Consider the following 72,089-nt stretch of genomic DNA (forward strand, 5'->3'; position numbering starts at 1 on the left):
ATTTAATTCTCCCATCATGCTCATTTCAAACTCACCCTGCATAATCTTAGAAAATTCCTTACAAAGAAGGTCATTAGTAGAACCAAAGATTATGTCATGAACATAGATTTGCACAACTAGAATATCATGTGCTTTAATTTTAATAAATAGTATCAACCTTTCCTCTAGAAAAACTATTTTCTAATAAAAACTTACTTAATCTTTCATACCAAGCTCTAGGAGTTTGTTTCAAACCATAAAGAGATTTAGTAAGTTTGTAAATATGATTTGGTTTATCATAGACTTCAAAACCGGGTAGTTGTTTTACATACACTTCTTCATTTAGAAAACTATTTAGAAAAGCACTTTTCACATCCATTTGATGCAACATGAAATTTTTAAAGCATGCAAATGCATAAAGCATTCTAATGGCCTCAAGTCTAGCAACCGGAGCAAAGGTCTCACCAAAATTGATATCTTCCTCTTGGTTGTACCTTGAGCCACTAACCTTGCTTTGTTTCTCACAACATTACCTTGTTCATCAAGCTTATTTCTAAACACCCATTTTGTTCCAATAACAGAATGGTTTTTAGGTCTAGAAACAAGTTTCCAATCTTGGTTTATCTCAAATTGATTTAGTTCTTCTTGCATAGTAAGAATCCAACTTTCATCATTTTGAGCATCTTCTAAGCTTTTAGGTTCTAATAGAGAAATGAAAGTAATATTACCAAAATATCTCTTAAATTGAGCTTTAGTCATCATACTTTTTGAAAGATTATCCATGATGTCCTCTTGAGGATGATACCTGTGGAATCGACAATCCTTTGGTAATTAAGAATTTTCATTTTCTGTTTCTAGCATTTGACTTTCAGTTGCGTTTTGATCTTCATGTTCATCTTCTGGTTCAGCATGATTATCAACATTTTGCTCATTTTTTAGCTGTTCTAGTTGTTCTGATTGTTCATTCTACTTTTCTTGATTAAAATCTACAACATCATCATTTTCTAAAATTTTAGAAATAGAGTCAGATTCATCAAACACAACATGAACAGATTCTTCTACAACTAGAGTTTTCGTATTAAACACCCTATATGCTTTACTATTACTAGAATATCCTAGAAAAATTCCTGCACAAGATTTAGCATTAAATTTAGCAAGGTGATTTTTCTTGTTGTCTAGAATAAAACATTTACACCCAAAAATGTGAAAGTAACCAATATTTGGCTTTCTACCTTTGTATAGCTCATATGGAATCTTTTTAAGTTTAGATCTTATCAAAGCTCAGTTGGCTCAAGGGTCAAATATTAATCTCGAGATTTTGATGATTAAAACAAAACAAATAAATTTAAATTATATTATTTGTGCTAATAATATTTTATGCAGATTATATATGGAAATTAATAAATAAACAAGATAAGTCCTACAAATTCAAGGATTGTGAAGACATTTGAAGACCCTAGTGGTTAGATTTTTAGGATTCTTTGTAGGATAGAGAGAACATCGAATTACAAGCACAAAAATCAATTTACTCTCACTTTATCAAAAAGGTTTTTCGAAACTATCTCTTTAAAAAAATCAAAAAAATTTTTTCTTTCATTTCTTGTTTCATAAAAATTGTTTTTGGGAAAAGTTTACTTTAATTTTTCGAACTTTCTTAAAGTTCGATTTATCCAAATTACCTAAATTAAAGAGAATGTGTCTCTAGCAATTTTGTAATAAGAATAAATCGAATAAAGATCTTATACACTTCATTTTTGGAAATAAAACTTTTTGAAGATCCAAAACCCTTGATTTTATTTTCTTACCTAAATGAAGGAAGATTGTATTTTAATTCGTTTTTGGTAAATAAATCTTTCGAAAAAGATTTCTCAAATATTTACTTTTGAAAATCTTTGTTTTTAAAGGAAAGATAGATTGTCTCTCATTTGCTTACCAAAAAGATAGAATGTTGACTCAAAAGTTTTGGTAACAAAGATCTCCATATCTTCTAAATAAGGAAAGTCAATATTCTAATTTGAAAAAGAGATATTCATTTTCTAAAAACGAGAGTCACGGCCCTCTCTATAAAAAGGCTTTTCATTTTTGAAAGATGTGGAGAAAAGAATTTTCATTTTAAGAGTATTCGCCCATTGATCATATCTTTTATCTCTCAAAACTTACTCTCTACCCCTTTATTTCTTTTCGTCTAAATACTTTACGTTTTATCTTCAAAAGAGAAAAGAAATTTTATAACAACTTCTTTTGAAAAATAGTTATGATTTCTGAAATGATTTTCTAATCTTAAAAACTATTTTTCCTGTGCTTATGTTTGTATTTCTATCTGTCTATTTAGATTCTATAATCTTTAGTAGACTGGTTTTCTTTTGATAAACTTTTGTGAAATAGCTTAGGTGAGAAGCTATTGTGAAATAGGTTATCAAGCGACATTCTCCATGAGAGAGATTCTAATGTCTTGAACTAAGTTTCTGTACTCTGCCAAAAACAGAAAGGCTTGAGGTTAACTAGAACCTTTGGAAAATCTAGTGGGACAAAGGGTAGATCTAGGAGTCGATCTATTGCCTTGTACTGTTGGTTTGTCTCTTACCCTTGAAAAGAGATAACATAGTTGAGGATCTCAAAATGAGTCTTGGGGAGTGGATGTAGGCGAGTTAGTGCCGAATCACTATAAATCACTGTGTTGATCTTTTTATTTTCTGAAGTTCTGTTCGATACTATTTTACTCTCACTGCTATTTATATTTTAGAAATGCTAAAGTTGTTAAGGGTTTTGATGTTCTAAACTAGAATAGGCTTTATCTTTTCTAAACATTAGAACTCTGGACTTCTGCTCAGTAAATATACCAAGTTCTAAATTGTTCTTCTATTTTCAGTATATTTCACTATTTGGGTTTCTAATCAATTTCTAACTTGATTAAAGCTTTGTGAAGTAGTTTAGATTTTGATAACTGTCTCTCACACAGTCTCTTATGATTTTCTAAACTTTATGAGGAAGTTCTAATCACAATAGCTTTCCATCATAAATCAGTTTTGATATTAAGTAAGACATTGTGAAGCAGTTCTAATTGATAGCTGCACTTTGCAAAGTCTTTCTATTTTCTCTGAATAGAACATTATGAGGTAGTTCCAATCAATAACTTATTTTCACAAGTTCATTACTTTTCTATTGCAAATAGAATTCTGAATTTTATTTTAAAAGTCAAATTTTTAGAAAACCCAATTCACCCCCCCTCTTGGGTTGTGCCATAAATATACGGGACCCACAAGCTCTATGTAGAATATAACAGGTAGTGTTAACGGCTTCTGCCCAGAAATACTTTGGTAATTTAGAATCACTCAGCATGGTTCTGGCCATTTCTTGAAGTGTTCTATTATTGTGTTCCACTACTCCATTTTGTTGGGGTGTTCTAGGTGCTGAGAAGTTATGGAAGATTCCTAATTCTTTGCAAAAAGCATCAAATTTCTGATTTTTAAATTCTCCTCCATGATCACTTCTAATCGTAGAGATTTTGTATCCTTTCTCATTTTTTATTATCTCGCAAAGATGAACAAACATGTCATATGACTCATCCTTATTTCTAAGGAAGAGTGTCCAGGTGAATCTAGAGTAATCATCTACAATAACAAATGCATAGAACTTGCCTCCAAGACTAGAAGGAGTAACAGGTCCAAGTAAATCAAGGTGTAGTAATTCTAAAGGTCTAGAAGTAGAAACCATGCCCTTAGATTGGAAAGATGTTCTGGTTTGTTCGCCCAATTGACAAGCATCACAAATGTGATCTTTTTCAAAATTAAGCTTTGGCAAACCACGAACCAAATCTTTCTTAGACAGTTTAGAAATAAGGTGCATGTTTGCATGTCCAAGTCTTCGATACTATAACCAACTAGAATTGTCAACAGAAACTAAGCATATATCTAAGTTATGCATATCAAAAAGGTCTACTAGGTATATGTTCCCAAACCTTTTTCCAACAAATAAAGTTTTGTTATCATACATGTTCTAAACTTCACAATAAGAGAGTTCAAAGATCACTCTTCTATTTTTATCACAAATCTGACTCACACTTAACAAGTTATAATGTAATCCTTCTACTAAGCATACACCTTCTATGAAAGGATTACAACCTACCACACCAATACCAATAATTTTTGCCTTTTGCTTTGTCTCCAAAGCTCACTGTACCTCCCTTTTTCTTTTCTAATCTGGTGAATTTCTTTTTATCACCGGTCATATGCCTAGAGCAAGCACTATCCATGTACCGCATTTCTGTTTTCAGCACACTCCTTAGGCACACTTGAAAAGATCACGTAGATTTAGTACCCAACTCCTATTGGGTCCTAGATGGTTAGTGATAATTGGTGTATTCATCTTACTATGATTTTTCTTTCTGTTGAGACTCTCAGATTTCTAATGTTCTAAAAGTCACAACATTAGAAACAACATTTTTCTTATTAGAAACATGATTCTGTTTTGAAATGCTATCATAGCTAAAACTTGTCTTTTCTTTAGAAAACAACTATGAAATTGACTTTAGAATTCTAATCTCAGTTTTCAAAGATTCATTTTCACAATTCAGATTCTTACATTTTTCTTCAAAGTATTTCAGATTTTCAGAAAATTTATCATTACAATCTTTAAAATCTTTGATCTCTATGATAAGATCTTTGCATGTAACTTCTTAATAAAAAGCATCTTTTAAATGATTACATTCAGTTTTTAATTTTCCAAAATCCTTCTTTAGAACTTTATGCTTTTTAACAAGCTTTTCAAATTCATTGCAAAGGTTATTATAAGTATCTAAAAGATCATTTTCAGATTCAGGTTCAGAAATACTTACATTGCTTTCTTCACGCTTTTGGCACGTTGCATCTGTTTCATTACTTTCAGCTTTCTGTGTTGAAGTCAGAGTATTGATTTCCTTGGAGTCAGAATTGATAGTGGCCATTAGACAGATATTTGCAATTTCTTCTTGGTCACTTTAACTTTCAGAATTAGAAATATCTGAATCACTCCAAGTAGCTAAGAATGCCTGCTTCAGCTTTTCTTTCTTTGACTTCTTTTTCAGCTTAGGACAGTTAGGCTTGATATGGCTGGGCTTGTTGCACTCATAACAAACCACTTCAGAAGGTGCTTTCTTTGGTAAGTTGCAATTTTTAGGTAAAAAGTTCTTTTTAATAAATTTTTTTTGTGGCCTACCACTCTTTTTATAGAACTTTTTCAATCTTTTAGAAATAAGTGCTAAATCATCACTATCAAGATCAGAAGAACTTTCATCACTAGAAACTACTTTCAAAGCCAGTCCTTTCTTTTTTTTATCTTCTACAGTCAAAGATGATTTCATCTCTTCTGAAACAAGAGCTCCTATCAGATAATCACAAGTTACGGGAGTCTCTTTGTAATTTATAACAGTTCTTATAAAATCCCATTTTTTAGGTAGAATTCTAAGGATTTTCTTAACAAGCTCATCTTCTGAAATTTCCTTTCTAAGAGTTTTCAAAGAATTAACTATATTAGTAAATCTAGAATTTAATTCAGTAATAGTCTCTCCTTCTTTCATACTAAACATTTCATATTCTCTCCAAAGGATATTAATTCTAAATTTCTTCACTCGATTAGTACCCTCATAGGTAACTCAAAGGAGGTCTAGAAACAAATTGACCTTTTAAAGATATAAGAGGAAGTGGGGCTGCCATGAGATTTTTCTCTCAACCTGTTAAGCTTCAGTAAGTCAAGAGCCAATGCTCTGATATCAGATTATGGATCCCATATACGTATGGCACAACCCAAGAGGGGGGTGAATTAGATTTTCTAGAAGTAAAAATATAACTCTCAAAAACAAAATCAGAATTATGTTGCAGCGGAAATAGAATGCATTTGTGAGAGTAAGTTATTAAGATTAGAACTTCCTCACAAAGCTCAATGCAGAAAATAGAAAGACTTTGTAAAGAGTAGCTATTGATTAGAACTGCTTCACAATATCTTAATCAATTTCAAAACTACTTTATGAAGGAAAGTTATTACGTTTTGGAACTACCTTATAAAGTTTAGACAAATATTAAAGAGTATGTGAGAGACAGTTATTGAATTTCTAAAATGCTTCACAAAACTTTAAGTAAACTTAGAAAACTGATTAAAACCCAAATTGTGAAATATACTGAATATAGAAGAACATATTAGAACTTGGTATATTCATAATGCAGAAGTCCAGAGTTCTAATGTTCAATAAAGATAAAGCTTATTCGAGTTTAGAACAATAAAACATTAACAACTTAGCATTTCTAAAAGATTAACAAAAGTGTAAGTAAAATGGTATCAAACAGAACTTCAGAAAATAAAAAGATTAACACAGCGATTTATAGTGGTTCGATACTAACTCCCCTACGTCCACTCTCCAATACTCATCTTGAGATCCTTCACTATGTTTTCTCTTTTCAAAAGTAAGAGACAAACCAACAGTACAAGGCAATAGATCAACACCTAGATCTACCCTTTGTCCCACTAGATTTTCTAAAGGTTCTAGTCAACCTCAACCCTTTCAGTTTTTACAGAGAACAGAAACTCAAATCAAGACATTAGAATCCCACACAAGGAGAAGGTCGCTTGATAACCAATTTCACAATAGCTTTTCACCTAAGCTATTACGCAAAAGTTTTTCAAATAAAAATCTTTCTACAACAGATTACAGAATCTATATAGACAGAGAGAAATGCAGATATAAGCACAGGAAAAACAGAAATCAAGATTAGAAAATTGTTTTAAAGAACATAAATGTTTTTCAAAATAAGTTGTTATAAAATTTTCTTTTCTCTTAAAAAAAAATAATACATGAAGTAATAAGATGAAAAGAAATAAGGGGGTTGAGAGTAAGTTTTGAGAGATTAAAGATTTGATCAATGGACTTTCATTCTTAAAACAAAAACCCACGTCTTTATAAAGGAAGATGCCTTTTATAGAGAGGGATGACAATCCCGTTTTAGAAAGTAAAATCTTTAGCTTTTAAATAAGAATTTTGACTTCCCAAAACTAGAAGATACAAAGATCTTATTGCCAAAAAATGTTTTGAGTCAAAATTTTTTCTTTTAAGGTAAGCGAATAAAAGCAAGATTTTGGACTTTTCTTAAAAATAGTTTCCAACTATAAAAATCTTTTTCAAAATATTTGTTATCAAAAATGATTGAGACAAAATCTCTTTTATTTAAGTAAGCGAATAAAAGCAAGATTTTTATAGAGATAGTTTTCGAAAATGAGAAAATCGTTTTCAAAAATTTGTTACCAGAATGATTGAGACAAAATCTCTTTCATTTAGGTAAGTGAATTTAAGAACGAGATTTTTGACTTTTCAAGGAAACTTTTTCGAAAATTATTTTGGAGAAAGAGAGAAGAAATGTTTTTGTGCTTATAAATGAATATTCCCTCTATCCTACAATAAATCCTAAAATGCTAACTACTAAAATCTTCAATGGTCTTCATGATCTTCCATTAATCTTGGATTTGTAGGAATTTGCCTTGTTTATTATTTTCCATATTAAACATAAATAAACCTGCATAAAATAATATTAGCACAAATAATTAATTTTATTTGTTTTGCTTAATCATCAAAATCTCAAGATGAAATTGACCCTTGAGCCAACAGGATCCACCATCGGACCACTTGATGTTTGATTATAGACCATGAGTCTATGTCCGACGCCACCATCATCTAACCGGTGACATTATTGAAGACTAGACTGCAATCTCAAAGATCTCACCTTAGAGGGTGTCAGATGGACTTGCCCTTGGTGGTATATAGAGCGAGTCACAGTTTCTTCTTATATGTTCTGCGTTGCCTTTAAATGGATTGACTATTGCTATGGCATATTATCCCCATGTAGCTAGGCAGTATGATCGACATCAAGCTGTCCCCGATTACACTCAATTTGAGGTTGGACTAATTACCCAGCAATTTCTGTCTCACTTTATTTCCACTGGGAGTAGTCACATGATTTATACCCATTTCTGATATGGCTGATACCTCTTCTTTAGACTTGTACCATTTATGGCTGCAAGCTTATCTTGAAGTCGGTGCTAATTCTGAGTCGACTGATCTATTGACTGCTAAATTTCTATTAGGACCTATGAGACCCTTTCCGAGTGCCATGGGAAAGATCCAAAGGATGAAGTCAATTTAGACGAGCGAATTAGGCGGTTCATCACAGAAACTGGAAGGCACTCCTGACGATTCCTTTTTTGTTTGATTAGATTAATTGTGGCTCGGTTTAGTGCTTAAATGTGTCTCTTCGGTATTAGGACGGTTTCTCATTTATGTGACCTTGGCCCTCCATCTAGCCATACAATCAGCAAATGTCTCGTCATTTTTCTGGACAGTAGCTTCCAAATCCCTCAAGTTGACACTCATCTGAAGGTTGTAAGCATATTTTTTAAGAAAACCATGGTGAGCTCATTCTAATCCCTTCTCACCTTCTTTTCTAAATTATAATACTAAGTCTGAGTAGACCCGGTCAAGGACATGGAGAACATCTTTAAATTTTCCTTTTATGGCAGACTCGCTAACTCCATCACAGTATTATACTACATGACATGCACCGTAGGATCACCTATGCCATCATATTTTGCCACCTTAGGCATCTTGTAGGTCAGAGGAACGGTGTTCTTCAACTCAAGCTCTTCATCATCATCATCGTCGATGTCTACGTATTGATCCGTCCCTTTCGATTTCATGGAGAAATGGAGCTTCTTCACCTCTTATTCTCACTAGCATACTATCTAAAGACCATACATAAAAATCAAAAGTTATGCTTTAAGTTTCAATAAATAAACTCACATAACCTAATCACATAGAGCATGCATTCACCAAGAACACTTTTATACATACATACACTCACATTTGGAAGCATTCTTTAGAAAGGGAGTTGTAATAAATAATAAGTCCAAATCTTATTACATACAAGATGAATACACATAATAACAAGGTCACGCAAATTCATGCAAATGCTACATATGTACATTATACCCACTTACTCATTTATTCAAGAAGATTTGATAAATAATACCAAATAAAATTCATCAAGTCATATCATACTCCCGAAATCATAATAATTTCATACAACTCTATCAATATTTCATGTCTTGTAAACAACTCTTGTAAAGATTACTTCAAATCCCTTCATTTTATCATGATTACTTATATAACTTTGATCTTTTCACATAGAAATCATTTCCATACAAGTAAAATAAGATCACCTCAAATCATTTTTCTAACCAATCTACACTTAATTTATATAGTCCGAAATATATAAGTCTGTAGCTTGATATTCATTATCTCCATTTCCATTTATTCTTAGAAATCATATTCTTCTATTAATAAAAAAGACCACCAAATTTATGATAATCATAATCTTAAATCTCATCTAGATCATGTCAAGTCTTATTTTATTCAACTTCCACAGGTCATTCCATTCTCAATATTAACATCCTAACACGATCATGTTCATTCTTACTTATCTAATTCATATACATAACGCATAAAAATAACTCCAATAATTAAGCAAATTATCTCTATATTTTCTTTGTCATTCATCAATTCATTTAACAATCGTCACACCATATTTATATAGCATAATTCTTTTAATTCATTTAGAAGAGTCACTCACTTTCTTTAGAATCTTAGAACCTTACAAATAAAAAATAATCCTTGCATTTATCTTACACAGTTCTAAGGATTCAATAGGTACCTTAAATACCAAAAGGCATAACTTCATGGAAATCAATTTTCTTACTTATACCCTAATCAACCATAAGGTACCATAATTATACAAGCTTCAGTACTTGGCATGTAAGGGTCAAAACATTTTAATTTTCACCAAGATATACAATTTACTTTTCTTAAGATCATAAAAATTCATATTATCCATAATATTCTTATACCTTGTAAATGACTTACGAAAAATCATAATATACTTTACTCTACCAATTATTATTACTTCTCATAATTAGTTATCATTTCTCCTATTCAGAGTTAGTGATATCAAAATATATATTATTTAAGTCTCATAAATCACACTTGTGTAAATATACTACATAACCTTTTTTAATTCACTGAAAGAAATATTTATCCTTAAAATCATAACAATCCTATAATCCAAAATTCATGCAGATCTCACCAATATTCATATACTAGAATCGTCCTACAAGTCATGTAAAGTCCAAACATCCTCAAGTCGAGATCATATAGTCATTCACTTAAAAATTCTAGCAACTCATTCCCAACGTATCTTTTATTGGGTATATATGTACACATATTCATGTTTCATGCATACACATCATAAACGTCCATACATCATTTTGCATGCTTAGATTTCAACAAATGCCATCTTTATATATAATAATTTCATAACTCAACATACCTTTGTAGTCACATGAATCTACACATTTAAGTCCATTTTCAATTATAAAGTAATCTTTTCATCTTTCAAAATCTTTGTAAAGTCACACTTGCAAATCAAAATTTTCTTACATCCAAGCAACTAGGAAGAGAAAACTCCATAACTAAAATCAAATCATTCACTGGCAAAGTAAAAATATATACTCCCTCCGTTCCAAAAAGATAGTCCACTTTCTATTTTCACATAGATTAAGAAATATGATTAAAAGACAATTTTATTCATATAACTTTTCTATTATATTCATCTTAAATAATACATGAGTAATTGTTATATTCGAATAATAACTAAGAATTAATGAAGTTTATTGAAAATAAGAAAAAATTTAATAAGGGCATAGTAGACAATTTAAAGATTAATTATAATGCAGAAAAGGAAAGTAGACTATATTTTGGAAAAAATAAAAAAGGAAAGATGAATTATCTTTTTCGGACGGAGAGAGTACTTCTTAAAAATTCAAGCTAAATAAACTTTTCTTTAGCATAGTACTATCAATATCATAGGTGCAAAACAATTTCAAAGTCCAAATTCATAATTTCTAATCAAATCTCAAAGTGCATGGAAATAATGTCAATTCAAAAGAGAAATGAATAAGAATATATTAATACCTTAAAGATGTCATCACACCATCAAGGTTCTATATATCCTAAACTCCCTCAAAGGGATTTCTCCAAAGAATAAGTCTTTCAACTATCCAGAAGGATATATCCATAAACCATTAATAACAACCTTTATATATACTATCTACTATGACATTGTCCTCCAATAGTAAGTCATATCAATATCATAATTCAAAAAACTTATCCACATTTTATCTCCAATAAAAATTCATAAAAGATCCACTTCAAAGTCATATTACTTATCAAACTTATATGGCATTTAAACTTCACTTAGTCACATATATTCCTTCAATCAGACATAAACCTAAGACCACCTAAACCAAACTCTTATACCACTAAATGTAACACCCGCCGCCCAATCCCAAAGGATTTAGACAAAGGACGCTACATTAGGTGCCAGAGGCACCACTCTAGCGAACAGATCAAACCTAAAACTAATATATGAATTAAGAGTGATTACATATTCACAAGTCTAGTATGTCCTAAATTTTAACTTAGAAAATTATTTTGGGAAAATCCTACAAAAAGACTATAAGAGTTTCCCCTAAAAACTAAACTTAACTAAAACCTGTGAATACAAAACACTTTCGATTTGAAACCTTAATCATCCAACAAACTCCAATAATCAATTCAACATCAAAGCGACTTTCACACATACATAATCATTTTATTTTCTCATTATCACTATAATAAACATCAAACTTGGAACATTCATATAAAATAAGTCTCATAAATCCAAAGCATGCATAATTAACTTAGAAGAAATTTCTAGATCCAGATATTACATAAATCTATATTTAACTTCTTATACACATGCCAAATGAGTCGAACTCTAATAATATTTAAGTTTACATATACCCAATATAAAATATTCTCCAATAATACTTAATTATGCATGTCATAAATCTTAAATACTTACTATTGAACCAATAACTACCAAAAAAAAACTATTCTGCTCTGATAATACTCCTCAGGTCTTCAAGTTGAAACTATGGTATACAATATGCGCGTGATAGAAATCGACACGCCGAGTATAAAACTCAGTGGTGCTCATAAATCACATACATTCCAAAAGTTGCGATTGCAACACATTCAAATACATAATTTCATATCTAAGCTCATAATTACAAATTTATAGAGTAGCAAGTATTCATAGGTATTCATGGCATAAGTCATCATATAAATTCTTAAATCAATAGCATTCTTAGCACCTCCATTATCATGTCATACTATCAATTTATTATGCATTTATGCTATATATAGGCATGCTAAACATTTAGGTTTGGATTTCACATAAACCTATTACACAGCTCCATTTATTAGTATAAGCACCTATGTATAGCTACCACCATATCATTTAGTCTCATTAAACACAAGGCGCATAAACTATAAATTTCAAGCATGTAAATCACACAGATGAGTTATAATACACAAGCACCTATATTATTAGATATTATGTTGTTAGATTAGATTCTTTTAAATATTTTACTTTTGGGGATCACATACACTTAGGAGAAAATGAAATAGATAAGATTTTAGAATCAGAATCAGAATGGCTATACAGCTAACAGAATCAGAGGGGCTTTAAAAGCCTAACAGAAATAGATTAAGCGTGTATGCTCATACATAAGGCACCCATGTGTCTAGCATATTATCATAGCTAATATCAGAATGGCAACACGTGTCGAGGATTCTCATATAACAGAATAAATTAAATCACACCTGAAATTCACACTAACTATATTAGCGCCCAAAACTTATCTTTCTTTCTTTAAGTTCCAGTTTTTTCATGGAACTTATTATTCATTTAATATTCTTCAAAACCACCAAAGGTGCTTAGTTTAGAATTTAAATAAACCATGAAATCCATACTTTTTAGCATAGTAAACTTAATATTGGAAATTCTTGTCATAAAAGTCATTTTTTTAATCAAGCCTATAATCACCAACTAATTCAATTTAAGCAATTTTTAAGAATATATAAGCACACTTATGTGTCAAAACATGCAATACTCATGGTATTGATCCAAGTCTTCTCTCATTTCAAATCATAGGCGCATTCAAGTCATAGAAACCATTCTTAGGATCATACATTTTCTTTAATTTCATAAATTCTTTCGAAACACATAATTTATCCCAATAAACTTAAACACACTCAAATCATGCATTTACTTAGCTTTTTCCCAAATTACCTATGACTTAAGTCATAGGGGTTTTATAAGTTCTCATGACAAAATCAGGATATTCATACCACATTCATACTACATATTGAACATCACAAAAAAAAAGTTGAGATTTCTTATTCATTAATAGCATAAAGACACTTAGGATACATAACATTCCTTCACATAGTCATACATAGGAAAATTTCTCATAAGAGGTTCCCGTCATCCAATTTAAACTCAATTAATCTTAGCATTATACTGTAAGTCCCAATATCACTTATATATGCTCAAAATTATCATAAATTCTTAATTTAGAATTCACATAAATCATGAAACTCATGCTTTTTGCATAATGACTTAACGAAGAAAATTCTTATCATAAAAGTAATTTTTCATATTTAAAAGTGGCGCACCTAAGCCCTTCAAAAAAGGCACTCGTCTAAAGGACAACCTCTCAAGATGGAGCATTTCAGACTCAGTCATTCTAGGTGGCGCACTTAAGCCATTCAAAGAAGGCACTCATTCAAAGGACAACCTTTCAAAGTGGAGCATTTCAGATCAAGTCGTCCCAAGTGGCGCACCTAAAGCCCTTCAAAGAAGATACTCATCCAAAGGACAACCTCCTAAGGTAGAGCATTTCAGATTCAAGTCATCCCAGGTGGCGCACTTAAGCCCTTCAAAGAAGGCACACACCCATTGAAGCCGCCAACAACCACCATGGCATAGCTCATCCGCATTTCACATCCTCAGTGACAACCTCCCATAGTGGAGCATGTCAGAACCAAGTCGTCCTAGGTGGCACACCTAAGCCCTTCAAAGAAGGCACATACCCATCGAAGCCGCCAACAACCACATAGCGTAACTCATCTGCATTTCATGTCCTCAGTGACAACCTCCCACAATGGAGCATTTTAGAACCAAGTCGTCCTAGGTAGTGCACCTAGGCACTTCAAAGAAGGCACACACCCATTGGAGCCACCAACAATCACTGTAGCGCAGTTCATCTGCATTCCATGTCCTCAGCGACAAACCTCCCAAGGCGGAGCATTTCAGTTAAAACTGCCAAAATGGCACCTCACATCAGCAAAGCCGCCAAAATGGTGCACTTCATCTGTCTAAGTCGTTCATAGAACACAAATCCCATCCAAAGGACATCCACCCTGTCTCAACCAAACATGCCAGCTTAGCAACTATCAAGTATTTCTTACTTACACGTCTACTTTACACTTTGGTGACATTTTGCTCAAAAAGCATATATCATTAAAGTGGGGGCAAACTGTAGATGCTCAAATTTTGCCCATAATGGCTCAGTGATGATAAACCGTTTTTAACATTCCCGATCATTCCAATTTTCGAACCAATGGTCCGTGGCTAAGATAATACATGTGTTTGACCATTTTTACTTTTTCGGATCACCAGGCATTTCGCAACGAAACGGGCCAAAGAAGCGCTTATGGCCCGCCTGGCACACTTTTCGATGCACGGCCTCATTTTGGTGCCACCCGGTCCATTTTTTATAAAAATAGGCCCGACCTAATTTTGGGGCCCAACATTGGCATTTTGCCACATAAACCCTAAAATAGGGCAACACATTCTCATTTGCCTATAAATAGGGTATTAGGAATTGTGTAAAAGGGGACTTTTGGGGAAACTCTACCATTTTCAAAACTCAACCAAGAATTAAAGAAAAACTTGTGTTTTCTCTTTGATCTAAATTGTCATCATCCATCTTTTGATTATAGAATCCCTATGTATTTATTGAAAAGTCCATAAAAACGTTCATTTAATCTCAAACTCGGATTTTGGATCAAAAACTCAACTTTTGGGTTTCTTTTATCCATTCTCACATAAAATCTTTGGAAATCTTCAAAAAGGTAGTTTCTGAGAGCCATTAATCACTTTCTCCTTTTTTTTCTCTTTATTTTGGAGATAAATCACTAATCTTAAACCTGGTTGTAAGGGAAACCCGGGATCAACTAAAAAGAGGAAGTCTATGCTAAAGTGGCATGTTGAGAACCACAGTGGGCAAGCCACTATGTGTGGCGTGCACCACAAGCAAGTGGCTCATGCCACTTCCCCACAGGCGTGCCCCTTTAAGCTCTATTTCAACCTATGACTTTCCTAATCAGAAAAAGTGCCTAGCGCCACTGCATGTGGCACATGCCACTTCTCTTGTGGTGCCAGGCACTTCATTTCAAAAATCTAGATTGATAAATAACATTAAAATGGACCCGATTCAGAGATCCAGTGGCAAAGCGTCAGACTTTATTGATCTGGAATGCATTTTTGTCTATAAATGGATTGAATAAATATCAATAAACAAGATTTAGAGTAGTGATGGATGTATTTGTTCATCATCCATGATGAACATCAAGATCTTGAACTCTAATCTTATCTTAATGTTTAATCTATTGCTTTTAATTTAACATCATTTACTTTTAAGCACTTTTAATATCTTGTCCAATAAATTTATGCCCTTTTATTCATTATGTCATGATTATTGTTGCATCAACCCATTATACATTAACCTTTAACATAAACATGCATCATTTTAATCAAGAGTTGAACGAATGAATGTTTTATGATTCTATGAATTCCATATATGTTGTGTTTATGTTCTATGACTATGAGTGTCTTTTTTATCACTTTAGTTTTGTTTTATATTGGCCAAATATAAAGGGTCCTAAATGCATTCCTAATAATTGCTTGCTTGTAATTATTGGTTAGAAAATTTTAATGGAGTGTGGGTAGAATGTATTTTAGGAGACCAGTTGTAAGCTTTTCTCCTTCCCTTTCCCCCCCCCCCTTCCCATTTCTTGTAGATAATTTAATTTTATGTATAATGTATGATATGGTTTGCATGTTTGTTTGACAATTTTTTGAAAAATTAAATAAAAATCATTTTACATCTCAATTTCAGTTAATCTTGTTATTAAATCATTATGAATTATTGCATAACAAGGAGGCTGGTTCAACCGGATGATATGGGTGCCTAACACCTTCCCAGTATCGTACCTAACTCCCGAACCCTATTTCTGGTTTAAAATCAATTTAGTCTATTCTTTGGAATCAACTGATTCGAGAATTTTCTCTAAAAAGGGTGGCCGACTCCTAAAATTAAAACTCTTACCAATGTAAGAGATTTTTTTACAATCCATTTTTCAAAAGGATCACCATTTTTGAGGATTAATAAACGGGTTTAATAAAAGAAAACCGCTTTATTGAATAAATTAACCAAGCCCATTTTTATTTTCCTTTTATGGAAAGATCGAAAATAATCGCATCCTCAATATGAATTTATTATTTTTATTATATTAATATTATAAATTTAATCACATTCTAATTAGGAATTTGTTGTATTATATATATATATATATAGTTTTAATTGCATTTGGCTATCAAGAATTTATTGCTTTTTACTATCAAGAATTATTATATCAAGCTTTTGCTAATTTGAAATTACTGAATTTACAATCATATTTTTTTCTTACAATAAGTACCTCTGAGATTTTGAATTTTAATGAGTGATTAAAAATATTATTAAGGATAATTTAGTCTTATTCTAATTAGAAAAATTTTTAATTTTATTGATTGATTAAAATTATATAATAATTTTTAATTATATTAGTTTCCTTAATTAGATCATTTTAATTAATTAACAAATCTTGTTTCATTTTTTTTTTACAAACAGGTTAGCAACGGAATATTTTCCTGTTTCTAAAGTTATAACCTAAATTGCTTTTTATTAACTAACAAATTATGTTTCATTCTTCTTCCTTTGCTGAGGGTTGATAAAGGGTTCTACAAATGGTTTAGCAATGAAATTTTTATCCGTTGCTAAGGTTATAACCAAAATCCATAACTTCTTTTGCATCATTTTCTCTTTTCTTGTTCCTTTTATTTTATATTTTATTAATAAAAGTTCAAATTTTATTTGAATTGTAAGATTAATATTTGTCAAGATAATATCTTTTATTTTTTATTTTTTTAGTTCAAGTATTCGAGGGTAGCAAGGTTGCCATTAGAATTCTAATATTCAAATTGTAATATAATAATAAATCATAATTTTTTTTGCATGTATTTAAATTTCAAATTTTATTTATTAATTGATTAAAGTCATATAATAATTTTTAATTAGATTGGTTAACACTATTCAATTAAACATATTAAACTAGAAAATATAAAAATTGAAAATTGAAAATTTTTTTTATACTGACCCCAAAATAAAAACCAATTATCAAATAAAGTTAAACATGCAATTAAGAAATATGAAGTATATGTCAAATATTTTAACTCAATTGACAAAGAATTATATAAACTTATTTTATATTAATTTAAATTACTAAAAAAATTAAAAATAGTTGAAATAAAACTATTAACATAATAATGAAATGATTTAATAATAAATGGTAAATTGTTATCTATGATTAACTTAGCTATGTTAACTCACTCTTATAATGTACAATTCTAAAAAAATAAAAAAATAATTCAATTAACATAATTAAAAAATTGATACTTATTATTTAAATTTATTATTGTACTTTCAATAGTTGAATATAAGACGAAGGAGTAATAATTTAATTGTGAATAATTTATGAATTATAATATAACTTAATTAGGAATCTTATTAAAATATACTTATAGAAAAACTCAGCATAAAAATTTTATTTTTCTTTAGCTATAGGGTTTGTTGTTAGTTTATGTCAAAGAATTTTCTTTTTATCATTTTATTTCTTAATTTTAAAGATATTATTTTGCTTGAGTTATAATTATTTTTACTTTCCATATCGTTTCAATCATAAAACTTTATTTTTTCATTCCATTTTTTCTTACTATTCATTTATTTTTTCTACATACATATTATAATATCTACAATAAAACAAAAAAACACCTAATTAATATATTCTTTTTTATTTAATAATTTATTATCATTTTTATTATATTATAAAAATAATAAACTATATTTCAAAAAAAAAATAAATAAATAAGTATAACGAGTTTTAATTTGCAAAGCATGTTCTTAGTACTAGTATAACATAAACAAAGAAGAATAAAAAAAAAAAAAAAAAAACAAAGACAACAATCATGAATTTAAAAACTCAAATCAAGTATTATACTTACCGCAAAAATAGAGAATTTTTTTTACTAAAATACCATATTCTCCTTCCTCTCTTCAAACTGCAAATCGTTTGAAAAAAATAAAGTTTCTACGATGAACACATCAAAAAGCCACTCAGCTCCTCTCATCTCGTAATATCTAGGCTATTTGATGGCATTTCTCAAATACTTGAACTGCTTCACTCATAGTTTTTTATTTCTCTCTATGAAAAACTGGCTTTCATGACCAATAATTCTATGAGATCAAGAAGGCAATACACTAAAGCGTCTGAAAAATGCAATCAAAAAGCCAATTTATTTGATTAATTCTTTGAGTTCTTATTGAATGTTTTTGGAAGTTTGCTCTTGTTAAAATGTTGTTTAATGATATAGTGTTTTTGGAAGGTTGCCCTTGGTTAGTTTAAACTAGAAGTATGGATAGTTAATGTCTTTTGCAGACAAATGCTTATTTCATGGAGAATGGAAACTGCAGCGAGTTGATGATTCTTGTCAACAATCAATATTGTCTAATATTTTTGTTTAATGCCAATTAAAATTTAGGGTTTTGAAGAAGTTTTGGAGGAGAGGATTAGATCTTGAAGAAGGTGTAATCAGGGCAATTGTGTCATTTTACACATATTTGACTGTAAATATGGACGGAAGGTAATGCAATATAACGGATGGAAGGTAATGCAGTATAAGGAACTTAAAATTAGTCTATTTTTTAAAAAATAAGGGCAAAATATATATATTTTTTTAACAAAGTTGTAAGATTCTGTACTGTCATCTGCTCTACAATAACATAGTTGATCAATGGATGACAGGCTTCAGAGGATGAGCTCTTACATTTGACAAGTCAAGATGTGAATCAAGCTCCTCATCTAGTTCTCCTACAATACTTCTGTAAGAATCAATCAGAAAATATGAGAAGTCCCATTTTAGGACACATCAAGATTATGAAACACAAACAACAATGAGAAGAGAAATTACATGTTGTCACCCCTTATTATGTACAAACCCAGAACAAGTTGTTGAACACCTTCCTGCAAATCAATGAACCGTCATTCTAATGGTGCAAGTATGTTTTATTTTATATCACCTTCAACTGTTCAAGCTATAGACTTATACTGTAGACTCATAGTAGCTAGAATTATGCCATTCAAAATAGAGAAATTCTACTTGTACAGAACTAGTTAAAATATCTCTACATAATTTAAAGTATGAGTCTATATTGAATTTCATAAGGCAATACCAACAACAATTCACTGCAACAAACACCTAATTTAATCAACCAGATATGTTTTTATGGTAAATGAATCAAAGGATCACCTTAGTGGAGTAAACACGTTCATGAGATTCATCGAGGATGATATTTGTGGCCTGATCAAAGCCTTTCAGGATTCCCTGAATTAGAAACCCCCTTAACAATTAAGATGATACTACAAAAAAATCAAATGGAAATACTTAAGAGATACAAGTCATGCAAATATATAGGGCCAAAAATTTATAACGCACCACTATATTGCGGCCATCATTGGTGATAACTGAAATTGTTTCTGTACAAAAAGGAAAAGGTTACAGGATAACTATGCCAAACAAAAGGAATAGAGCCCCAAAACTAAATAAATCAATGCCATTTAGGGAGGGTGAAGTATAGTCTGAGCTACTTCCTCAGCAAAATTAATGTGAACCATCGAATACATATATATATAAAAGCTTTGATTATTAAACTCCCTCTTTTATTAATATTTTACTATTCTCAAATACAATAGTAAAAAAGCAAAATAGCAAGTTTAGCAAACGAAGCCGAAAAACACCTCAAAAAGTACACTTCCATAACCATAAAAAACTCTGTTCATGAGTGCCTGGGCATCCTTCTATGTTGCCAAACTTGCAATCTGTTTTATCAACTCATTGAGGCCATGCTTACGAGAAAACAACACTATATATATATATATATATATATACTTCTTGTCAAGTAGTAGTAAAAACAATGTCAATCAGAGTTATGCTTTCAATCTGAATTAATCATGCCAGTATTTTTCCATCATATTTTTATTTCATATATTGCTGGTTTACGAATTTATTCTATCATCTTATGAAATTTCAAACTAATTTCTTAATGTTCAACATGCTTTCCAAATAACACAATATTTTACCACACGGCTTTCGAATTGCTTCATGCATCAAAGTTTGAATTTTAGGGATGCTTAAACCTCTATACCTAAATCAGCAAGCAAGGGCTAGTTGAATACAAAGAAAAGGGCATTGTATTTCATTTTGCATTCAGAAACTGGAAAATATAAAAAGCAATAAAAAAAGTTGTTAAAGAATTCACATACGATCTACGAGAGACTCAAGTCCAGGGCCTGTAGATGACATTTTGCAAGCTCTGAATCAGCTGGAGGAGAAGCTCCTGTGTGAGATTGGTTCAACGCAATCAATTTCTCTGGCCAAAAAGAAAAAATGCCATGAGTTCCCAGACGAATCAAGATGGAATATGTAACAATGGCATAGAAATGAACCCCAACAGACCTAAACAACATTCTGGAAGTCATCATCTTCAATTGCTAGCCAAAATCGGTTAAAATGGCAGCTAATGAAAACAATACCCTTGATCTCAATTTACCGAATATGCTTCTTTTTTTTTTTTTTTTTTTTTTTTTTTTTTTTTTTTTTGTAACACCAACGCTATAGTAAACCTCCGGCAACAAAAGTACAGAAAGAAAAGAAAGCAGGGAATTATACGAGTAGAAAGAACCTGTTAGGAAGCGAGAAGGCGAAGGAAGTGCACGGGATGTTTGCAGGAGATAATTAGGTTGACATCAGGCGGCAGCGATTTGAGCTACTGGGGGGTTTATATGCTATTGGATATATTTGTAATTCGGAAGAAAAGCGAGGTTATCTTGGTAAATAAAAATGAGTTTAATATCCTCGAACTTTGCACGCTCAACCTCGCTTCATCTCTGCTGTGCATTCTGCTCCATTCGTCAATAAGGTACGTTTATAGAATTCTGGATTGTGTTTCTTATTTGCGATTTCTGTTATTTAAATTGAGCTTAGCCATTACCCATTACCATTTAGCTATGTTTCCGATTTTCAGTTTGGTTCGGGTTCTTTAGCCTCATTAAACAAATTGAATTTCTGAACTTTTGTTATCATAGTTTGATTCTTTTATTTGGTAGTTTTTAGACTGATTTTTCCTTTCTACGTTAAACTTAATTCTGATCGTGTTTGCTAGATTTGGTTTCTCTGGCTGTCTTTATTCCTTTTTGGCTGCTATTTTGATTCTGGAGTAGTGTAACGCCAGAAATCTTGTTTTGCTGCTGCTGCCAATCTGGGTTCTCAATCTATGGAGTGTGTCTATCATCCCTTTTTCTGTTTGGGGCTTCGCAAATTGTCTTATACAATTATTTGCAAAGGCAAATATTTTTGCAATTTGGTCCTTTTGAATATACAATGGATATATACCTAGCTGCCAACCCTAATGTTGTTAGGGATGGTGAATTAATTTTTTTGCTTTGTATGAATCATATTGTTTTGCTATTCTTTGTTGCTGCAAATCTAATCAAAGGTGATGATATTTTTATCACTAGAGGGCTGTTATGTCTTTGGCTTTGTTTTTTTTTTTTTTTTTCATCATCTGTCTAGCAGATGGCTGCTATCCTGCCTATTGTTTGTGGTAAGAGGTATTTCATAACTTTGCTATATTGTTTTGCTGATTCTATTAGTAATACCTTTCCATGCTTTCAAGAAAATAAAAGCATCGGTGTGACTCCTCTTTCTTTGAGAATAATAACATGTAAGCTTGTCATTTGTTTTTCATTTGAATGGCCTATAGATAATCTCCACATTTCTCTAAGCTTCTTTGTCTATCCATCACATTTTTCATTGTAATTTGTTGCTCTCACTTCTTAGTATCTTCCTTCAGTCTATTTGTTGATTCTATTTGAATGGCCTATAGATAATCTCCCTTGTTTCTTTTTTCTTGTGAGCCCTGTGAAGTGTGAGTTTTATTATGTATATTTCAAGTATCATTGTGTTTCGGTACAATGCATGGAAAAAAAAAAGTTCTCATGATTTTGTGGATCCTCCCTGTCACCAAGATGTTATAGCTGTATTTGAACTTGTAACATTCAACTGGTGCTGATTTTTAATGTTACTACTACCAAATTTTAGCTTTAATATGATTCTGAATATGTTGAATTCTACCATACGCACAAGAGGAACAGTTTCCCAATTGTACATTGAAGATGTGATTCGAGAAATAATGTTAAGATATTGTCAAGGAAATAAGGACCCATGACTATATTTTCTTCGTCTTTGTTTACGCATTCCTTATCATTTACAGCTGTTGCTTTCTTTGTCAATCTCAATTTCTTAAGCAGATTAAGTTCACTTAAACATGGGAAACAAGCCTGTGACTGTAAAGCAAGAAAGAGAGGAGATACTCTTGAAAATTGTGCCTCCAGTGGACCAGGCTTACATTCGTTGGCTTGCCCGAGATCTGGAGATGATTCATGGCTTTATTCCCAGAAATTGTCGTGCAATAAAACCACCGGATCATTATATCGAATACATGCGGTTAAATGGATGGTTAGATGTGGACTTGGATGATCCTGATCTAGCCCATATGTTTCAACGTAAATAATATTTTTCAAGGGAGAAGTTATTGCATAGGAACTTATTTTGATGTCCGAATGAAAGTAATCAAAACTTATTCTTGAACTTCTAATGCATTGCTTGAAATGATTGAATCAGAGCCTATTTGCTTTATGTCTCAATCGAGAGGTATGTGTGCGCTTGGAAGTTACTTATATTTTGGAAAAAAATGTTAACTTTAGTCTCATCATTCATTGGCATGATCCTTACGCATTTGTAACAGATTCTTTCTCTTGATGATAAGCCTTGAATAAGTCAAAATCTAGCAAGAAGAAGCTTCATCACTTCAATCTAACTCATACGCAAGGTGCCTGTCAAATTAGTTTGGATCCAACCTGGCTTTTTTCACCTAAGTGATCACCTTTTCAATCTTCAATGTTGAATAATAAGACTCGACAGGGTGGCTAAGCTGTGACTAGCCCAAACCGGTTGGAAAACCAGGTTCCGGTTAAAAAAATTTAAAAAAAAAAAAAGAAAAAAAGAAAAAGAAAAAGCCGTAAAACAAGGAATTGCAGAGAAACTAATCGGACCGGAAATTGCGCTTGGAATGGAAACCGGCCGCCAAGTCTAAACTGATCGCGATAACCAGAATCGTGTCCGAACAGATCCCAATCTCAATTACCTGTGTTAACGAATTGAAAGTGAATGTAATTCCGTTAAATGTGACAAGTCACAGCAAGCTTTACATGTGCCCAAAGGACAACACAAGCAAAGTGGAAAATTTTGTGTTGGATGCTGTCAAACCCAAAGCCAAATACAAACTTGAAACGGTTGCACTTCAATTTTAATGTTAGGCCTAATTTAGATTGAAAAGGCCCAGCCCACACAAATCAAAAGAGCCGTAGTTTGGTATAAAACAATCAGGAAATGCGCGCCAAACAATCGTCACTCACTTTGTTTATTTATTGATTTAATTTATTTATTTTTATCTTATATGCACTAGTGTACACCCTGGTCCCCATTATGTATTCCATGATCTCTCAACCTCATCACGCCACGTCAGTAAGTCCAAAAAACATAATCACCCTCAAAATATACAAGATTGCAATAATGACAACTTCATTTGATTAAGATAATTATCATACTTTTAACCAATGACTTAAATAACAAATCACATGGCCATATATGTAGGAGTTTTCTTATCATGTGATCATAATAGTGATTAAACCTGATGCCCTTGAATCTACAGGAACAAAGAAAAAAAGTCAATGCCCTTAGATTTAAAATATTTTAAGTTGGCATTCTATATTTTTAAGTCTTTACAATAAAATTTAAGGAAAAAAAAATTACTTGTAGTGTAACTTATATTGTTATTTCCCATAAAATTTTATGTGAATTTTTAAAAATTTCTATATCTATAAAGAAAATGTAAATGCGTATGCAACTCGAACTTCTCTTTCAATATTTAAAAAAAATTTTGAAAAGTTAATAATAATTTATGTGCATATTAAGTCAAATACATATTAGTATATAAGTTATTATATTTTTCATATTTTAGTATCTCCGTTTCAAAATTATAGTCTCGCTTTTTCTTCTAGGTGTCTTAAAATAATGGTCTCATTTATATTTTTTAAATGTTTTTCTTTTCACTTCCCTACAATACTCTTGTATAATAATTTTTGTAAATAATTGATATTAATTGAATTTACGAAATAGTAAAGAAAAAAAATATTAAGATAATTAATTTTGAATTCTTGTATTAATTAAACATTTTATTACGAATTTTTCAAGGTATTATCAATATAAATTTTTAAATGTTTAAAAATATATAGAAAAATAAAAAAAATATAGTTAAACAAATTTAATTAGCTATCTTTAAACTGCGCGAAAAACATTTACGACGGAGACGTATTAATTATGTATCATTTACGACTTAAGGAGGAAATCATTTTTAAATTTTTTAGAGTTCAAAGAGCCAAAACTGTATACAGTTTTAACCTTACACAGGTGGTTAATTTTTTAGTAATTATTTATTTTTCTGATTTTTTTTTTATATTATGATTTATTCTATAAGCGCTTCCCTCCACATCTTATATCCGAACCAAATTCCCTCCTTCCTTCGTCTCTTCCCTCGTTTTCTGCTCACTTCTCTCTCCCGCTTTTTTATTTTTTTGTTATTTATTTTTTCCCTCTCCTCCCAAACCAAACACACGCACAGATCTCTTCCGATTCTCACCCAATTCCACGAATCATTCTCTCGCGATTTCTCACGTCTACTCACTCTGTAGATCCTCTCTATCTTTCTAGCTGAAGCAGCCAAAAACCCTTGAAAGAATTTTCGATTTTTCTACTCTTACAGTTCTTTTTTGTGTGTTCGTTTACCTCTGATGTCAAATTCGCAACCGCCAAATCCATCCACCAGGCAGGCGCAGCAGAGCTCCATGCAAAATACCTTGAAACGGCAGCTCCCTTTTTCTTCTATGAAGCCGCCGTTTTTTCCTCCCGGTGACTATCACCGCTTTGGAAATGAGCCCCGCCGAGTTCCAGATCATGAAGTTGAGGCCATCGTTGTTAAACCTCCCGTAAGTATTTCATTTTAGTATTGCTTGTTTTTTTCTAATGTTTTATTTTTCCATGTGTTTGGGTTTTTCAATTTTGCTTTTTGTATCTTGGAGATCTAGTTGGTTTATGATTTTTATCACTTCCTGGCAGTTTATCCCTCGATATTAACGATTTGATTTGGTTACTGTCAAATAATTGTGGAAATTTAGTTTTTGTTTTTATTTTTTAAGGGGTTTTGATGTGGGTTTCATGAATTAATTTGAACTCTATGCTGTTCAGGCCGTTTCTTGCTGAATTGATATATTTACCTCACTTTCAAGAATTCGGCCTATAAACCTTTTGCTTAAGCGTATGAGAAAGCTTTTCTTTTCTTCCCATTCCTTCTGTTTTTGCTTTGGTTCAGGGGTAAACCAGCTGGTGCTAAGTGTATTAGATGACCCAGGTTCCATTTTGATTATTTATACATTGAAGGGTTAAAGAGACAAAAACATTTTTTTATTTTTTTTTTGTAACACTAGGTTAAATTGTTCAGAATTTGACGAAAGATTGTGCTTTTGTTCCTCTTATTGAATTGTGACCCCTCAATTCTGTTAACTTTTAACTATATCTAAACTTAAAACTACTGCTTTACTATCTTGATTATGTAAGAGAGCTCGGTATCCTGTATGAATGCCAATGACAATGCTGTGTGCGGAGTTTTTCTGATTGAAACTGAAACATCCTAGATAATTGGAGGGAAGCACTGAAGTTGTTACTGGAGTTGAAAAAATGGCAAGTGTTTGATTCTCAACAGTAATCCATCAGTTCCGTTAAATTTGTTGGTTTTGACTTTTTTTTATTTAGATGACACTTTTAGAAAATTATTTTACTCTGACTTTACCCTTGTCTAGATGTCTAGATTAAACTTTGTCTTAATTAAATGAATATTAATTAAATGGGTAAATTAGTCAATTATCCCTATTTTTTCTAAAACTAAGATGATTCAATCATTTTCTTATTTCCTGTGAAAAATCAAAAACCTACAAATTTAACGGAATGTTGGAAGTATTTATTTCTTTGAGACGTGCTTGATCTTTCAGCTATAAGCCTCAGTGGTGCAAAAAAAAAAAAAAAAAAAATTCTAACATCACTTTGAAGACATGTATGTGGTTATGATGCATAAGCTTATGGATTTGAATTGCATATGCTAGTATGATCTTTGGTGGGGCCTGAAATCCAAATTCTAAGCTTGTTTTCCTTTGTACTGGAGATCATAAAAGTTTTCTTTAAATATATAGTTGAAAAACTATATATCATGATAAGGTCATAACAGATGCCTAGGGAGTTGGGACATTTACTGTTGTTAAAGACGGTTATCTCTGCTGTCTTGCCTTAATTGTGAAACTCATTTACCTCCAATCAGGGGTTCGGTGTATACCAAGTCCTCATAATTTTCATGTTTATTTGATGATGCTATCCAGGTTGTCCTTGCCAATCTTTATCGATCCTTTTGGTTTTTCCTTTTTTTCCTTATACTGTTAGCCGAAGTTCTATCCTTGTCCCACTCGACTTTTATCATTAAATGTTCAAGTTCCCTCATGTCCACAGCTCTGTTATTTCTTGGAAATCAGTTAATACTCATGCATTTCTTGGTCTGGTATTAATAACAGAAGGAAAGTGATGTTTTCGTGGAAATGGGGAGTAATACCTAAATTCTCGTTAGCTTGTTTAATGTGTTAGTGATTTAAGTTTTTTTTCTTTCTCAAAGGAGAATGTCATTTTTCTTGTGAGAGATGGATATGGAGGGCGGGAGAGAGTGAGACAAATTTTATATTTGGTTTGCTGCTTAGACCATGAAGAGGAAGTGAAATTACCTGTTTGTGATATCTCTTTTGTATTTTACTTTTCTATTATTTCTATATAAATCTTTCTGCAGGCTGATTTTTAGTTGCTGGCTATCTCAAAGGGGCCTTCCCATTTCTATTAGGGGCGTTCATCTCTTGAAGTTCATAATGTAGCAAATTTTTGAATTTGCAAGTTAGGAAGAAAAAAATGTATTTTGGTTCATGACTTGAAATCATAAATATGTGACAGGAGAATACACATGATTCTCATATGTTACCTGTCAATTCTTGTACTGTATAGCTATGAAGATTCATCTGCAATTTTTATTGGACGATGATATTTTACATTAGAGATAACGCCTTACGGTAATTTTTAGGAAGAAATCCTATTGTATCAACTCAAGCTAACTTGATTGTATAATTTTGGACATCACTGTCTGACCTGGAACTGATATTTATCAAGACACACAACATACTGTATCAAGAATATCATTCTATGTATACGTGATAGAACGGTTATGCATTCAGAGAAATAGTTTTTATCTAGGAATGCAACCATCCATAAACAGTATAGTTGTTGAACCTGGCATTTTCAGCCATAGTATGTGGTAGAGTGCTCCTATTAAGTTCGTGGCATGTTCATAACTGATAGACATATTGCAGAAACTTTGAACCTTGGATGATGACTGTTCAAGAATCAAAACAACTAGAATTGAATTGCTATTTCAGAACTGTGGAAGTAGCATGGGATATGGAATTACACGTCACAAAATGATACATATTAATCAAGTTTATGTTGCATCATGAGGCCACCTGAAGTTGATATATATCGTTGACTTGTGTGGAATATCACTGTAAAGCCTATTTAGGAGAGAATATTGCTTCTTCCTTATTTGTATTTTTCCTATTTAGAGTTAAGATGTTTGTGTATAAATAGGATGTATATAATCTCATTATTCAATATACAGAGATATAAAAGAAAATCCTTTCTCCCATATTCTCTAAAAAATCAACATATATAGTATACTTTCTTCAATTGGCAATTTCTTTTCCACTTTTTGGAAAACTAATTTGCTTTTTGTCATAGTAGTGTTGCCGCTTTGGTTTTGTTCACCACTGAAAGCTACAAAATTTTGTCAAGACCTGGAAAGTTTAGGTCTTTAATATATTGTATTTTGATTATGCCTTGTTCCATAAATGACTTGTTTGGTTTATGCTTTTTTGCCCTTTGCAACAATTTGGGTACACATCACGTCCAATTGTTTGCTAATGTACGTTTTGAATGAAGACGAATCGATCTTGCTGTTAAGTTCATTTCCTCTTTATAACTTACCATCTACAAGAACATGAGATGATGACTCTTTGCTGCATTTTGCTTCTTCCTCCAGGAAGTTGCTTAACAAATAATCATGCCATCATACTTTGAGAAGGATATAGAATGGGTGACCTCTGAGCCATGACATTGCAAAGTATAGTGAAAGCATCAACTAACATGCTCTCCACCTTAGTTATGTTCTCTCCTCTCATTTTCTTATCCCTTTTCTATGTTCTCTTACTGAGGATCTTTCAATGCTCACGAAATTTCGAGTGACTGTTCAAGTACACATTTATTATGTTGAATTTTGAAGGAATATGATCATTATGCCTTGAAATTATTCAAGCTAAGATGATAGGATGATTACTTGTATCTTAGCAATCATGGGTGAAATCTCTTTTGTTCTTGGCCCATAAGCTCGTGTCATTGCAGGCTTGCATGAATAACTTTCAGGAGTTTTTTCATACATTATTGAAGCAGCATGTGTAGCGCAATATATTCAACCATTATTTGGATTACTTTTTCCCAACTCTGTCTATAATGATATTTTTGGCATTTTTTTCCTTTTTTCCCCCTTACTAAGTTTTTGTTTTTTACTAAGTAAGGTTAGCCAGATCAGCTCTCTAAAGTTGTACAAGAGATGCTCAGTGTGTTCCTCATTTAGTAGCAAAATGCCAGGAATTCTTTGTCGCAATAAGATGACACAAGCTAGTCTTTTTTTCTGAATAGCTTACAAGGGTTGTTACCATTGTACTGTGCTTATTTGAGAGGGGAAAAAATTTGGATTGCTTTGAACAGATTGCTCGCATTGATAGTATATTATGGGTATAGGATGATTATAGATCTGCTTGTAATTACTAAGATTAAGTCTCCTGTTTGAGCAAGATTGTTGTGGAGGTTAGCAATCATTGGTACTTGGGAAAAGTATGGGATATTGTAAAGAGTATGGGATATTGTACTGGTACCACTTCTGGTTTATTGTTGTTATTGCGTTATACTGGTTCTACTGGGTCCACTTGTCACTCATTAAAGCAATTTATGCTAAAAGAGTAAAGGGTAACTATGGTTGTTTGTTTGTCGAGAAAATTTCCTTTTCAAATTTATCAGATGTGTCTTTGTCTTCTCCAATCAAATGCTTAACATTACTTCTGCTGAATATATATAAGCATATATATTTTCTCTCTCTCACCCACACACACACATGTATGTACTTATCATTTTTTATTTATAGTGTATTATTTAGAGTTACATGTTGAACGGCAGGTTTTAAGATGACGTTCATCAAAAGAGAGCTTAAGATGTCTGGTTGGATGGTTTCCTTTGTAGAAAGTTGGCAACTTTGATTCAGAATGCTGAACTTCTGTACTTTTTTAGAAGCCCTTCAAAGTTGTGTATTACTTGTTTTTACCTTTTTCTTGGATTAGTTTTCAAGGTGTATTTATCACAAAAAATCTGTGAATTGTTATTAATAACAGCAATATTACTATTATTAAGTAAGTTTTTTATAATCGAAAGAATATGAATTGTATTTGCAGCTACCTATGATTTTCTTCGTCGTCAACCATTTCCGCTGACTCAAGCATAGTTTCTTTCCCCAAGCCAACCAATTAGCTCAGGCTAAGAGTGGATAGTTTATGACTAGTTAGCTGTTTCCACAGACATCCAGATTACTTCTATTATGATATCAACTTTGTTCTCATAATTTCTTAATTATCCCCAACACCCTCCCAACCCCCACAGGGAAAAAACAAAAAGAAGAAGAAAGAAAGAAACAGAGAGTTTAGTGCCTTGAAGTGCTTTGTCGTTTTAGTTTTTTTTTTTTTTTTTTTTTTTTTTTAAGCTTACAAGAATCTGGGAGACTCTATGCATTCACTTTGTGAATTTTCTCATTTAACAAGTTGAGATAACTAGCATCTTTTACATTAGACTGGTTCTTTAAGATGTACTCAGATGCACATGCAAACAAGAACTTTTGAAGTTGATGCACATGTGTGTTCATTATGGTTTAAGCATGGCTGGATTTCTTACATTACTCTATTAACTTATGATTATATGATATGCATATGTTATTAATTGTAGTCTCAAAAAAATTAAATTGTTTTTGTCAGCCATTAAAGCGGAAGAGTGATGCAACAGAACATGAAGCTGAATCTAGTGAGTGGAATACTGGTCCTGGATTCACAGAAGTAGTTACCAGTCCTCTCCAAACACCTGTATCTGGAAAAGGGGGAAAGGTACCCAAAACTTCAAGGCTTTCAAAGAGCAGTAAATCTGGACCTCAGAATGCTGCATCAAGTCTTGGTTAGTATCACTTAGTAAAATTTTAGAAGTGTTGTCCTGTACTTGTGGTAATGGTCTATTCTATTGGTGAATGATTATTTCAGTCTGGAGTATCATCTTAGTTGGTATGATGTTCAAGTTCTTCCTGATTTATGGAAACACTCTCCCATACCATTACTGAAACTCTTGCTGAAAAATGAAATCAAAGTTGATGCATGTAATAAGAATAGTTTTGCAAATTGGCAGGTTCTCCAGCAAATAATCTTACACCAACTGGTCCCTGCCGTTATGATAGCTCCTTAGGTAAACATTCATTCTTTATGCCTTGTGCATTTATTTTGAAGCAGATTTGTTATACAATTATGATTTCTGTTTGAAATAGGTTTTCTGGAATAGAGTTAATTGTATCTTAGAAATTAAGCATATTGTTGGATTCTGATTTAGGTCTCTTGACAAAAAAGTTCATCAATTTGATCAAACATGCTGAAGATGGTATTCTTGATCTTAATAAAGCTGCTGACACTTTAGAGGTGATATTTGTTTCCATCCAGTCCTACCTGCAAGTTGAAGTTATAGGATTCTAAAGTTTTCTGCCTCCACAGGTGCAAAAGCGGCGGATATATGACATAACTAATGTTCTAGAAGGAATTGGTCTTATAGAAAAGAAGCTCAAGAACAGAATTCAGTGGAAGTATGGGCTTAACTCTGCTAATCCTTTTCTTTTTCACTTCTTTTTTCTGCATTAGATCTCAATTTCTATCTAAAATTAGTTATTATGAGTTGTTGTTAATTAATTTTGTACTTGATAAGTAACTGACTGAATGATTAATATCAGGGGACTTGATGTCTCAAGGCCAGGAGAAGCAGATGATAATGTTGCTAGTTTGCAGGTATGTGTTATTTGACAACTTGCTTCTTGGTATGTGTGTGTACTTGACATTTATATATGTTCTCGTATTTCTTTTCATTTTATTTTTTGTGGTTGAAATATTTCCAGAAAAAACTCAGCAGGAATTATAGTTCCATTCTGGATTATAAGTTCTTTTATCATGGAAAACCAATTTTAATTTTTCTTGATGCAAGACTGTAGCATAAATTTTACTGTTTGAAATGCGACCCTCAGAGTTTGCTGTTAAATGTGCCTATTCGATTGTGTTAGGGTCCCTCTTGTCATTGGCCATCGTGTCATTAATGAATTAAATTTAAATCTACAAATATTTAGAGTGGCCGAGTTGAATAGCATTCGCTATGCCATGTTGAAAAATGGTGATAATATTCTATTGATAACAAGAAGCATTAAAGTTTTCCCTTCCCTTTTTTATCAATGAATTTTTCTCTTGCAGGCAGAAGTTGAAAACCTTAACCTTCAGGAACGCAGATTAGATGAACAAATAAGGTTGTATAATCTTTCCTTCTGCTTATGCAACCCTCTTATGTATTTATTTACAACTTTTGATTTGTGCTGATGGTTCAAAAACATTGCAGAGAGATGCAAGAACGATTAAGGGATCTCAGTGAAGATGAAAATAATCAAAAGTAAAATTTTCTCCTGTTGTTTCCACCAAAATTAATTTGCTTACACTACAGTTATTGTTTTAACTGATGAAATCAGCCGATCCTGTGTTTTGAACATCTTAGGTGGCTTTTTGTCACTGAGGAAGACATCAAGAGCTTACCCTCTCTCCAGGTTGGTTCCTTTTCTTGCTTCATCATCATGAGTTTTTGACTTGATGATAGGATTATTCTTGCGTTTTCAAATACAATTTCTCCTTGTTAATAATTAAGTATATTGTTTTTAATAGAACGAAACATTAATAGCAATTAAAGCTCCACATGGAACCACTCTGGAAGTCCCAGATCCTGATGAGGTACTCCCAAATGCAGTCAATCAAGGAAAATTTACGGATTATTTTTGTTCATGCATACTCCTCATAGGCTTTCCTTTCTGCAGCAGGCTGTTGACTACCCTCAGAGGAGATACAGGATAGTTCTTAGAAGTACGATGGGTCCCATAGATGTTTATCTTGTTAGGTACTGTTACTTCTTTGTTTGTTTTATCTAGCTGATGAGACTAAACCTCCAGATTAATGGAATGGTCATGTATAATGAATTTATAAATAATTTTCCTGATCTCCATCTCTCTGTCTCCTGTTATCTTAGTCAATTTGAGGAGAAATTTGAAGAGATTCAAGGTGTTGAGCCACCTCCAAACTATCCATCAAGTTCAGGATTTAATGAAAATATGGACACTACAATGATCCCAGGAGAGAGTAGAGGAAAGGAGATTGAAATGCAAGGACAAGATTCTAATAGAATGTGCTCAGATCTCACCACCTCTCAGGACTTTGTGAGTGGGCTTATGAAGATTGTTCCTTCAGAAGTAGATGTAAGTTTGTTTTGTTATTTGATCTCATGTCTTTCATGTATGCAATTTTTAATGTCTTATGTTCCTTGAACATGTCAAGAAATCTTACAAGGATGAGCATATGTTCTGATTCTGAATGATCGTCTCAATAATAGACAAATAAGTCTAAAGAATAGATGAGCACTAAGTCAGTGGGAGAATAGTTCATGATTCAATGGCAAGGTATTTTCTGTTTTGGAAAATCTTTAAATTGAGCATTCTTATTTTGTTTCTTTGCAGAGTGATGCAGATTACTGGCTTCTTTCAGATGCTGATGTTAGCATCACAGACATGTGGCGAACTGAACGTATCCTTAAAATATTACTCTGTTTACATAAATGTTGTGCTAACTTCATATGCTGAGGATTAATTTCTGAATTCCCTGACTCAACTATAGCTGGAGTTGAGTGGAATGAGTTTGGTACACTTCAAGATGACTATGGCATGGCAAATGTCAGCACACCTCAGCCCCAAACTCCACCACTGAATCCAGCGGAAGTGCCTCCAAATGCTAATACTACTGCAGGCTAATATGTAAAAATGTGTATGAGTAGAGACGGATAACAGGGGCTTTTTATTTTCTTTTTGTCGAGACTCGAGAAGATATGATGCCTAAGCATCTCCTGAGCATTATGAATGCTCTGAAGGTCGGATTGGTGGTTCCTGGGAGTTGCATCATAAATGTTCCTTTCAAGTCCCTCAGAGGAACTAACTGAAAAATAGGAAGTAGCTCGTGCATTGTACAGCTTGGTCAAGTAAGATATGCAAATCCATGTAACCCTGGAAGATACCAGGTCAATAATGTAATTTTTGTGCTCATCCTTGTATACTACTGCAATTTCAGCTTTGTTATACTCTCAGTACCTTGGCTTGGCATGTGGTCAGTCTGTAAAATGATGTAAGATATAGAATTATGTGATAGCAAATATTTGATCTCAATCATGATGTGAAGTGTGTCATTTATCAGAAATTATGATATTGCAACCTTCCTCAAGCTTCAACTCTTGAATTGCAAACAAAGGGCATTAAATGGCTTGGCTCAGTTCAAGTTTTCCAAATCAAAAGTAGATTTTACAAATAAAATACTTACATTCTCTAAAAAAAAAAAAAATAGAAAAAAAAAAAAAAAAAAAAAAGTAACTTGAAGGTGAGTTACTTGTCTTGATCAACTTTCTTTCCAATCCAAGAAGCAACAACGGGAGTGAGAGCTACAGTTGGAGGAAACCTAATTGGAGATGCAGCCTTATGCGCAGCATACGCCAAAGCAAAGGTCCCAACTTTCTCCCCAGCCTCGTCAGTTGAAATTCCCACCTGAAAACCGTTAATTAATGATAAATTACTGGTTTGCTATGTGCAGAAGATAGAAATTAATTAAAATTAAAACTCAGCCTGACCTTTTGCAGCAAAGCTTGGACATCAATGCCTGCGCTAATGAGTGCATAACAGAGAGAAAAGGAGATTAAGGAGAGAGTAATTGATGTGGCCAGGTATGCTCCTCCATATTTTGCTAGCAGCTCCTTTGCTTGCTCACCCTTTGATTTCTTTTCCTCTCCATCTTGTTCCTCTTTTGTGCTGAATATCTTCATCCTCGTGATATTATATAAAATTATCAATTTCTCCAATTAGGAAACATAATCAAAAGCAAATATTTTTAGAAAATTGGATACCTTCCACAGACCAGCTTCCAGACCATACTTTTTGGCAATTTCTTCAGCTGAAGAAGAAGATGATGATTGTGGATTTTTCCTCTCTTCTGTTTTCTCTTTAATGGCTCTCGCCTTGAAGCTTCTGAAACTAGATTTGCGTGCTTCAACAGAACCAAAACAGCACTTGTTCAAGTTTTTGTTGCTCGAGAAAGCAGCACAAAAGAAAGGAGAGAAATGTACGGTTGTTGCCATTGATATTAATTAGCAAAATAGGTACTGTCTATGCCTAAACATACATCTTCCCAATTATCAATTTTTAACTTGGAAAGGAACAGTTTTATCTTTAAAACCAAGCAACAAAGTTCATGAAATGAAAGGAAAAGAAATAGGACTTCTATGACAATAATAACCTCACAACTCTTAATTACGCTTATCCTGCCAACTACACATTTCATTCCTCATTGAATAGCTAATTTATTTTGTTGTATCCAAAAAAAGTACACATTATTTTTGCTAATATATTGTATCTTGTGGCATGGAGAAGCTCAGCAAATTGATCAACTTTAAGGGTCATTTTGGTCATTTTATCTTTCTAAGCCATTTGGAAACCTATGGTCGAGTAAATTGCCAAGTAGCAACATGAGCGAAGAGACACATTCGCGTGGCGGATAACTTTTGACCGCAAACCAAATGGAGTACAAAAGGACCAAATTACTTGTATAGCCTTATAGGTATAATTTTGTAGAGGCAAATTAAGCACTTTATTTCGTTTAGAACCGTATTATATCAAGCAATAATGCGTCGTTTACTCAAAAATTAACTTTTTATACAATGTTCCTTTTAAACTTGCATTAAAAAATCTGGAAGCCAATTATTAAAAAAAAAAATAATGTTTTAATATTTTTAACTAATAAAAAATTTGTTTTTTAAAATACTAATAAAAATATTTTTTAAAAAATAAAATTTCTAAAAATATTTAATATTTTTAACTAATAAATTTTATAAATTAATTTTATTTTTTATAAAAATTTGGCTATTTAGGTAAAATCATGTATTTTTCAAGTTCAAGTGGTAAGATAAGCATTATTTCCCTTATCTAAAATAAAAATTTATTCATGATATATAGTAATTTTTCTTCTTTTATATTTCTATAAAATTATGGTTAACTTTATATGAGATTAAATTTTCAAAATTTTATCTTATACAAATTCGTTTGTGTAAAAAACTATATTTTTATATTTTAATTTAAGTAATAACATCGTAAAAAGGAGAAAGAAATACAAAAATTAAAAAAACAGAGCCAACACGACTAAGCAAAATTAGCTCCACAATGAATGAAATTCAGCAGAATTAAGTTAGCTCTTGAGATACAGTAAACGTGGAATACGGAAATTTCTATAATCCTTTATTATTTATTATTAACTTAAGCATCGGAGTGTTAATAAGTACCTCATTCAATACAACGTTTCAAGACTGAAATTCTTTTACCAACCGTTGTTTCAAACCTTTTGTACACGTAAATACCCACAAATTTGCACTTCACTAGATATCAATAAATAAGCATTTTCTTTTACATTTATTAATAGATTCAAATTAATTTTTTACTTAAAAATTTCATATTTTATAGATTTAAATGGATTGGATATCAAAGAAAAAAAAAACGCTTAGGAAATTTGAGTCTTAAAAATGAAGCTTCAGTTTTTATTTGGAACGAGACAATGGAAATTTGAGTTGATGGGACAAAAGTGAAATTCAAGTAAGGGATTAATTTAGATTTTCTCATATCTTTATTTAATTTTTTAATAAAAAAAGATAAGTTGTTATAGTTATTGATTGCAATTAAACAAAATTTCTAAATATAAACCTGAATAAAAGAAAAATAATAGTAAATCAAAGAATTCTAACTATGAATCCGTTATTTTTTTATCAGCAATCAAATCAATTTTATTAGATAATAATAAAAAAAGGAAAAAACTTACCAAATTCGAGCGAAACTAAACCTAAGCCAACAAGTTTTTTTTTTCTAATACACCTAAAAAACCTAATGCTCATAATTGATAAGAAAAATTTATACATAGAGAAAACTAGAGAACCTCTCTTTAGGTAAGAGATGAAAACTAGAATAGAGCAAAATGAAAATAAAAAATCAACAAAAGTCCAAACATCATGTCAATTAAAACCATGCCAAAAATGAGAAAATTCAGTTCCAATACCTTTCTTCGCCAATATATATGCAAAATGATCTCCACTTCTTTCAATTTGAACAAATTGTCTTACATCAATTTGTGAAATAATTTGTTCAAACTTATTAAATTTTTTCTACCACTTCTATGACCTCTTATTTTATAAATTATCCAACATAATGCATTTCTAGAATCAGATTCCACAATCGATGGAAATGTTTTAAAATCTGAATTGCAAAACATCTCAACTGCTGTGAAAATAACAAAGAGTTCAATCTCATTAGAGTCTAGTATCCCAACTGATTGACAGAAAATACAAACAACATGACCAATACTGTGACATCCAGACCCAACAAAGCGATCGTAGGATGGTAGGCTAGCTAGGGTAGTCGAATGCGGGACACATGAATGAATCGAATCATATATCGAAAAGGGGAAAACTAATCATTAGAGGCGCATTTTGGTGGAATGGCTGGAGAGTTAGAAGAACTCCAGGGTCAAGCATTCTCGCTTAATGGAAATCCTAGGATGGGTGACCTCCTAGGAAGTTTCTCATTTCATCTGCGGGACAAAACCGTGAGGGCGGGTGTATGTGTTGGCCGGATTAGGCCGGGGCACAACCCCGTGGCCAAAGTGAACAATTTCTCTGGTGATTAGAGTCGGGCGTGACAGTTGGTATTAGAGCCGGACCCCCTCCAATAGATGTATGGTTCGAGGACGAACCACGCGGAAGCTGGTGGGCCTGTGACATCCCGACCCGGCAAAGCGATCCTAGGATGGCAGGCTAGCTAGGGTAGTCGAATGCGGGACACAGGAATGAATCGAATCATATATCAAAAAGGAGGAAATTAATCATTAGAGGTGCTTTTTGGTGGAATGGCTGGAGAGTTGAAAGAACTCCAGGGTTAAGCGTGCTCGCTTAACGGAAATCCTATGATGGATGACCTCCTGGGAAGTTTCCCATTTCACCTGCGGGACAAAACCGTGAGAGCGGGTGTAGGTGTTGGCCGGGGCACAACCCCGTGGCCAAAGCGGACAATTCCTCTAGTGATTAGAGTCGGGCGTGACAAATACTGTTCTTTAAAACATCGCCCATAGCTTTATTTGAAAAATTTAAGATCATTACTAAATGTTTACTTTTATTATTTTTATTTTTATTAAATGCTATTTTTATTACCTCAAATATTATCTTTTTTATGAGATGTAGAATCTTATATATATATATTTTTTTGAGTATTGGAAGAGAGGGATTTGAACTGGATCTATTGCCAGGCCGTATATACACTTACAATTAGACTATGTCTTAGTGTGCAGAATCTTATAATGTTAGGATAATGGTCTACAATTCGATTTTATCAACTTATCTCCAATTTTAGGTTAAAAGAAAGCTATTTTAACAGCTATAGAGTAAAATGAGATGTGATGAAACTTTAGATCAGCAGAGTTGATTTTAATTAAAGAATGACCCATTGCATAAATTCATCTTGTACTTGTCGCTGTGCTTTATGTCAAAATTTTGTGGCACCCTAAATTTTTATTTTGATCTATTGAACACTTCAATTTATAAAATTGTATCAATTAAGTACTTCAATTTACAAAAATTATTCTATTGAATACTCAAAATTTTAAAATTAGATCAATTAAACACTTATTAGATAGTTGAAAAATATGAAAATTATTATCTCAAAAGTGAATATCTCGTACATAAATACCAAAAACACTAATATATATATATATATATATATATATATATATATATATATATATATATATATATTAGTGTTTTTGATCTTTAGTTAGCATATATATATTATTATGAGTATAGAGAGAGATACAATATTTGTAAAATTTATAACTTCACGAGCATAATAGGTAATTCGTATGATTTAGGGTGTCACAAGATTTTTTTCTATAAAGTACAAGAGTATATATTTATGCATTCGGCTATTAAAGAATAAATCTCATCTCATATAATATTGAAACTCAATTCGAATAAAAATATTAAATATTTATATTGAATCTTTGTTTCATAACTATTTTCAAAAATAGATTAGAATTCTTATAATCTCGTGCACACTCCTCTAATAGTGATGAATCAAATGTAAGATTACACCTTACCAAGCCTAGTATAATTAATTCGTCACTATATTATCTCGCTAAGCTATATTTATTTAATTGAGCTTAATTAATATCCATATCCCTAGGGAGGGAAGTTTCATTATATGAAGAAAAACAATGTTGTCATCAGATTAGGTTAGAGATAAACATAAAAGTCAAAAAAAAAAAAAAAAAAAAGAGATCTTGTAGAAAATGTATGAAATTAATGCGCAAACTCACCCCTACGCTAAGTCAAATGGCTCAATAAGGACCTTTACCAACTTCTCTTCTCTTCCCTATATCTCACCAATCCCATCTCTTCTTTCGCATTGCATATTTCGCAATGCCCAACAAGAAAAGCCTCAAAACAATGCTCATAGAAGCCAAAGCTAATGCAAGTTGCAAATCTTCGTATCTACACGAACCAACTCCAAACCCATTTGCCAATTCCAAAACCAAAATCTCTTCTGCTGCCTCCAAAACTGAAATACATGAAAACAAGTGTCCAAAAGCTCTTATAATGATAAAAAGCATTGCTATGGTGAAGAACTCTCAAGACCCATATAAAGATTTTAGGCACTCCATGTTGCAAATGATCTTTGAAAAAGAAATCTACGCCAAAGATGATCTTCAACATCTTCTATATTGCTTCTTGGAGCTCAATTCACCTTGTCAACATCCTGTCATCATTAAAGCTTTTACTGATATCTGCAATATTGATGTCATCTCCCCCAACCACCTCCTCAATTCTTAGGTACTTATTGTGTGGAATCATATGTTGATAGCATGTGATTCGAGGTGGAGCTGCTTTGGAACTTGAAAACAGAGAGCTGGAGCTTGTTCTCCAACTAACTAAAATTATAAATTTTAATATTTCTTAATCTAATAATGATATTTCATGTCAATATTGTATATCAATAGTTGTTTCAATGCTAAAAAATTATTTTATATTAAATTAACTTTTCATTTTATAAAAAATAAAGAAAAATAATTATTCATGAGCTTTTGGTTGGAGTCCATTGTGCTTCAGCTAGCAAGAGGTGTGCATAAGATATTTATATCTCCAGTATTAGTACTGGCAATAGTAAATGTATCTAGGCTTTGCTTCAACTCTTACAAATGGTTGAGAACTTTACCTCCCTTGTAGCCTGTACAGAACTAATCTACAGCTTCAGGCTATCTGCGGACTATTTGTCTAACAATGAAGGATGAAGAATAATTATAGGAAAGATATTTCAATAGATAATCATGATATAAGCATCAATAAACATATATGATTTTCAGATATAGTACCTCAATATTAGAACGGCAGAACAAGTCTTTGTTTGATCAATCAATAGTTAACAGGCATCTGGTTTCACCTTGGAATGCTATGACAAGAAATAGACTTACAAAGGGCTAATGTTCAAACAATCTTTCTGATATGATGACAAAACTTGCTGCCTCTAAGATGGTGAACAACCCCAGATTTCATGTTTGTGGACAAGTACTCAAATCATATTTGATTGAACGATAATTCCAAGGATATAGATTTACAATACTTCAACTTGGTAGTTACAATAGGGAACCGGACTTCAAGTAACTTTCAATTGTTTTTCTTGTGAGAAATCAGTAAACCCTTCCCTACAGCTATACCCTCTTCCACTGCAAGCCACTCAACTTCTTGAACTTTTTCTTCCCCCACCTTACTTGGTTCCAATAAGTTACAAGCTACCTCAATTATATCAGCACCATGTGCGAGAGCCATGGTTTAGACCGAAGTCCACCACCTCTCCCATTAACTCGTTTTGCAATTCTGCGAACAGCAACAATGTCAGTAGAGAAGACAGGTACATTGTTGGTTCGCAACCCAATGGGGTTGCTCCAATTATGACAATGCCTTTTCCTCGAGTCAATTGAGCTGTTTTTTCATCTGGCTGCACCAACAAGTACTCTGATTTTGGCCCTCCTATTCATTGGTTCCAAATTAGGCTTGAATTTAAATCACCCACTTCTCTTCTGATTGAAGTGAGTGTCCTCCCTTGATATAATTGGAAGCTCCATACAAGAAGGTAGGGACTGCAATCTACATTTAAATCATTAGCAATGCAGAAATAAAGTTCATTCTTATACAACGAGTTCCGGTAAGGAAGTCAAAAACCCATTAATTTTAGACAATACTGCCCACAAAATTGATAGCATGTAATGAAAACTACTTTAATCACCATATCACATGAAAATTTCATCCATACATCTCTTTCTTTCTGACTAAAGGATACAATTTAGAGCACAACAATGACCTGCTCCCAATGCAAAATTCAATTCATTTTGCGTGAAATGTTCAAAGGATGTTCAAATGCCTAATAAAACAATATCCAAAATAAAGATACAGTAGTAGAATAACAAAGATAATGAATTTATAAATAACGAGGCCAAACAAATGAACCTTAACATTAATTCCATTTGCAAGGATTTATTGCTGAATTCAAATGAAAATTTTACATGCTTTCTTCTCTCTTGTCTAATACAAAAATAATTTCGGTGAAATAGCTCAAAACTTCAGGAATAGAGCCAACATCTATTGCCAACGTCTTCTCATGGTCCAAAGATGCTTGTGCAAAGGGATGAAAACAAATATGGTCGATGACACCAAGTGGGGATGAATTCCACAAAGTAACTGGATGTCAATAGCTACAAAAGCAGCTTTAACCATGGAAAGCATAGCACTCGTCAAAGGACATGAATCTAGAGATGGCTTTAGATCCAAACTTGATTGAGACAAGTATATCCAATTCCATTAAAGGTTGCATCCTCAAACTTCTTAACAATTGGCGCTTGAGGGAATAGCTTTGCAGCTCTTTCAATTGATTGTAATGCAGTCTTGATTTCGCTTTCAGATATGTACAACTACCAGGAAGCAAGAGCCCACTTCAACATGTTGCTAGTCCTTGCTCTCTTTTGAAGTTGCAAAAGAAGATTAGATAAGATGATAAAAATTACACCAATAAGAAATTGCGATTACAATTTCGGAGGACCACAGTTGACCATATTGTAGGAGTGAAATGTTCAAGCTGCATGTAACAGAGTTGCTATGTAATTGCAAACGCTGAGTAAAAAAAGCGTGTACAATCTTAAATGTAGCAGAAGTGAAATTAAGAACAAAACAACCGACAGGAAACTTAAAGAAAATTGAACTGGATGCAAAGCCTAACGTTAAGTAGTTTCTAGAGCTACAAACAACTACTGTTTCGCAAATGAACATCAATCGCAGAGCCACATTTTGGATTATTAATTCCCATTTCATCCTCAACTCAATCAGCCAAATAGTTTATAATTAGCATTAGCTTGTGAAAATTTGGCAACCCTGTTCAAAATAATGCAAGATACAACGGTCTCTTTCCATTTCACTAATGGTCCCAGAAACCAGGAGTGGCGTTTGTATTTATGGTCTTCATTATGCACGAAAACTCAGCAATTACGAAACCAACTTAAACTGATATTGGTTTGGTATCAAACGAACATCAACCAATATAAACCACAATAAGACCGACAGTAAAAAGCACTTCCTTCTTAAACAAAAACACCACAATTTTGCCATCATTTCTTGCATGGCAAAAGGAGCTAAACTAAAAAACCAACCATTCAAGGTTCCAACAGTAGAGATAGCTAAAAAATTTGCTGCATAATGAATGCATACTAATTCCTAAATGCTAGAAATACCCAAAAAAAAAAAAAAAAAAACCCTCAAAATTCAACCTATGTGGGTTTGGGATAACCATCATATTCCAATTTTACACCTAAACTCGCTCTTATAACACGAAACTTAAATCTCAAACTATCCATAATTTCCTGCACACTTTGATATTCGCGATTCAACATTGGGTACTTCTCAATCAACTTATCCATTTGCTTAATGGACTTTTGAAATCGAGCCGAGAATCCTGTCGGGTCGATTTGAATGGCCGAGTTCTAGACGTCTATGTATCAAGCCAAGCAAGAAAATGATAAACTATAAGCTGTGAATAGTAGCATTACTTAGCTTAATTTTGTAATATTCAATGTATTTTATTTATCTTAGTCAAACATATTGTAAAGCAAATCGATGTACGTATATGCATTATTCAATTAATGAAAGCAAGTAAGAATCATTTTTCCAAATACGCTTTCTCTTTCTTACTTTTCCTCTAAAACCGTGTTTTGGTTTTCCTTAGTTTCTTGCGTTTTTTTTCTCAGCTCTTCGTTTCGTTTTTCTTTCACAGTTCTTCGAAGATTTCTTAACTTTTCTTCGGAGAAATTCTAGCTCCAATAGTTTCTTCTTGTTGTTACCGATTTCTTTGATTTTTTCTCTACAAGTCGAATTTGCCGTGGTTATTTCACTAGTTTTTCTGAGTTCTTTGTCTCAGACGCTGTGCTTGTTTTGGTTATCGATTTTCATTGTTTGGTTGATCGATCGCTGGCTCTTATTCGATTTTCTCTATTGATCGACGTTTCTCTATTGTTTAGTCTTCTTTGCTTATTGATTCACAATTTTTTTTTTTTTTTGAGGTTTTTCATCTCTTGTTTTTCGTTTTCCCCAAATTTATAGGGTTTTTCAATTCACAAATGGGAACTCCTACCCCTACTCGATCCAATCCAGTTGAGGATGCTTTTCCAACCCATTTTTTACATCCTTCTGAGAATCATAGTTCTATTGTTGTGACTTCAGAATTGACTGCGACTAATTTCTCTTCTTGGAGACGTTCCTTTTAGTTAAATGTTTCTATAAGCAACAAATAGGGATTACTATTACTATTATTTCACCGGAAAAATTACTGTTATTATTTTATATTTTATTTAATATTTTTAGAACATGCATGTATAATTTCTGTGAGTAAAAAATAAATAATGAATTTATTTGGAGAATTTAAATAATTAGTTAACATTGAATTATGGTGTTTTATTAATTAAGAAAATTTTAATAAATTATTTTTATAGAGAAAATTTAAAAATTTTATAAAGAAATAATATTTTGAGGGAATTTAATTGGAAAATATTTTTAGACATCGGATGAACATATCATTGACTTAATCATAACCCTCCAATTATAACTCATTAAGGAAGTATTTGTAAATGACTAAATTAACCTTAATAACTTTTAAAAGTCGACACTTATCCACCTATCAATCATTTTTATTCTTCTTCTCTTCTTCTCTCTTTTAGGCGTCATCTTCTTCCTCTCTTTCTCTTTGTTTTTCTTCAATTCCTACTTACTAAACTCACTAATTACACTCCATTAAACTTTAAGCTAATGATTTATCTTGGAGATTAGAGCTTGGAAGTTAATATTTGGTAATTATTTTCAAAGGAATTTGTAGATTTTTCTATTTAGTCAAGTAAGTGTTTTAATGGTTTTTTTTTTAATTTTTGGATTTTGATTTGTTTTTAAGCATCTCCATGCTCATCCATGCTCCAATTCTTCTTTTATTTGTCTTTTTTGTTATTGATTCTTGATTTCCATTTATGTAGAGGTTCGGGAACCCTCTATCAAAGTGAAAGGCAAAGTCAAAACTTAGAGAGCTTTAATCTAAACTTATTAAAGCTTGTTTTTAAGGATAGTGTTCATAAATGCAATTTCCCTCTTTCACTTTTTAATTTTGAGAATTTATGTTATTATGTGAAAATTGGAGATTTTGTATGAATTGCTTGAATTCTGGAACTTTGGTTGAATAAATGTGTTCTTGGGTGATTTCTAAATATGATTACATTCTTGTTTGAAGGAGGAAACTTCCCTCCCTTTGTGTTCTTTGAGAGGCTGAACCTACGAAGGACTAGGGGGCCTAAGTTTTTCTTGTGTTCTTTGCTTGCTAATGCTCTTAAAATGATGCTAGTTAAGTATTTGGCATGTGGTAGAAATTTCTACCTTGTATCTTTTGTCTTTCATAATTTTCTATGACTAAAGTAAGCTAAAATTTGGGGATTTGGCATGTGAAAGTCTAATGAGGTGAAATGATATTATGAATGTGCTACTAAGACTAGACGCATGATGTTAGAATGTTAGAGAGTTGATTTGTGCGGGTCCTGTTTATATATGGCACAACCCAAGAGGGGGCTGAATTGAGTATTAAAAAAATAACTTAATTTCAAAAACAAAATTAGAATTCTGTTGTAGCGGAATTAGAAAGCGTTTGTGAGAGTTAGTTATTAAGTTTAAAACTATCTTACAAAGCTTGATGCAAGATTAGAAAGACTTTGTAAAGAGTAGCTATTGTGATTATAATTGCTTCACAAATCTTAATCAATTTCAGAAATACTTTATGAAGAAAAGTTATTGCGTTTAGAACTACTTTATAAAGTTTAGACAAATATTAAAGATTCTGTGAAAAATAGATATTGAATTTTAGAATTGCTTCACAAAGCTTTAAACAAATATAGAAAACTGATTAAAATTCAAATTGTGATTTATACTGAATATATAAGAACAGATTATAACTTTATATAATCACAATACAGAAATCCAGAGTTCTAATGTTCAATAAAGATAAAATTTATCCAAGTTTAGAACCATAAAATCATTAACAATTTTACATTTCCAAAAGATTAACAGTTGTGTAAATAAAATAGAATCAAGAAGAACTTCAGAAAATAAAAAGATAAACACAACGATTTATAGTGGTTCAGTACTAACTCGTCTACATCCATTCCCCAACACTCATCTTGAGATCCTCTATTATGTTATCTCTTTTCAAAGTTAAGAGACAAACCAACAGTATAAGGCAATAGATCAACTGTAATGTCCCATTTTTTTATGTCTGACATAGTAAGTTGTGACATCCTATTGAATCGAGTCGTTGCTTAGAGTCGAGTCGGGCTGATCCAAAATCCGGTTCGAGCCATGAGAGTCTAGAGTGGGCTAGAATGGGATGTAACTGAAATAAGGAGAAGAAGTGGACTTACTTGAAGGAAACAAAAAGATCAAAGTATAAGGATTAGGACTTACTTGCACTAAAAGATAAAGCTTAGGTATTAAGTTGTAACATATTGACACTTGAGGTACCATTTGGTAATTTTCACATAAAAATCAATGATATTTTGGAGATGTACCCGTGAGTTCCATTTCATTTTCCTTTCTTCATCCTTATCTTCATCTTCTTCCTCTACTTTCCTCTTCCACCTTCCTTTCTCCATCACTTTTAATGGTAGTGAAGATTTTAATGGGAGTTAAAGCATTAATTCAACTTCTATTCTATCCAAGTAAGTAAACCTTCTTAAATTTCATAATTGAATTATTTGGTGATATTTTTAGATGATTCATAAGAATTCTTATGTATAGGAGAGGTGAGCCAAAGGTAGAAGAAAAAGGAAGCTAAGAAGAAGATTCCAAGCTTTTTGGAGTGAAGGTGTGCTATCTCTTTTAGTTTAATTAATTTCCTTGCATGAGAATTTGTGTGGTGTGTTGATAATGAGAAAATATGTTGTTTAATGTTGAGTAAGAAGACTGAAAATGGTGAAAAAGCATGAGATGAAATGAATAAATGAAATAGATATTGAGTTTTTACTGAAACAGGTTTTGCTGGAAAAGTAACCAGTAACTTCACCATGATTTTGACCCTATTTAATGATGGAATTAGGAACTGGCATAGAAGAGTTATTTGTTCCTCTATGTGTTAGCTTTCAATGGATTTTTGAATCACCCAAATCAGAGTTATAAATTGAGAGATATGACCAAAATAGTACAGACTGCGCAGGCTGGAAAACACGACGCGCGCTCGCGAATTTCATTGCGTGCTCGCGAATATTGCCTGTAAACTCTCTGACTCTCATTTTGTGCTTCTCGCGCTCGTGAATTTCATTGCGCACTCGCGAATCTCACTTGTAAACTCACTGACCCTCATGTGTGCTTCTCGCGCTCGCGACTTTTCATGGCGCGCTCGCGATATGTGTTTTGATGCTCATTTGGACCTCTTTTTCTATGCAATTGTATTCCTTTGCTCAACTTGTATGTCTCTAATCATTTTAAAACAAAAAGACAACATGAGAACATGTATCAAAACAACCTGCAAGCAGGCAAATGATGTGAAATGAGGTAAACAATATGGTGTATGAAGTTATGAATTCTATGCAATTGTATTCCTTTGCTCAAATTATATGCCTCCAATCATGTTAAAACAAAAAGACAACATGAACACATGTATAAACACAAAATGCAAGCATGCAAATGATGTGAAACTAACATGATGCAAATGATGTGAAACTAACATGACACAAGTTGCCCGCTTAGCGAGGCTATCAGCATACAGGTAAGCAGTATGGTTTATGAAATTATGAAGTAGTTAATATGCTTTGTTTTATATATTGACATACCGATAATATGCTCCATTGAGGTTAGGTAGAAACCACGTAGATAAGGCTATGTCGCGACATAGGATAGCAGATCTGCACCCCATACAGTTTGGTACTCCGGTTACAGGCCGTTGAGTGGATATGATTATATAATGGCCATAGCATCCCAGTCATACAGTATTCATCCAGTTTCATACAGTTTTTCTTATCACTTTGGTTTCACTATAACCTTATGGAGCTATACAGTTATATTGACTACAAATTCCATAATCATACAGTATAATGAGCAGCAAGTATGATAATGAAAGTATCATGATATGTGTGCTTACATTCCATATGTGAGTACATGTTTATTTCTACATATGTATGTGCTTATATGTTTCTTTATTCGTTGCGATATTCACTGAGTTTTAATAAAAGTTGCAGAATTCATACAGCATAAAGAACACCAGGTAAGATCATGAAAGTATAATGCTATATATGCTTACAAGTTTATTTATTTAATTTTTAAGGAGCCATACAGTTATGAGATGTTATTAATCATAACTTATATGATGTGACTAAAAGTGCATAAGTCATACAGCATAATGAACAGCAAGTAAGACAATAAAAATATACTGTTATGTGTTTTTACATGTTTATTTATTTAATTCATACAGCATAATGAACAGCAGGTAAGATCATGATATGTGTGATTAAAGGTTCATGTAAAGGAGTTATGAGATAATTATAACTAAATTATTTATGTTTATGAATTAGAAGTTTATTCTTTGCTATAAAGATACATTTATGTTGAAATTTACTGATTCTATGATTGTCAATGCTTTTATGAACTTTGTATTTTAAGTAAGTTGCCATTGCATTTTGTTAAGTATGTGAATTATGAGCACCACTGAGTTTTATACTCAGCGCGTCGATTTTTATCACGCGTAGGTTGAAGATCGTGATTGCTACTTGAAGACTTGAAGAGTACTATCAAAGCAGAAGTGACTAATTTGGGAGTAGTAGATTGAGAGTTATATAATTAAGAATTATGGCATGTATAATTATTACATTTGTTAGAGCTTATGTGATTGGAAATATAAGTGAAGCATGTAATTATTTTGGTGTAAGTAGTTGGAGATAAGAATAATACTTATGAAATGATTGAATATGAAATATTTTACAATAGTTGGTATGATTAGTTCATGAAGACTTGATATAGATCATGAATGCAATTAATTGCTGGATATTAAATGCTATTGAGGATTTATACAGTTATGACTATATGTATATAAAGTGTTATTGTGTTATGATGATTAGTTGGAGATATTGGAAGTTTGGAGTTTAATTGGGAGTGTTTTGTATTAATATTTTACAATAGTTGGTATGATTAGTTCATGAAGACTTGATATAGATCATGAATGCAATTAATTGCTGGATATTAAATGCTATTGAGGATTTATACAGTTATGACTATATGTATATAAAGTGTTATTGTGTTATGATGATTAGTTGGAGATATTGGAAGTTTGGAGTTTAATTGGGAGTGTTTTGTATTCATATTTAGCATACAGGATGATGTCAGCATGACAGGACATAAGTTCAACCAGATTGTAGCGTCTCGGCTCGGTTCATTCGGGTTAATGAGTGGACCGGGAAGGGATGTTACATCAACACCTAGATATACCCTTTGTCCCACTAGATTTTTCAAAGGTTCTAGTCAACCTCATTCCTTTCTATTTTTGCAAGAACAGAAACTCAAATCAAGACATCAGAATCTTACACAAGGAGAAGGTCGCTTGATAACTTATTTCACCATAGCTTTTCACTTAAGCTATTACACAAAAGTTTTTCAAATAAAAAGCCTGTCTACAACATATTATATAATCTATATAGACAGAGGGAAATGCAAATATAAGCATAGGAAAAACAGAAATCAAGTTTAGAAAATCGATTTAAAGAATAGAACTGTTTTTCAAAAGATATTGTTATAAAATATTCTTTTCTCTTAAAAATATTTTGTGAAGGAAAAAGACGAAAAGAAACAAGGGGGTTAAGAGAGAGCTTTGTGAGATAAAAACATTGATGTCATGAACTCTTACTCTTGAAAATTAAATTACCCATGTTTTCATAAGCGGAAAACATCTTTTATAGAGGGATGAAAATCTCGTTTCAGAAAGTGTAATCTTTAGCTTTTAAAGAAGATTTTTGACTTTCCAAAACTAAAAGATACACGAAAATTTTTATTTATTTTGTTGCTAAAGATGTTTTAAGTCAAAATCTTTTCTTTTAAGGTAAGTAAATAAAAAAAAATGAGATTTTGGACTTTCTTTATAAAATAATTTCCGAAAATAAAAGATATAAAAATCATGTTTAAATATTTTGTTATAAAAAATAATTAAGACAAAATCTTTTTCTTTTAGGAAAGTAAATAAAAAAGATCATGATTTGACTTTTATTATTTAAGGTAATTTTTGAAAATCATTTTGAGAGAGAGAAAAATATTTTTGTACTTATAGAAGACTATTATCTCTATCCTATAATAAATCCTACAATACTAACCACTAAAATATTCAATAGTCTTCATAGTCTTCAATTAATCTTGGATTTGTAGGAACTTGCCTTCTTTATCAATTTCCATGTTTAGAAATAAATAAATACGCATAAAATAATATTAGCACATACAAACATATTAAATTTATTTGTTTTGCATAATCATCAAAATCTCAAGATAGAATTGACCATTGAGCCAACAATTTGCCTAAGTAAATCAAATATGAGACTTTTTCCTACTAATGCCATGACATAGGAAAAGTTATCTCCTTGAATAATAACATGCTTCCAAATGATAATATGCTTTAGTTATTTGATAAATAATATTTGTGTGTGAAGTTTTGGATGAAATGCTAACATATTCCTTGAGGAATGAGAAATTTCCTATGTCTTGAATCACCAAAATATTGAGAAATTGCATTAAAGTGTGCATGTTTGACCTATGGATATGCTCACATGAATTTAAAGGATGCTTTAAATGGAATCTTTTGATTGATATATGTTTTATAATGTTATAAGTGATTTTTGTGATAAGAACTTTCTATGTTAAGTAATTGTGCTTAACTATGGAATTTTCACGAATTACTTAAATTTTAAACTAAGCTTACATTATAATTTCAAGGAGACTAAAGAAAAATAAGTTTTATGAATTAAGAAATACAATTATGTTTTTGGGCTCTAATATGCTTGGTTTGAATTTGATATGTGATTTAATTTAATTTATTATATAAGACATTATATAAGGCTATGATCATACGCTAGGCACGTGGTGCCTTATGTTAGAGCGGACGCGCTCCATATGTTATGACAGGCTCTTAAACCCTTATAATTATGTTGGCATATAAGGCTATTATGAATAAGTTTATGAAATCTTATCCACTGCATCTTCTCCTAAGTGTATGAGAGCCTCTTAAGAAAAAATATTTTCAAGGAAATTAAATTAATTAAAAAGATTATATTATATATATTTGATCTTAGTTTATCTTATGATCTTTGTTTTTGGAATATGTATGACTATATTATTAATTAAAATGAAAAGCATGCCTAAGGAGTGAATTAACATCAAGAGTAATGAATATATGATGTGACATGATGTGATATGAAATTATGTGCTATGAATGTGAAATCATGCTTTGTTATCCTGATATTTTTATTTATTATAGAAATAAACTCTTTTAAAATTCTTTTTGTTTTAAGTATGTTGCCATCACACATTGGTAAGTATGTGTTTTATGAGTACCATTGAGTTTTATACTCAGCGCGTTGATTTTTATCATGCGTAGGTTGAAGACCGTGGTTGCTGCTGGAAGACTAGAGGAGTAGCATCAGAGCAGAAGAGATTATTTTGGTAGTGGCAGGATTAGTTTTATGTAATTAAGAGTAATGACATGTATAATTATTATCTATTTGGAGATTATGTTACTCGAGTTATATAACTTAAACGTGTTATTGTACATCATTTTGGTATATGTAATTGGAGTTAAGTATGGAACTTCTTTTATGATTGGATATAAAATATTTCTAATTTTAGTTGGCATGGTTGGATCATTAGGACTTGATATATATAAATGAATACATTTAGTTTGATGATAACTATGATGCTAATGAGAAATTTCATGGTTATGAGGTTATAGAAGTGTTATTTATGTTGTGTTGATTATTGGAGTTTGATGGAGTTTGGAGTTTGAATTTGGGAGAGTTTTGTATTCACATGTTTGGCGAGGTCAGTTTTTAGGGAAAACTCTCTTGCAGTTTTTCCGTAGGATTTTCCCAAATCATTTTCAAAAAAAAAAATATATATATATATTACTTGCTAAACTTGTGAATACTAATTCACTTTTAATTCATAACCTTTATAAAAAGTGATTTATAAGTTAGTTAGGGTGGTGCCTCCGGCACCGAATGTGACATCCGTTGTCTAGTCTCTCGAGACTAGTCGGTGGGTGCTACAGTTCTCGTCCTGCTTCTTCTGTTCTTGGAGCTGCCCATTTAGTTGTGAATACACCTGTTCATGCTCCAGCTCGTCAAGACTCCTGTGACTTACTCTCTGGGTTATACTTTTCTAAAGACCAAGTTTGTAAGCTGATGCAATTTCTTAATGATCAGTCTGTTGGCCAACAAAGCTCTTCAAAACTTGTTCAACCTAGCATTTATTCTACATCCTTCACCGATAATTTTTCAACTCCTACACTATAGGTCAACATGGTAGGTATTGCTTCTTCCATATTCTTTGTTAATTTCAGTTCCACATTGCATCAAATGCTAAATTCTCATTTTGTACAACCACATTGGATTGTTGATACAAGGGCCACTGATCACATCATTTGTGATCAGAAACTTTTTTCTCATTCTTTACCTTTGTTAAATTCTTTTGTTGCTTTGCCAAATGGAATGAAAGTACAAGTGTGTGCCATAGGAACAATCAAATTGAATTCTCATTTTATTCTTCATGATGTTTTGTTTGTTCCCTCCTTCTTATTCAATCTTATTTCTGTTAGTAAGCCAACAGTTTCCAAAGTGTTGTGCTTCATTCTGTTTTATGAATATTGCTTTATCTAGGTCCATTCCTCTTGGATAACGATTGGACTGGCTAAGCTTAAAGCTGGGTTGTTTGTTTTGCTCAATGATTTCACTCCTTCAGTTGTTAGTCACTCCTGTGTCAATTCTGTAGTTTCTTTTGAAACTTGGCATCATAGGTTAGGTCACTTAGGAGATGATAGATTCAAATGCTTACAGTCTATACTTTCTTTTCAGAATAAAGCTTCACCTACCTTGTTTCACTTGTCCTAGAGCTAAGCAAAGAAGGGTTTCTTTTCCTATACATGTACCTAGTTCAATAGTACCATTTGAAATTGTACATATGGATGTTTGGTGTACATATTCTCAACTTGATATGAATGGTAACCACTATTTTTTAACCATTGTTGATGATTGCACTAAATGCTTATGGACTTTTCTATGAAAAACAAACATGAAGTTTCTTTCTTAGTTCCCTAATTTTACAATTTTGTTAAAACTCACTTTAACACTATCATTAAGACCATAAGAACTGATAATGGTACTGAGTTATTTTTGACCACCTTTTTTGCTTTGAATGGCATTCAACATCAAACCACTTTTGTCTACACTCCACTACAAAATGGAGTGGTTGAAAGAAAGCACCAACATATTTTAAATGTTGCTAGGGCTTTACTTTTTCATGATCATATGCCTATTTCTTTATGGGAGTATGCAATTATGACAACCACCTATCTTATTAATAGAACTCCTATGTCTCATTTTAATGAAAAAACACCATTTGAACTGTTATTTCATAAATCCCCATCATATACTCATCTTAGAACCTTACGGTGTTTGTGTTTTGGCTCTAATCTCGTTTCTCATAGGCTTAAGTTTAATGTAAGAGCTAGAAAAGTAATTTTTGTTGGGTATCCTGTTGGTGTCAAGGGCTATCTTCTTTATGATTTAGATTCCAAAATTTCTTTGATCTCTAGGGATGTTGTTTTCCATGAAGATAATTTTCCTTTCTCCAAATCTTTTTCTTCGTCTCTTGGTTCCACTTCTACCACTTTTCATGATATTTATTTTCCTTTACTTGTTCATTCCGATTATGGCATTGTTTCCCCTCCTCCAAATGATTTTTCTACAGCTAACTTGCATGTTTCTTCACATTATAATGATACTGTTTCTCCTACTGTTGTTCTAACCATACTATTGCTCCTGTTGATCAATCTGTTCCTAACCCTACACCTGTACCTTTAAGAAGGAGCTCCAGGCCTCACAATTTAACCCTCATACCTACAAGATTATCACTTGTTCCACCCTTCACACACTTCTCATTTTGTCACTTCTCATCTTTGACAATAGTACCTTTCCTATGATAAACTTTACCTTACCTACAAGTCTTTTGTTCTTCAAATTTCTTCCATAACTGAACCAACATCCTTCTACCAAGCCTCTCAGTCTAATCATTGGAAATCTACTATGCAAGATGAACTTTTGTCTTTAGAAAATAATAACACTTGGCTATCATTACTCTTCCTTCCTATTCAAAAACAGTGGTTGTAAATGGTTTTATAAAATCAAATTTAAACTATATGGGATGGTTGATAAGTATAAGGCTAGGTTGGTTGCCAGGGGATATACCCAAAAAGCTAGATTTGATTACCAGGAACCTTTTCTCTTGAAGCAAAACACACAACTGTGAAAGTTTTTCTTGCTTTGGCAGCTCACTTTAATGGGTAACTTTCTCAGTTAGATGTCAATAACGCTTTTTTGAATGGTGTTCTTTTATAAGAAGTATACATGGACTCGCCACAAGGGTATGTACCTAAGGGGGAGTATGGGAATGGGTCTAAGCTTGTTTGTAAGCTTTAGAAATCCTTATATGATTTGAAGCAGGCGTCTAGGCAATGGAATCTTAAATTCACAGAAAGTTTAGCTAAAAAGGGTTTTGTTCAATCTAAGTGTGATTATTCCTTGTTTACTAAACAAACTAAAAAAGGTTTTGTTGCCTTATTGGTCTATGTTGATGATATCATTATAGAAAGTACAAACAAAGAGCTAGTTGAACATTTGTAACATCAATTAGAATCTTATTTCAAATTAAAAGATCTTAGACAGTTGAGGTACTTTCTAGGACTTGAAGTTGCTAGGTCTGCTAAGGGAATTGTTCTCTCACAAAGAAAGTATGTTTTAGAGCTACTTGAGGAATATGGAATGTTGGGTGCTAAACCAAGTTCTATTCCTATAGATGTTAATATGAAATATACACATATAGCAGAAGGTTGTCTTAAAGATCCTACAGTTTATAGACAACTGATTGGTAAACTAATGTGCATCACCCTCACTTGACCAGACATCTCTTATGGGGTTCATGATTTGGCTCAATACATGGATGGACCGTCCACAGACCACTTGGCAACAGCATATGAGATTCTTAAGTAGTTAAAAGCTTCACTAGGTCAGGGTTCATTTCTTTCTTCCGCATCTCAATTGAAACTCACAACATATTCAGACAGTGATTGGGCTAGTTGTGTTGAGACTAGGAAATCGCTAACTAGATTTTGCATTTTCTTGGGTGAATCACTTGTTAAGTGGAAAAGTAAAAAGCAATCCACAGTTTCTAAAAGTTCAGCGGAAGCTGAGTATAAGGCCATGTCGTCTACTATTTCTGAAGTGATTTGGCTCATTGCTTTGTTACAAGATTTCAAGGTAGAAGTGCCTAAGCCTGTTGATTTATTTACTGATAGTACTTCTACCATTCATAAAGCTAAGAACCCTGTGTTTCATGAAAGGATAAAGCATATAGAAATTGATTGTCATTTCATTAGAGAAAAGGTAGTCTTGGGCATTGTTAAACCTGAATATTTGAAAACAACTGAACAACCAGCAAATATGTTCACCAAGGCGCCGCATAAAAAACAATTCAAGTACTTTTTAAGCAAGTTCAACATTTGCAACATATATGTTCAACTTGAGGGGGAGTATCAAGTCAAGCAAGAAAAGGACAGACTACAAGCTATGAATAGTAGCATTACTTAGCTTAACTTTGTAAATAGTAAATGTACTTTATTTATCTTAGTCAAATATATTGTAAAGCAAATTGATGTACATTATTTAATCAATGAAAGCAAGTAAGAATCATTTTTCCAAATACACTGTTTGGTAACACAATGCAGTCCCGGTAGAAAACCAAGTTCCTTGCCGACCTTGAAGCCTATCTTAAGACCCACTTGTCTAGCCTCTTTTCATGTGACCACTCCGTGATTGTAGCCTTCATCGCAGCCTTCTTCGAAGTGAGTCTGCTATATATTTACTGAACAGTCGAAGATATCTTCAATGGAATTAGACCAAGAATGGGACCCCATGAAAGGATTTTACTTCTTATTATAATTATACTATTATAATTGATCATGAAAAGCAACTTCAAGATTAATTATTTTACTAAACTATGAAGTCTTTTAATTGATCATGAAAACTCTAGATTTGCAAGTTGGGGCCGCTGAAATTGAAGTCGTTGAAATCTGACAAAAAGAGGGTAAGCAAGAAAGAAAATCAATTACTTCATCGTTAGTACCATAAGTGGATTTAGAAAAAAAAAAACATGTTGAAAGAAGCTGCAAGAGTTATTTTCCTTTCTCTAAAAGATTATGCATTCAATTCTAAAATGATTTGAGCAACACAAATTTGCAGCGAAAGGGGAAAAATAAAAACTTATTTCAATAATTTATTCATCAAATTTGCTTATTAGAAATGTTTGAACTGAGACCCATGAGTTCAATGATTAAAACAAACTTGAACATCTAAGGAAACCAGTTAAATTTTAAGATCTGTGAGACTCTGCAACTCAAAAACAAATATTGATCAACAACTAAATATGAGAACTGTTCCTTAATTATTTTATTATAATTAATTTAGACTTAATATAATGGACCAATTAATTTATCAAATGTTTAATTTACTGATGAAATTAAATTAATTTAACATCTATCTATACTATATATAAAAATGGAAATGAGGAGGAATAATAGGATTGCCAATATTATCCTTGTGAAATTTTATATATCCTAAAATAACCTTAGTTTTAACCAATTAAAAAATTTTAACCTAAAAATATATATAATATTTCTATAATTTGATTGGATATTTTTTTGACTTTTTTTAATAGATAAATAAATATAGATAATTAAGCATTTCAAAATTTTAAATTTTTAGAATTATTATTTTATTGTGTCTAATTATATTTTGTTTTATTATATTATGACGTAAATTATTAATAATTTTTTAATAATTTAAATAATATATATAAATGAGGTATTTGAAACTTATTATATTTTTTTTTTGAATTTATTTTTTAAAAAATATATATCTAAATGATTCAAATTTGATTTAAAAAAGAGTATGGTTAAATTTCACCTTATCTCCATCACCCCCTCAATTCAAAGGTTTACTGCAAAATCATTTCAAGTCCTAGCATTAACATTGCCACTTTTAGTGTACTTATGTGTCACGACCCAATTCCATGGGCCGGACCGGTACTAGGGCCCAGGTAAGCTTAAGGCCCCCGAGGCCCGTAGTAAGCCTGAAACACTAAAAATTTACTATCTCAATATAATATTAAACATTCCGCCCATGTTTATAGGAAAATAAATCTCAAGATTTTATTAAATCTCGACTCAAATTTATCAGCTACAACATTCCACAGTTTGGGCTCAATTAACAATACACCATATTTTTAATTTGGGCTCACATAGTTATATTGTCTATGTTAATACACGACTAATTGTATACAAATTCTACAACTACAGAGTCACTAACTACTTGGTATACATAGCTTTTATACATATAATTACATAGTAAGATAATTTATGAAACTGGGAAAATTTTCTTCTAGCCCTGCGGCAAAGGACATACTTAACCGAATTTAAAGAAGCTTACTTCCTGAAAAATTAAACAAGATATGTGAGCCTTCTAAGAAGTAACACTTATTGCACAGCGCACGCATTCACAAAAATGTTTAAATATATCAATCTAGTCATCCGACTAGTTATATGTTCACGCAGCCAGTCACACAAATGGCATATCACCAGCACTCACAAACAATATCACCTTCAATTAATCACATTACGTGGAAATTAGTCAGTGGAGTCACCGAAACCCCCGATGAGCCGTCCTCCCACATGGCTCATCCTCTCACGTGTCAACCAGGGAGCCGATCCCCCATACTGGCCGACCAGTCTAATTCTCACTTGACCAGCCCTCTCATTGTTTTTCTATCCTCTCTTTTCTTTTTCATACCAACAGGAGGCAACCCGGTGGTCTCCATCCAATCTAGATCGTCAAGCGCTCACAACAGGAGGCCACCCTGCGGGCTGCGATCAAATCTAGACTGTCCGGTGCGCAACGACGAGAAGCCAACCCGTGGTTAACGGTAACGGTAACGGTAGGTGCACACGGGGGCGCCGATCTCCCATTTACCCGGCTAACAGAAACAGAATCAGGATCCATATAACAGAATCAAAATATAACAGAAATCAGAATCAGGATCCGTATAACAGAAACAGTCTCACAAACCCATGGTGACCCACTTCATCCCAATTCCACACAAACAAAGCATAGCATTATCACAACACAATTAATCAAACATTGCAATCACATGCAGACATATTAATCAATTAGACATCGTAATGCAATGCACAATTAAACATCCAAAATCAATGCAAATAAATAAATAGTATTAACAATAAACAACAATAATAAAATAAATAACAATATTAACAATAATAATGAAAATAAATAAATAAATATGTAAATAATTAAATGAATAATAAAGATAATAAATAATCAGAGCACTATATTTATTATGTACCCAATTATAGAACTGATCTAAATAAACTTATTAATTATGTTGTTAATTAAAATTTAGTCTAATTTCTATCAAAATTTCGGCAGCACCTCCCCTAAAAATTGGACTATCTACCTGCTCAAATATCACAATATTATTATATATTTATAAAATCAATGCACATAGCCCATCCGTCGGGCAATCAATCAATTTAAAATCCCATCCTCCTTCCAAAGCAACAAGTTATGAGGAGTACATTTAATCCAACAATATAAACTTAGTTCAAGCAAAAATCCATGATTTTCTCTAACTAGAAGTTGCCACTATATCAAAGAAACCTTGAGTAATTGATTAAGCTCATACATCATATGCTACTTAACCCATTTCCCACCTAGAACTTAATTTATAACTTTGTTTGCATTATACCACAATAATTGTTCAAGCTAATTAGTTAAGATGGCATGCTGCCATTTTAGGTTTCTCAATTCTTTCGCCATTCCAGTTTATAGTTCAATTTAAACGGTACAATCAAGGTTTCCTTTATAACATGCCAAGAATTAAACCAACGATCAAAAATACCTACTATCGTACTAACGAGTCATCATTTCCTTACCAAAAATTCATAATAGATTCAATAATCTAGCTATTCTATATGTGAATTCTTATTTCCATGTCAAGTCTTCTACTTATAATTATAATTCATGTAAATTTTATTTGTCAATAGTTTAACTAATTTGCCATTACATTATTCTAAAATCCTAAACCAATTAACCAATCATGTTCGCTATCGCAATAACACACACTAATTAATCTAATTTATTTACAAAAGATTATAAATGTCCATATATATATTTAAGCTATTCCAATAATTTAATTTCTTATTATTCAATTCAATCTATTTAATAACTCAATTGAATTCATTAATCAATTAGCTCTTTATATACAAAAAAATTGAGAATTTAGTCTTAGAACGTACCAATTGAGAATCGGGCGACAATTCCGTGATCGGCGTGAAGAGGAATATTCTGTCCCTCGGCGCCTCGCCGGAGTGTCGCCGGGCCGCTGCCGCCAGCCGCCGTACACGGTGGTCGAAAAATCGAACTTGCCCGAACTTGAGCACTCTTTACACCATTAGACTCGTTTTTTCTGCCAGGAGTCTGATTCCGGCATCGGTTGAGTGAGATCAGTTCCTCTTGTTGGTTGAAACGGCTCGCCAGGGCATAGAATCACCACCAACGTTGCTGCCAATCCATAGAAGAGAGTCGCACTCGCCTGAATCGCAAGCCGAAGACGGAGAGAGTGAGATCAAGCGTGATCTGTGGCGGACTCGACGGCGCTGAGTTGTGGTGCTGCTGTTGCGATCGAAGAAAGAGGGAGGAGGGGCTGTTGCGATCGCAGCTTCTAGCGACAGCCTTTCGCATCAGAATTGAACGGAGAGGCGATGTGACAAGACCGGACTTGCAGCGGCGAGGAGACATCGACGAGAAGCTCAGGTGGCTGGATCGGGAAGGGGGAGGAGTCGCGTGTCTCCAGAAGAAAAAGGAGGAAAAGAAAAGAAAAGAAGGAAAAAGAAAAATCTAGGACATTTCGGTTTGATTCGAATCGGTTCGGTCCGATTTAGTGATTTGGTCTCATTTTGTTTGGTTTGCAGGTTTTTCACTCGGTTTTCCGGATTATTCGTGTGGTTTTCGAAAAATCATTTTGATTTTAAGGCCCGGTTTGATTTATTTTAATTATTTAGTTCGGTTCCATAATGTTTTCTTCATTTATTCAATATTAATAAAATATGAACAATTATGATATTTGATTTTTTTATAGGATGATTAATTTATATAATAATTACATACCTATTCATATAATTATAATCGATTAGTAAGTAGAGTTTCATTTGATTCGTCAAAAATTTTAAGTGTCCTTGGATCGTAAATTCCGAATAATCTGTTTTTGGGCTTGGACCCAATTCGAAAATTTGGGCTCGAATTGAGGCTGTATTACATTTACAGCCCACACGGTCAAAATTCCCGATTTTTAATTAAATAAAAATTCAAAGGTTTCAAAAATAAAAATTCAGGGTGTTTCATTATGGCACATCAAAAGCAATCACACTTTCCAAGCATTCCATTAAATTAACCCAAACAACTCTTGAAATACGTACACTCCAGCTTGATTTATATATCATTTTTTTGGATCTTTAACTTTTCAGGTCCATTTCCACAAAAAAATTTTTTCCTTTTCACTTAAGTACTCAAGAGCTTATGCTTTCAATATAGTTGTAACTTATCTTTTGTATCAAAGTTGTCTTCCCTAATCATTTCAACATCCATACTTTTAATTTAACCCTAAGCTCCAGCTATACTTATGATCATTTCATCTAATTGTTTAATTCAGTACCCCGTGGTACGTATAGACAACTTCAACATACAGTTATCTTCACACTATTTTATAATATATATATATATATATATAGTATAACCAGACTACTCTAAACTCTCTCATCCTCCTCTCAACGTTCTTAGTAAGCATTCAAAGTTCGAAGTCTGGATTGTAAACTTTAAACTTGTAAGTTTAAATTTGTATTTCATATTTGTATTTAAATAAAGTTCTTTTATTTAAATTTAAACTGTTACTACTAAGCCCTGTTAAAGGCTTCCTTCTCTTCTCCCTCCACACTCTGACTTAGTTCTGGGGATCCCAGGCTAAGGTTGCAGGAACCCTCAACCTTAAATAAAATCAATTAAAATTGGTTGAGTTAATTGATAAATATTAAACTATTTATTATATAAGTATGCTCTGTGGATGCAGCTCTGTCTGATCTTCCACATCAGAAATTTGTTTGTGATACTGTTCATATTTGTTTAATTTAAACAGTAACTGTTTGTTCATACTAAAAATGATAAACAGTAACTATTTTTAAAAAAAAGGAATTTATTGATATATAGGCTGGAAACCCAGGATTGCGGGCTACTGGTCCAAAGGACTATTTAATTAGTCATATCCTTGGTATAACAAAGCCACGTATCATACTTAATTTGTATGATTCTGAAGTAAATGAATTATATAAGTGTGCATATAAATCCATTAAATCATAGTATTTTAATTTATAATTATGATTTATCTTTAAATGTTTGTATCTGTGTTTATTTAAATCCCATAAATAATCTTAGTTCATTGCATATATATGATTTCATATAAATTTGAGTTTAAATACTAAGTCGGGCGATCTTGTGAGTGTTTTGTTGGTATCAAAGCCATACGACTTTAGTATTATTAACTTCTATATAATAACCTATCTATTTCATAATGTCATGTAGAAGTATTGGGTATGCCGATCTGAACCCATTGTAAGTCCCTTTTTGAGTTGTGGGCAGTGAAGGGTATAACACAGGCAGTGGCCGCTACTTGATTGATATTATAAAATGGATCCTTTATTATGTAGATCAGTTAGTAGTATTAAATCTGATGACTCAGATAACTCAGAAATCAAACGGATCATAAACCGAAATGAATTAATTTTACAAGATTTTAGTAAAGCAATAGATGAATGGCAAATACCTAAAGTTGATAAAGAACAGATTTATAAAGTTAGTAAATTTCCTTTATGGAATACAGATTATGTGATTAAAACTGAAGAACGAGATTTTCAACTTAGTAAACCATTTGAAAGGATAACTTTACTCTCACCTAAAACTTTACAACAACATAAACATAAAAAGTATAAATATATTCATATAGGATTAATACAGGTAGGTATAAAACCTTTACCTAGAGAAGGGTTAAACACTAGTATTCTTGCAGTAGTAAGAGATGGTAGGTTTTTAAATTTTCAAGATTCGTTATTAGGATCTGTTGAAACAAGCTTAAGTGAAGGACCGATCTCTTTTGAGGTCTATCCAGATATGACTGTTTCTTTAAATGATCTAAATATTTTAGAAAGTATAGTTTTGGAAATAAAAACCCACAATTATAAAATGAAGCAAGGATCAATTCCAATTGCTTTAATTTATAAAATTCATTATAAAGCCATGAATTCTGCTTTTAGTACAAAATATAAATTACAACCTAAATTTGGAGAAACGCGATTTCTTCAAACAGATTTGACTAAAACTAATACTGTTATACCTAAAACCATCCAATGGAAGGTTATCACCTTACCAGAGGAATGGATTTTGGAAGGGATTGTCCCTCCACCTGAACCAAAAAAGGTAAAACCAAATGTCAATTTGCAGAAAATTGAAAATTTTAAAGATGGTAAAGTAACATTAAAATTTAATAGAAGTCAAAGCTCTAGGTATACAGGATCTACATCTTCTGTTGTTACAGATGATGATAAACCAAAAATACCTTCAGTTATTTATGCAAGATATAAGGAAAGTGAACCTAAACCAATTATCCAAACATTAGTAAAACCTAGGTATTCTACCTCAGATATACCTGCATCTAGTCAATCATTTAAAATGAAAGGAGTTGATTATAGTAATTCAGTACCACAGGCAGTTTATAATCCTGTTGACAATTATTTAAATCAACAATCTAATTTAGTAAACACTTCACCAGAGTCACCAACAGCTTCAGCAATCACTGAAAATGTTAGTGAAATAAATAGGGAATTGAATGTTTTAACTAAAGAAGAAATTAATAAGGATTTAGTAAAAGAAATTACAAAAACTAAAAATTTAATGAAGATTAATAAAATATTAAAAACTCATGTTTTTGAAGATTTAAAAGAAGAATATTTAAATTACCAAATTCAAACCCAAACCAAAATGAAGTTTTTAGATTGGTTTTCATTAATTAAAAATAATTCAGATAAAAGTCTTAACCCAATAACAATTCGTGATAAACGACCAGAATGGATAGTAAATGACAGGATAATTCAAAGTGATTTTCCACTTAAAGCAATAAGTAAATTTAAATATCAAGATAATGATATAACTTGTGCACCATATAAAGTAGCTAGAGAAAATGATTCTGATAAAAAATTAATTGAACAAAATAATTTTAGTAATGCTAGTTTAATTTGCTTAAATACACAATTAAAAAAGATAGAACTATTACTCCAGGATAAACCAGTAGTAGTTGAACCATCTAAAGGTAAAGAACCAGTAAAATCACATATGTTTAAACCATTTCAAGTGTCTAAGTCTAGTCAAAAGGAATTAAATTCTAAATTCTTAGGAACCTTAAAACAACAACTTAGTCAACTTGAGGGAAGCTCAGAATCTACACATCATGTAGTTCAGGATACCTCTGTAAATCTTTTAGAAGAAACTTCTAGCACTGAAGTCAGTGAACCTGACCTAGAAGATGCTAAACAGTTTGTAAATAATATAACCCATAGAGAATTAGTCTCTAAGGCTCCAAATTTAGGAACAATTGATAAACCCCCATACATATCCCAATTTCATTATAATGCTAACACATTATATGAATGGAATATAGATGGATTGTCCGAATATAAGATCTTAAGTATTTTGCAACAAATGACAATGGCTGCAAATGCTTATAAAACCCAGTCACCCATATCTGATAAAGCAGTTGCTGAAATCCTTATTGCCGGATTTACAGGACAATTAAAAGGTTGGTGGGATTACCACTTAACTGAAAAAGACCAATTAGATATTTTAAATTCAGTTCAAATAAATGATCAGGATGAACCCTTATATGATGAACATGGTGAGCCGATTCAGGATGCAGTTGCAACCTTAATACTCACTATTTCATTACATTTTATAGGAGATCCATCCCATATAAAAGATAAAAATGCTGAACTTCTCAGTAATTTAAAATGTAAACACTTAGGACAATTTCAGTTGTATAAAACCACTTTTCTTACACGACTAATGTTAAGAGAAGATTCAAACCAGGCTTTTTGGAAAGAAAAATTCTTAGCTGGTTTACCTTATTTTTTAGGGGAAAGAGTTAGGAATTATATAAAACAACAACATGGTAACCCAATCCCATATAATAAATTAACTTATGGTCAATTAATTAGTATAATTCAGAAAGAAGGATTACAAATTTGTCAAGATTTAAAACTTCAAAGAACTTTAAAATATGAATTAAAAAAGACTAAACAAGAATTAGGAAGTTTTTGTAAACAATTTGATTATAATATAACTTCTACACAGCAATGTAATGGTTCATGTTCTAAACCATCAAGCTCTAGGAAACATTATAAAAAACAGTATAGATCTAAACCTAGTAAAGACAGTTATTATCATAAAGAAAAACCTAAACATTATAAGAAATCTAGAAGTAAAAAACCATATAAAACTTCTGCTAAAACTTCATATAAAGATTTAACTTGTTTTAAATGTGGAAAAAAAGGACACACATCTAAATTTTGTAAGTTCAATAAAAAATTGCATGAATTAAATTTAGATGATGAAGTAATAAATAAAATTCACGAATTGTATCTTAATTCTAATACATCAGATTCTGAGATACAAGAAAGTGATCATCAAATTGATGAACTTGGTTCAACAACCAGTTCTTCAGATAAATCAATAAATATGTTAACTAAAGATCAGAGTACACTCTTAGAGGTAGTAAATAGTATTACGGATAATGATCTTAAAAGCCAAATTCTTAAAAAACTAATTAAAAGTTTTGAAGAAGATAAAGAAGTAAAACCTATAATACCTAAAATACAAACTAACACTTATGATTTAACAACTATATTAAATAGAAATAAAAGGGTAGATACAGATATGTCACTTAAAGATTTATATAAAGAAATTAAGGTTTTAAAACATGAAGTAAAGGAATTAAAATATCAGGCACAATTAAATGCAACAAAAATAAAACGTTTAGAAACTCAACTAGTATCTAGCTCCTCTTCGGAAGAACCAGATGATGAAATAAAAGATGAAATAAATGAACTAAATGAAGAAGAAGAAATAAACCCTAATTTTCTCTTTGTTTTACAAGAAATAACATCTAGAAAATACTTAGTAAAAATAACTTTACAAATTTCAAATGATTTTATTATAAATGGTATAGCTCTGTTTGACATAGGCGCAGATTTAAATTGTATAAAATCTGATTTAGTACCACATAGGTTTTGGTCAGAAACTCATGAAAAACTAACTACAGCTAATAAATCTAAACTAGAAATTCTAGGTAAAATCAATGCAGATATTGTAAATAATGATTTAGAAATTAAGACAATATTCTTACTTTCACCGCAAATAAATTATATGGTAATATTAGGAACACCATTTATAAACCTAATCACACCATATTCCGTAAAAGAAGATTGTATTAAGTTTAAGATAAAAGGTAGTAAAGCTAGGTTAGAATTTACTGAAAAACCTAGGAAAAAGAATTTAAATTTATTAAAAGCTCACTCTATTAAAACTTTGGAAATTAATTCTTTAATAAATTCTAAAGAAGAAGACTTAAACAATTTGAGGAATCATGCATATCTTCAAAGGATTAAAAGCCAATTAGAAGATAAAGATGTTCAAACTAGAATAAATAAATTAAGGGAAATTATGGAAAATAGACTATGTGCAGATCACCCAAATGCGTTTTAGGCCCGTAAACAGCATATAGTAGATTTACCGTATGAAAAGGACTTTGATGAAAAGTCCATTACAACTAAAGCCAGGCCCATTCAAATGAGCCCTGAACTTATCAAGCATTGTAAAAAAGAGATCAAAGATTTAGAAAATAAAAAGTTAATTAGCAAATCTAGAAGTCCTTGGTCTTGTGCAGCTTTTTATGTTAACAAAAATGCTGAGATAGAACGCGGAGTACCTAGATTAGTAATTAATTATAAACCATTAAACACAGCTTTAAAATGGATTAGATACCCATTACCTAATAAAAAAGATCTTTTAAAACAATTATATAATGCAAACATTTTTAGTAAATTTGATATGAAATCTGGCTATTGGCAGATCCAGATTCATCCTGATGATCGATATAAAACGGCATTCACAGTCCCTTTTGGACAATATGAATGGAATGTAATGCCTTTTGGATTAAAAAATGCTCCTTCTGAATTCCAGAGGATCATGAATGATATATTTAATCCCCATAGTGAATTTTGTATAGTTTATATTGATGATGTTCTAGTTTTTAGCCAAACATTAGAAGATCATTTTAAACATTTAAAGGCATTCTGCATGGTAATTGAAAAGAATGGGTTAGCTCTAAGCAAAACTAAAATGGACTTGTTTAAAACCAAAGTTAGATTTTTGGGTCATTATATTGAACAGGGTGTTATCCAGCCCATAGAACGAGCTATGGTCTTTGGGTCCAAGTTCCCTAATGAATTAACTAATAAAACCCAACTCCAACGTTTTCTTGGATGTTTAAACTATGTTATAGATTTTTATCCAAATCTAAATTGCATGATAAAACCATTGCATGACAGGCTTAAGAAAAATACTGGCCCATGGACAGCCCAGCATACACAGTTAATAAAAAAGATAAAGGCCTTAGTAAAGGAAATTCCATATCTTTACATCCCTAATCCAACAGCTTTCAAAATTGTTGAAACAGATGCTTCAGATGTTGGTTATGGTGGTATACTAAAACAAGTGATTAATGGTAAAGAACGTATTATTCAGTATACGTCTGGTCATTGGAACCAAACACAATTAAATTATTCCACTATTAAAAAAGAAATTTTGAGTATAGTCATTTGTATAAATAAATTTCAATCTGATTTATTAAATCAAAAATTTTTACTTCGGATTGATTGTAAATCTGCAAAAGATGTTTTGTAAAAGGATGTTAAAAATCTTGCTTCTAAACAAATTTTTGCTCGATGGCAAGCTATACTTAGTATATTTGAATTTGATATTGAATTTATTAAAGGTAATAGCAACAACATTCCAGACTTTCTGACTCGAGAATTCTTACAGAACAATGGGCAGGAAAAAGGATAAGGGCAAAGCCCCTAAAGAAGAACCTGAATCACCCACTAAAGCTCTCTCTGAGCACTCAGAAGATTTACCTAAAACCCTAAACACTAAAACCTCTTCAGATCTTCATAAATGGATTGCACAATTAAGTCAATCCCCTGAAGTATTAAAGGCGTTACAAAGTATAGCGTCCTCTTCCACAGAGGCGCTAGGTATGTCTTCTCAACCTAAAGCGATCGTACCCGTTCATGGTACGGCTAGTCTGTCTCAAACGGTAGACAGTAAAGACTTATCAAATCCGTTGATGGCTGTGGATTTGCCAAAAATCCAGTATACTCCAAGTATACATAAATGGTTTGTTAAAAGTAATTTTGATTATGAAATTGAGATTGAGGATGGATATAACAATATTAATCCTTGGTCTGTTTTAAAACAGTATTATCCTGAGGATTGGTATTTTCCTCCAACCGATCTTTCAAAACCTCAGGAATATTATCATAATATTCTCCTGGATACAGGATCAGTAAAAATTAAACACAATTATGATTCTAAAAATAAATATGTTATTTTATATTCTTCTCTTAAAATCCACAGGATTATCCATCCCAAGGACTGGCCTGCATCCTCTCTTTACACACCAGTAAAATTTAAAGTGTTATATAAGCATGTACACAGTATTGCTTACAATTATTTTGATTACCGTGATGCATGGGATAAGGTTTTTGCCATTCAAAATTCCACTGCTACGCATTCCTGGTTAATCTATTTTGATACTTCGTTCAATACTAATTGTAAAGTGCCTAACTGGTTTAAAAAATGGTGGCAAACCAGGGGTATTTCCAATGAAATTATCCCTCCTCCCATTCAGGCCTTATATCAGTATTTTAAAGCCCATTATAAGCCCAGTCCTGCAGAAGCCCATATTCCTTCACTCATGTATTATTGTATGGCCTTCTTCACGCCATGGGTATATCAATGGTATTTGGACACTCAGTATGCCGTAGGAACTTATCAAATTCCTATGTTGGTAAAAAGACACAAGATTAAATGGTGGGGTTCGTTCAAGAACTCTACCACTGAACTTAAAATTGATCAATGGATCCGTAATAAACTATCACAAGCTTCTCCATTAACCTATGCGACTACTCTTGCTTTAAAGGATCAACCTACATTTGGAATCCAAAAAGCACAGTGTCAAGCTAGGTTAGCTGCTGCTAAAACTCCAGATGAGTATAAAAGAATCTGCCAAGAAATGTTCCAACAACTTTCTACAGGTTCAGATTCTCCAGTAAAACCCTCATCAAGTATAAACCGAAATGAATTAATTTTACAAGATTTTAGTAAAGCAATAGATGAATGGCAAATACCTAAAGTTGATAAAGAACAGATTTATAAAGTTAGTAAATTTCCTTTATGGAATACAGATTATGTGATTAAAACTGAAGAACGAGATTTTCAACTTTGTAAACCATTTGAAAGGATAACTTTACTCTCACCTAAAACTTTACAACAACATAAACATAAAAAGTATAAATATATTCATATAGGATTAATACAGGTAGGTATAAAACCTTTAACTAGAGAAGGGTTAAACACTAGTATTCTTGCAGTAGTAAGAGATGCTAGATTTTTAAATTTTCAAGATTCGTTATTAGGATCTGTTGAAACAAGCTTAAGTGAAGGACCGATCTCTTTTGAGGTCTATCCAGATATGACTGTTTCTTTAAATGATCTAAATATTTTAGAAAGTATAGTTTTGGAAATAAAAACCCACAATTATAAAATGAAGCAAGGATCAATTCCAATTGCTTTAATTTATAAAATTCATTATAAAGCCATGAATTCTGCTTTTAGTACAAAATATAAATTACAACCTAAATTTGGAGAAACGCGATTTCTTCAAACAGATTTGACTAAAACTAATACTGTTATACCTAAAACCATCCAATGGAAGGATATCACCTAACCAGAGGAATGGATTTTGGAAGGGATTGTCCCTCCACCTGAACCAGAAAAGGTAAAACCAAATGTCAATTTGCAGAAAATTGAACAATTTGAAGATGGTAAAGTAACATTAAAATTTAATAGAAGTCAAAGCTCTAGGTATACAGGATCTACATCTTCTGTTGTTACAGATGATGATAAACCAAAAATACCTTCAGTTATTTATGCAAGATATAAGGAAAGTGAACCTAAACCAATTATCCAAACATTAGTAAAACCTAGGTATTCTACCTCAGATATACCTGCATCTAGTCAATCATTTAAAATGAAAGGAGTTGATTATAGTAATTCAGTACCACAGGCAGTTTATAATCCTGTTGACAATTATTTAAATCAACAATCTAATTTAGTAAACACTTCACCAGAGTCACCAACAGCTTCAGCAATCACTGAAAATGTTAGTGAAATAAATAGGGAATTGAATGTTTTAACTAAAGAAGAAATTAATAAGGATTTAGTAAAAGAAATTACAAAAACTAAAAATTTAATGAAGATTAATAAAATATTAAAAACTCATGTTTTTGAAGATTTAAAAGAAGAATATTTAAATTACCAAATTCAAACCCAAACCAAAATGAAGTTTTTAGATTGGTTTTCATTAATTAAAAATAATTCAGATAAAAGTCTTAACCCAATAACAATTCGTGATAAACGACCAGAATGGATAGTAAATGACAGGATAATTCAAAGTGATTTTCCACCTAAAGCAATAAGTAAATTTAAATATCAAGATAATGATATAACTTGTGCACCATATAAAGTAGCTAGAGAAAATGATTCTGATAAAAAATTAATTGAACAAAATAATTTTAGTAATGCTAGTTTAATTTGCTTAAATACACAATTAAAAGTAGCAGTCAAGCTAATTGGCGCGGGCACTGTAGCAGGCGTGCTTTCCTCCACTGTAGCAGGCGTGCCTTCCTCCACTGTAGCAATCCAAACAAATTTAATGGAGTGCTTCAACTTCACATGCCACCAACAACATTAGAAGCCTAAGAATGCCTTCAAGTTCTTCACAACACTTGTTGAATGCGGCATCATGAAGTTCTTGTGTTATTTGGGCTTGAACAAATAATGATATGGCTGCCCCATATCGCTTGGCACGGCTCCTTGTAATCGGTCCGATAGGAAGCACCAATGGATCTCCTTCGTCGTTCACCATGCCTCCTTGCGATCCAGCGACGAGTGATGATGGATCCGTATCAGGAACCTTAAAACAACAACTTAGTCAACTTGAGGGAAGCTCAGAATCTACACATCATGTAGTTCAGGATACCTCTGTAAATCTTTTAGAAGAAACTTCTAACACTGAAGTCAGTGAACCTGACCTAGAAGATGCTAAATAATTTGTAAATAATATAACCCATAGGGAATTAGTCTCTAAGGCTCCAGATTTAGGAACAATTGATAAACCTCCATATATATCCCAATATCATTATAATGCTAACACATTATATGAATGGAATATAGATGGATTGTCCAAATATAAAATCTTAAGTATTTTGCAACAAATGGCAATGGCTGCAAATGCTTATAAAACCCAGTCACCCATATCTGATAAAGCAGTTGCTGAAATCCTTATTGCCGGATTTACAGGACAATTAAAAGGTTGGTGGGATTACCACTTAACTGAAAAAGACCAATTAGATATTTTAAATTCAGTTCAAATAAATGATCAGGATGAACCCTTATATGATGAACATGGTGAGCCGATTCAGGATGCAGTTGCAACCTTAATACTCACTATTTCATTACACTTTATAGGAGATCCATCCCATATAAAAGATAAAAATGCTGAACTTCTCAGTAATTTAAAATGTAAACACTTAGGACAATTTCAGTTGTATAAAACCACTTTTCTTACACGACTAATGTTAAGAGAAGATTCAAACCAGGCTTTTTGGAAAGAAAAATTCTTAGCTGGTTTACCTTATTTTTTAGGGGAAAGAGTTAGGAATTATATAAAACAACAACATGGTAACCCAATCCTATATAATAAATTAACTTATGGTTAACTAATTAGTATAACTCAGAAAGAAGGATTACAAATTTGTCAAGATTTAAAACTGCAAAGAACTTTAAAATATGAATTAAAAAAGACTAAACAAGAATTAGGAAGTTTTTGTAAACAGTTTGATTATAATATAACTTCTACACAGCAATGTAATGGTTCATGTTCTAAACCATCAAGCTCTAGGAAACATTATAAAAAACAGTATAGATCTAAACCTAGTAAAGACAATTATTATCATAAAGAAAAACCTAAATATTATAAGAAATCTAGAAGTAAAAAACCATATAAAACTTCAACTAAAACTTCATATAAAGATTTAACTTGTTTCAAATGTGGTAAAAAAGGACACACATCTAAATTTTGTAAGTTCAATAAAAAATTACATGAATTAAACTTAGATGATGAAGTGATAAATAAAATTCATGAATTGTATCTTACTTCTGATACATCAGATTCTGAGATACAAGAAAGTGAACACCAAATTGATGAACTTGGTTCAACAACCAGTTCTTCAGATAAATCAGTAAACATGCTAACTAAAGATCAAAGTACACTTTTAGAAGTAGTAAATGGTATTACAGATAACGACCTTAAAAGCCAACTTCTTAAAAAACTAATTAAAAGCTTTGAAGAAAATAAAGAAGTAAAACCTATAATACCTAAACCACAAAATAACACTTATGATTTAACAACTATATTAAATAGAAATAAAAGGGTAGATACAGATATGTCACTTAAAGATTTATATAAAGAAATTAAGGTTTTAAAACATGAAGTAAAGGAATTAAAATATCAGGCACAATTAAA

The 72,089-nt window shown here is 31.9% G+C and overlaps 5 protein-coding genes and 1 pseudogene across 7 annotated transcripts; 2 read left to right on the top strand and 4 right to left on the bottom strand.

The window, feature by feature from the left end:
• Positions 1-18,994: 18,994 nt before the first annotated feature.
• LOC105636398 (sm-like protein LSM8) lies at positions 18,995-21,196 on the bottom strand. 2 transcript variants are annotated; one of them, XM_012219656.4, is made up of 6 exons: positions 21,058-21,196; positions 20,639-20,745; positions 19,812-19,852; positions 19,626-19,700; positions 19,287-19,339; positions 18,995-19,197 (listed from the first exon to the last, which is right to left on the bottom strand). In XM_012219656.4, exons 2-6 carry the CDS (start codon positions 20,676-20,678, stop codon positions 19,107-19,109), a joined length of 300 nt encoding a protein of 99 aa, XP_012075046.1. In that variant the 5' UTR covers positions 20,679-20,745; positions 21,058-21,196; the 3' UTR covers positions 18,995-19,106. The 2 variants fall into 2 exon arrangements, with proteins under 2 accessions (XP_012075046.1, XP_012075047.1); XM_012219657.4 differs by lacking the exon at positions 21,058-21,196 and adding an exon at positions 20,832-21,032.
• On the top strand, positions 21,154-23,080 carry LOC105636399 (aspartyl/glutamyl-tRNA (Asn/Gln) amidotransferase subunit B). Its single transcript, XM_020680228.2, has 2 exons — positions 21,154-21,294; positions 22,685-23,080. Exon 2 carries the CDS (start codon positions 22,702-22,704, stop codon positions 22,945-22,947), a length of 246 nt encoding a protein of 81 aa, XP_020535887.1. The 5' UTR covers positions 21,154-21,294; positions 22,685-22,701; the 3' UTR covers positions 22,948-23,080.
• A 1,908-nt stretch (positions 23,081-24,988) lies between these two features.
• On the top strand, positions 24,989-34,221 carry E2F1 (E2F transcription factor 1). Of its 2 annotated transcripts, none has more exons than XM_012219654.4 (14): positions 24,989-25,480; positions 30,707-30,899; positions 31,125-31,181; positions 31,323-31,408; positions 31,481-31,569; positions 31,714-31,768; positions 32,222-32,274; positions 32,364-32,414; positions 32,517-32,565; positions 32,681-32,746; positions 32,830-32,909; positions 33,039-33,264; positions 33,523-33,589; positions 33,680-34,221. In XM_012219654.4, the coding sequence occupies exons 1-14, from the start codon at positions 25,286-25,288 to the stop codon at positions 33,811-33,813; spliced, it is 1,401 nt and encodes a 466-aa protein (XP_012075044.1). In that variant the 5' UTR covers positions 24,989-25,285; the 3' UTR covers positions 33,814-34,221. The 2 variants fall into 2 exon arrangements, with proteins under 2 accessions (XP_012075044.1, XP_012075045.1); XM_012219655.4 differs by having other exon boundaries at positions 24,990-25,480; positions 32,833-32,909.
• Positions 34,211-35,330, bottom strand: LOC105636396 (FAM210B-like protein). Its single transcript, XM_012219653.4, has 3 exons — positions 34,950-35,330; positions 34,677-34,862; positions 34,211-34,593 (listed from the first exon to the last, which is right to left on the bottom strand). The coding sequence occupies exons 1-3, from the start codon at positions 35,178-35,180 to the stop codon at positions 34,435-34,437; spliced, it is 576 nt and encodes a 191-aa protein (XP_012075043.1). The 5' UTR covers positions 35,181-35,330; the 3' UTR covers positions 34,211-34,434.
• A 4,230-nt stretch (positions 35,331-39,560) lies between these two features.
• On the bottom strand, positions 39,561-40,060 carry LOC149499035 (uncharacterized). The gene is given in 1 exon segment (XM_089718619.1): positions 39,561-40,060. A coding segment is annotated over 1 exon segment (360 nt). The 5' UTR covers positions 39,984-40,060; the 3' UTR covers positions 39,561-39,623.
• Positions 40,061-40,232: 172 nt separating this feature from the next.
• LOC149499036 (formiminotransferase cyclodeaminase-like protein) lies at positions 40,233-42,124 on the bottom strand (annotated as a pseudogene).
• Between the last annotated feature and the right edge of the window lie 29,965 nt (positions 42,125-72,089).

The sequence above is a fragment of the Jatropha curcas genome, chromosome 1 (genome assembly GCF_041381405.1).
Source record: "Jatropha curcas cultivar XTBG-Jc1 chromosome 1, XTBG_Jcur_1.0, whole genome shotgun sequence".
Lineage (NCBI taxonomy): Eukaryota > Viridiplantae > Streptophyta > Magnoliopsida > Malpighiales > Euphorbiaceae > Jatropha > Jatropha curcas.

Coding starts and splice junctions, on each gene's coding strand:
- LOC105636398 (XM_012219656.4), bottom strand. CDS start 20,678: ATGTCATCTACAGGCCCTGGACTTGAGTCTCTCGTAGATC. Junction 19,853..20,638: donor ACTTGAGTCTCTCGTAGATC/GTATGTGAATTC, acceptor CTTTTTGTACAG/AAACAATTTCAGTTATCACC. Junction 19,340..19,625: donor AACGTGTTTACTCCACTAAG/GTGATCCTTTGA, acceptor ATTGATTTGCAG/GAAGGTGTTCAACAACTTGT.
- LOC105636399 (XM_020680228.2), top strand. CDS start 22,702: ATGGGAAACAAGCCTGTGACTGTAAAGCAAGAAAGAGAGGAGATACTC.
- E2F1 (XM_012219654.4), top strand. CDS start 25,286: ATGTCAAATTCGCAACCGCCAAATCCATCCACCAGGCAGGCGCAGCAG. Junction 33,265..33,522: donor TTGTTCCTTCAGAAGTAGAT/GTAAGTTTGTTT, acceptor GTTTCTTTGCAG/AGTGATGCAGATTACTGGCT. Junction 33,590..33,679: donor AGACATGTGGCGAACTGAAC/GTATCCTTAAAA, acceptor ACTCAACTATAG/CTGGAGTTGAGTGGAATGAG.
- LOC105636396 (XM_012219653.4), bottom strand. CDS start 35,180: ATGGCAACAACCGTACATTTCTCTCCTTTCTTTTGTGCTGCTTTCTCG. Junction 34,863..34,949: donor TGGAAGCTGGTCTGTGGAAG/GTATCCAATTTT, acceptor ACGAGGATGAAG/ATATTCAGCACAAAAGAGGA. Junction 34,594..34,676: donor TCCAAGCTTTGCTGCAAAAG/GTCAGGCTGAGT, acceptor AACGGTTTTCAG/GTGGGAATTTCAACTGACGA.